General features: G+C 30.7%; 1 pseudogene; it reads right to left on the minus strand.

Moving 5' to 3' along the window:
* Nucleotides 1–14,845: 14,845 nt before the first annotated feature.
* LOC149515062 (putative 7-methylxanthine methyltransferase 2) lies at nucleotides 14,846–55,740 on the minus strand (annotated as a pseudogene).
* Nucleotides 55,741–72,089: the final 16,349 nt, after the last annotated feature.

Raw genomic sequence — 72,089 nt, forward strand, 5'->3', positions numbered from 1 at the left:
AGAAAACCAAAAAAAGAGAAGGTTGAAATAACCCTAAAGTAGAACTTGAAAAAGATCACCTGAAGTCGGTGTCAGAAAAAGAGGTTTGTGAATTCCTGAAGTTGGTAAATCATATTGAGTATTCAGTGGTTGAACAGCTGAAAAAATACCAACACTAATCTCATTATTATCATTGCTATTAAATTCAGAGCCACATCGAAATATCCTACTGAAAGTATTAAACCATGCATATGTGGCACATAATGTATCTATTGAATATGTGAATCACCTGGCTGGAAATCTAGTCATGTCGAATCATATTTCATTTAGCGATGATGAGATTCCCTTAAAGGAAAAGGGAAATACCAAGGTTTTGCATATCACGATCAAGTACAAGAGCCATATCATAGCTAATGTCCTTATTGATAATGGCTCTGCTATCAATGTCATGCCTATGTCAACTTTGGTGAGGTTACCCATTGACTACTCTCATATGAAAGACAGTCAGATGATCGTGAAAGCTTTTGATGAGACCAGAAGAGAAATCTTATGAGATATCGAGATACCCTTGTAAATTGGGTCATGCACTTTTAATGTGAAGTTTCAAGTGATGGATATCTCTCTATCCTACAGCTGTCTACTGGGAAGGCCATAGATTTACATGGCAGGAGCTGTGCCCTTTACGTTGCACCAAAAGATCAAGTTTAATGTAGAAGGTCAATTAGTAGTGGTAGTTGGAGAGGAAGACATGCTAGTGACCCAACCGTTGAATGCTCCGTATGTAGAGGCTACCGAAAAAGCTATAGAATGCTCCTATCGATCTTTCAAGCTAGTTAATTCTGTAGGTAAAAGACTTAAAAATAAGCTTTTTTCAAGGATAGTGATGAGCTAAGTCATCAATAAGGGCTAGTATCTAGGATTAGGGTTGGGTAAAAACTTACAGGGAATAAAAGAACCCCCAACAGTGATAGACAATAGTGAAAAGTTAAGCCTAGGCTATGAGGTAACAGAATGAGAGATCAAAAGAAGGCTAGCAAGAAAAACAACAAAACTAATGGTTATCTCACACTTGTATGAGACTTTTAAACTTAGAGGATTCATGTACCCAGATACAAGAAAAAATGTGAAAAGAGCTTTTGCCCAGTTAACCATTAATGCTATTGAAGATGAAGTGGGGCTTAATCAAGAGGGGTGGGTCCGCATTTGTCCGTCAGATTATGAATTGAACAATTAGAGTGCCATTGAAGTGCCTGTGACTTTTGAAACTAATACAATGTAATTGTAACATCCTAATAGCTATTGCCCAAGACATTGGGGTGATCTTTCTTGTTTGGGTCATTTATCTTTTATTACTTTAATAAAGATTAGAAAAGATGCATTTTCATTCATTTCTTATTGTGTCTTCATTGTTGTCTTTTTTTCAAACACATCTTGTCAACATATCTCATTTCATCCAATTTCAGGTCCTTAAATGAACATGAAGATAATTATGATAACAATCAAGAGGTTAGTGTTAAGAATTCAATTAACATTGATGAACTTGACAATGAAGAGAATTCTGAGGAGTATGTTATGCCTCCGGACCTAATGAGATTGATTGAACACGAAAATAAGCCAATTGAACATCATCAGGAGATAGTTGACTTAGTGAATTTGAGAGATGAAAAGAATAAGAAAGATGTCAGAATTGACACTTCACTTTCATTAAGAGATAGACAACGTTTGGCAGATCTACTTCAGGAATTCATAGATGTATTTTTTTGGTTTTACCAGGATATGCCAGGGCTGTGCATGGAGATAGTAGAGCACAATTACCCCTAAAGTAGAATGTAAGCCAGTCTAACAGAAACTGAGATGAATGAAGCCTGAAATGTTACTAAAGATTAAAAAAGAGGTGAAAAAATAGTTAGATGCAGGTTTTTTACAAGTGGCTAAGTATCCAGAATGGGTAACCAATATAGTACTAATTCCTAAAAAAGATGAAAAGGTATGAATGTGTGTAAACTATCATGATTTGAATAGGGCTAGTCCAAAAGATAACTTTTTTTTATCGTATATCGATACACTGGTAGATAACACGGCTAGGCATTCAATTTTCTCCTTTATGGATGGGTTCTCAGGGTATAATCAAATAAAAATGGCTACAGATGATATGGAAAAAACCACTTTTGTGACCATGTGGGGAACCTTTTGTTATAAAGTCATGCCTTTTGGATTAAAGAATACTGGGGTAACATATCAAAGGGCCATGGTAACACTTTTCCATGATATGATGTACAAAGAGATTGAAGTGTATGTAAATGATATGATTGTAAAATCTTGTGAGAATGAAGATCATGTCACCAGTTTCAGAAAGTTATTTGAGAGATTAAGAAGGTTCCAGCTCAAGTTAAACCTAGCCAAGTACACCTTTGGAGTAAAGTTAGGGAAGCTACTAGGCTTTATGATCAGTGAAAGAAGAATTGAAGTCGATCCAGATAAGATACGGGCCATTCAGAATTTGTCACCATCGAGTACACCAAAGAAAATTTAAGGTTTTCTGAGAAGATTGAACTACATTTCTCGATTATCTCTCAGCTTACCTACAAATATGATCCCATATTTAAGCCTTTCCGTAAGAATAATCCGAGAAAATGGAATGAAGAATGTCAAGTGGCTTTTGATAAATTAAACAATACTTGTCAAACCCTCCAGTGTTGGTGCCACCTGTTCCAGGAAAACCTTTAATTTTATACTTAACAGTGTGTGAAAATTCAATGGGATGTGTGCTGGGGTAGTAAGATGAGTCTAGTCAAAAAGAGAGAGCTATTTACTGTTTGAGTAAAAAGTTCATAGAATATGAATCCAAGTATTCTTCATTAGAAAAAATATGTTATGCATTAGCGTGGACTATCAAAAGACTTGAATAGTATATGCTTTATCATACCACATGGCTCATAACAAAATTAGATCCAATTAAATACATCTTCGAGAACCTTTCTTTGTCTGGAAGAATTGCTAGATGACAAGTAATGCTCTCAAAATATGACATTTTATATGTAATCCAAAAGGTAATAAAAGGGAGTGCTATAACGGAGTTCCTTGCAGATCGTGCTATGAAAGAATATGAACCAATGAGGTTGAAATTCCCTGATGAAAAGCTAATGACTATTTCCCAATTGGGGAAAATGGAGCATGAAGAAAAGCGTTGGAGAATGTATTTTGATCGAGCTGCCAATACCTTGGGACATGGAATTGGGGCAATTCTGATCTCTTTAAAAAAATAATACTGCCCTGTAACAACGAAGTTAAATTTTAATTGCACAAATAACATCGCTGAATATGAGGCATGTGTCATGGACTTACAAGCTGCTATAGATAGAAGAGTGAAAGCATTAAAAGTGTTTGGAGACTCAGCTCTAGTTATATATCAGTTGAAAGAGGAATGGGAGATAAGAGATTCAAAACTCGTTTCATATCATAAGTATATTTTAGAGCTGATAAAGTAATTTAAAGATATCCGGTTTGATCATTTACCTCGAGAAGAGAATCTGATTATCGATGCCTTAGCTATTCTGGCATCGATGATTCGAATTAATGACAATACTGACATTCAGCCTATCAAGCTAGATGTTAAGGATATGCCAGCTCATTGCTCCAATGTAGAAGAGGAAGAAGATGGGAAACCTTAGTATTATGATATCTTACAATATATTAAGGATCAGTAATACCCAGTTCAAGCAACTAAAAATGATAAAAGGGGTTATCCGAATATTGACTATGAGCTTTTTCCTAGATGATGATGTTCTATACAAAAGAAATCGTGATCAAGCATTACTATGATGCGTAAGCAAGGCTGAAGCAAAAAAAATCATTGAAGAGATACATGATGGAATATGTAGGGCACATACCAGTGGATATATGATGGTGAGACAGATCATAAGAGTAGGATATTATTAGTTGACAATGAAGAGTGATTGTATTGATTATGCTCGTAAATGTCATAAATGTCATAAATATCATATATATGCTAATAAGATCCATGTTTCGTCATCTGCTTTACATGTTATGGCACCGTCTTGACCGTTCTCAATGTGAGGCATGGATGTCATTAGTCCTATCACCCCAAAGGCTTCTAATGGGCATAGATTTATTTTTGTGATGATAGATTACTTCACAAAATGGGTAGAGACAGCATCATATGCAAGTGTAACACGATCTGTGGTTTGTAAGTTCATAAATAGAGAGATTATATGTAGATATAGACTTTCAGAGAGAATTATTTTAGACAATGAAAAGAATCTAAATAGTAAGATGATGTAAGAAATATGTGTTCAATACAAGATCAAGCATCATAACTCGGTACCATACCGTCCAAAAATGAATGGGACAGTTGAGGCAGCCAACAAGAACATAAAAAGAATTCTTGAAAAGATGATCGAGACTTATAAAGATTGGCATAAAAAGTTACCATTTGCACTGCATGCATATCGAACATCAGTGCGTACCTCTATTGGGGTAATCCCATTTTTTTTGGTTTATGGGATGGAAGCTGTACTACCAGTGGAAATGGAGATCTCATCTTTGAGGGTTCTAAAAGAAGTTGAGTTAGAAGAAGGTGAATGGATTCGAGAATGCTATGAATAGTTAAATTTCATAGAAGAAAAAAGATTGACTACACCGTGTCATGGTCAGCTATATCAAAGAAGAATGATGAGGGCTCATGATAAAAAGATTCGACCCCATTGTTTTCGAGAAGGGGAGTTGGTCTTGAAGAGAATCCTTCCAATCCAGCACGATAATAGAGAAAAATGGACTTCGAATTGGAAAGAGCCATATGTGGTGAAACGAGCTTTCTCGGGTAGAACGCTGATACTAACTGAGATGGATAGAAATGATTTATCCCATCCTATAAATTCTAATGCTATGAAGAAATATTATGCTTGAAAAAAAAGAGAAAAAATGAAATGGAAAAATAAAAAATAAAAAAAAATGAATGAAAAAAGAGGACTCAACGAAAACCCTAAAAGGGCGGTTTGAGTCTAGAGGATTTATCTAAGTTGAAAACCTGAAAGGCAGCTTAGATAAGGAGAATACAGCATCAAATTTAAAAATTCGTTGGCACGAAGACTAGCAAATTCGAAAGGGCTTTAAGTTGTTGAATGCATCAGATGGTTGGGTTTTCAGAAAAACCTTAAGATGTGTTATCACAATTATCCGATTATTCATTTTTGGGCATTATCTCCCCATACTTATCCTTGTATTTCTCTCTTGGTCAAAGTTTGACAACATTTTGCTAATAAAAGACATTCTATTTCATTCTTTGTGTCTCTCTTCTATTGACTATTTTCCAACCATTTTTATTTTTTTTTTATTTTTTTTTCTTAATACCCTATAATGGAAGAAATGTGCAAATGCATTCTTACATTTTGAGATTGAAATAATGATTGATAAATGAATAATGGCATGAAAGATTTTTACATTACATTGAAAAAGTTAAGAGTGATAAAGGCAGAATCGAGATGTTCAGTTCTTTATAAGGACATTGAATTTAAAATGTGAGTGGAAGAGATGATTGAGAGTTACACTAGCTCGATCTTAGAAGAGCAGCGTAACTTGGTCTTTAAAGAATCAAAGGGTTCGATGCCCAAGAAAAGAGCTTGAGAAATTTGAGTACCATAACTGAATAGGAATTAGTTAGCCAACATTTGCATAGCATGCATTGAATTTCATATGCATTGCATAGCATATACTACATTCAAGAAAATATAGTGCATAAATTCAAGAAGCAGGGGTATTCCAATATCCCACATAGAGAAGACAGATGTGAAGACATTTTCAAATTTGAGAAAAAGCTTGTCAGATAAGTTTCTAATCCTTGAAATAAGATGTCTCTCGGTATAAAGGCTGATTTGTAAGACCTTCGGGCATAATCTCTTGAAATTCCTTCAAACACGATTTTCAGCTCCTTTGGACATGTTTGTCAAGGGGCAATCTATTTTTTGAAGTTGTGATGCCTCTGTTTAGAAGAGCCATTTATTTTTGAAGTTGTGATGCCTCTGTTTAGAGGAGCCATTTATTTTCAAAGTTGTGATGCCTCTGATTAGAGGAGCAATTTACTTTCCAAAAGTCGTTGAGCCTCTGTTTAGAGGAGCTTTATTTATTTTCAAAGTCATTGAGCCTCTGATTAGATGAGCTTTGTTTATGTTTTTCAAAGTCATTGAGCTTCTACTTAGAGGAGTTTTGATCAAATTTTTAACACAAAAAAATGAAAAAAAAGGTCGAGTAGAGTCTTGAATGGGTGTTTACATCTTTGCGCAATTTCTGTTTCACAAAAAATATGCAAAGAGGGGTAGCTGTAGACCCCCAATTTGGTTCAGGCCCGGATCAATTGGGCTTGGTCCAAATGGGTAGGCCCATTTTATTTTTTATTTTGTATTTTATATATATTTCTTTTTTGTATCTTATGTATTTTTTTTTATTATTACTATTTATTAATATATTTATTTATTTATTTATTTATCTGTTAGTATATGTATGTATTTATTATTATTTATCTATTTATATATTATTATTTATCTATTAATATTATTATTTATCTAATTATTTTCTTTTAATTATCTATTAACATTTTTTATTTGATTTGATTTTCTTTTTCTTTTTATTCGGCTGAGATTGGGATGGAATTTGGGAATTCTACTATGGATTTGAGATTTAATCAGAGTCTATATTGAATTCAATGATTGAATCCCAATCTAATGAGGAGTTGGAATTGATCAGAAACTCTTCTGATCAATGCCAATAAATAGATTTACGAATCAAAGGATCAGAACACAGAAATGCAAACACAGAGAAGAAACAGAAGCTAAAAAAAGGTTTTGATGCGTTAGAATAGCTCTAGGAATCGGTGGAAATTAAAAAAAAAAAAATTTTTTGGAAATTTTTGGAAAATTTTCAGATTTCGGTTGAATTTTTCGACGAGGTTTAAATTTTTCGGTGACTTTTCCAGCCAAATTTGAATTTGCCAGTCAGCTACCTAGTTTTCGATGACCATTTCTAGAAACCTACCAACTTTTCGATGAACTTTCGACGAAAAACTTAGATTTCGATGATATTTTTCAGAATTCGACGAGATTCAATTGGAGTTTTTCGTTGGTTTAGAGAGAGTGAAGAGAAAAGGAAGGGAAAAGAGAGAGGGGGAGCAGAGATCTGTTGGAAAAATAGAAGGGATAACCTTTTATACTCGCTGTAAACGACGTCATTTTGGTCTTACTGTGCCCAAAAGATCAGCGCGTTTTAAAATCAGGCGACCCGACTCGAGCGTCAGCCCGCTTTTGACCCGCGTGCGATCCGAGTGCGAGCCGTTTCTGAAGCTGAGCCAAGTCGAGCCACTAAGCTGAGCCATTCCCAGGTTTTTTTTTTCATTTTATTATTATTATTGATTAGATTAGAATTGTTTAGTATTTTTTATTTTATTTTATTTATTTATTTTCTTTAAATAAAATTCAAAAAAAAAATATTTTTGAGGAAAAGTTATTTTTTAAGGAAAAGTTGAAAGTATCAATTTTCCTTGAAATTAAAGTTTCTAAAAAAATATTTTTGGGAAAAAGTTGAAAGTATCAATTTTCGTTGTACAAAAGCAATGAATTTTTGAAGAGAAAATGATTTAATCTAAAGTTGAATTATTTTTATTTCTTTTTATTTTTATTTTCTTTAATGTTAAATAATCCGACGATGGAACCTCTGCAAGTGAAACAGTAGTTTCCTTACATACTCTTGAGGTGAGGGAATCTTTTCAATGTTTTGCTAAAAGTATTATAGTCAATTGAGAATAATTTCTAATAATTAATTACTTGGTAAATTTTTAAGGCTTATTGGATAACACAAAATTAAGCTGGTATCATCTTTTCGATGGGCGTTGTGAGGGTGCTATAACCTTTCTCCCATGTAATCAAACTCTCGAACCCTGTTCTGGTTAGTAGACCCGAACCTATTCTTTTAGGGACCCTTAAGCTTAGGTGTTCTTTGAAAGGATAGATTTTTTAGGTGGCCAATCGTACTTAGATAAAAAAGATTGGTGGTGACTCCTTAAGTCAATGTCTAGCGATGGATCCCCAGATCTAGACGTTATGATATTATTGTGTCAATAAACTTAGTTAATTATGAATTTTTCTTGTCTAACGAATCCTCAACTTCTAATAGGAAGGGATAATAAGTTGCTCTTGCAAGTTGCAAGCATTGGTATATGCCCTAGAATCCAAATTGGCTTTAGGAGAATACATTATCACATTACTTAATTTAATAATTTGTAAGGTCTTTTTTTGTTTATCATTGAGCTTATATATTGCTATTGCTTATGCTTATATGATAAAGTCTTTGGAATAAATAAAGCTATATTCCTAAATGTTTCTAGTTTTATCAATACAAAGATATTGATCAAAGATTTATGAGACTGATACATGGTTATACTCTTACTTCTGAAGTAAGCAACCGATCTCATAGGTTGAAGTTTAGATAAACTTGAGCTAACATATGGGTGCTTATTACAAGAACAAATCTATTAAACATGACCCATGATAAGAATGCTATATGTTAGTTCACATAATCTCTATAGCAACATTCTTATGTGATGGTTGTATAAGTGATCTTTTAATTTGAGATTACTTATGATCTTGTATGATGAATGCTATACTTTAACTTCACATTACACATGGTTCTAGTTATGGATGCTTTAGCAATGTGTTGTTAGCTATAACATAAAACATATGAAGATGCATAAAATAATCAATATAAGATTTATCACCTTGTGTGATCAAGTGAATATATTACTTAGTCTTGGTTGAATTAACTCAAGAAATCTTTAGCCAAAGTGGAATGAGTTTTTATAATACTTCTAAAGCTTATTTGAAAGTTAATGTCAAAGCCAAAACTTAATATGGTTGAACAAAATTGAGTAAATACTAATCCATACTCAATGTTATAACCAAGATATTATGTAATGAAAGGATACTAGTTATATTGCAAGACCAAGCACAAATAGGTTTGTTAAACCACTTTACATTCTTTAAAATTGAGGGTAGGGTGATAATGGTTTAGATCAAATCAGATTCAATTCATTTTTTATATTGCATAATATTATTAATTTTTAAAATCCAATTCGAATCAAACTGAATTTTATCGATTTGGTTCGATTCAATTATCGATTTTTGAAATTTATTTTTTTATTTTTTATATATTATTTTAATATATTTAAATTGATTTTGATATAAAATTATTATTTTTATTTTATAAAATTTAAAATATATATAAATTAATAAAAATGTACAATTTGGTTTGTTTTTTTTTTTTTTCACTTTTCAATCTAAAATTTGATCCATACCTAATATATACATTTAATATTTGAACTTAATCTAAACCAATACAAATTGAACCAAACATTATAGTTTTGAATTAGTTTTAGATTTTCTCATCTTTTTGCTCGTCCCTAATTGGGGGTCATGACAATAGAGCTAGTATTAATCATGATCTATAAATATAATATTAGTTAATTAGAGAATTAATGACGAAGTCAAAATAGTTTTGATTCATCTAATCCAAAATATAGTAATGGATTACAATACTTATATTTATTATCAACATATTAAGGAACTTAACGGGTCACACACACTAAAACAAGTCATGAGAGATTAAAATTGGGATAAATTAAGCTGTATTTAATTTACTTGGGTCAATATTGAAAAAAAAGGAATAAGCAAAAGTCCAATGCCTTTACATTATGCTATTTGGCTACATGGAGATAGTCTCATACAAACCCTAAAGAGTTAGGGACTTGGTTGAAACCTTTTTCTATATAAGGATAAATTAAGCTTCCCCTCTTTATACATGCAAAAGAGTTATCACTTAGTGAATAGGCATCTCATGTGTTAAGAACCCCTAAGAGAAAATAAGTGAGGGCATTTGACACATTCACTACCTAGAGTTTTGGTTTGTGATCCTCTTATCCCTTGGAAGAAGTTTTTTCATTTTGTTCATGTGGATTACTATTAGATGCTGTATAATTGGACAACTACTGGTTTGCTACAACTAAGCTTGAAGGTCCTTGAATTGTTCTTGAAGCCATCATAAGCAAAGTAAGAAAACTGCTTATATCAAAATTATTTTATTATTTTATATGATCTTTTCAACTTGATCCTTGTTCTTTGACAGTTGAAAATTTTTAAATTCCACTACTTTATACTTTGATCTCAATGTTCAATTCCTAACAACAAGGACCTTATATTTTTGCGACCCATATCTCTAATTTGTCCTTATATCCCTATCTACCACTACTATTACAAAATGGACCAAAAAAAGAAAAAAACTCCCATAAAATGGTTCCATTCCATTTACAAAAATCAAATGTACTGATAAAATGAAACTAGTTCATCAATATCTTTGCATGATGATAAAAAAAGGTGCAAAAATTTGTCTCTAGCATTAGCATACAAGTAAAAGGCATGAGATGTATAAAAACCCTAATTTGATTATGGTATTAGGTTTTCTTGATACAACCGGTATTCTTAATTTTTAAAGACCTTGAGAAACCTATTCACTAAAATTTTGATGAAAAGTAACTTGGTATCCAAGATTGGGAATCTTAGAGAAATTGTTATCAAGATTTCAAGATTTACTTTCTTGATCAAGTAAAGTGAATTATTTTTCTCAAAACCTTATTAATTGTTACTTGTGGTTTAAAGAACATGAGCAAAGCATAGAAAAGCATGTCAAAGAGTTTAGAACTCTTGAATAATGGCATAAAGTAGGCAACGTAGCTTCTAAACCAACTAGCAAGCTTTTCATAAAAAGAACCCTAGCTGCATGATACTTTCCTATTTTGAATGAGATTTGGTCCAACCCTATTGTGGTAATGCCTCTGGTTGAATTCGGATTTCTAAATGGTTTAAGACTTAAGAAATTAGATTTCATTAAAAGTTCAAATTAGATTAAAACTCCTAAATTGTTTAGAACTTTTAATTAATAAGAAAATTACTTCACTACCAAATCTAATATGACTAGAAATACCCAATATTAATAATTTGGTTTGGATTTAATTAATTGGTAATTCTAAATAGTTTAGAATTGAAATAGCCACATTATATTAAGTTCCAAATTGAATTATGATCTCTTAATAGTTTAGGAAACATGATTGCAAATTACAATTCCTAACACATAAGATAGACACATTTGGCCATTTTGTTCCAATATGTCTATTCCTTGCATCATAAGAAGTTGAGTTAATATTTGGTATATGATTTTGATATTGATTCAAAAGAAAAAATTGCAAGATCATGAACTTAAATCAAACATGTTGTTTATTGATATGTAAAAGAGTATGCATGCTAATTATGAGATAAATACTATGCATGTATGCTATGTTAATGAATGAATGTAGTATGCATGCTAATTATGAGATAAATATCATGCATGCTATGTTGATGTGTGATGTAAATGCTAGAATTTATTTATATTTGTTTATGATAACTACCATATTTATTTTCAAAGAACATGATAAGGTTACATGTATATGATATATGTTGAATTTTATTCATGCTATATAGATTTAATTAAATAAAATCCCTCATCAAAATATTAAGTACATGTTACTCAACATGAATGGTTATATTCCATGATCATAGCAAACTGAGAGTTTCTACTAATGAGGGTTGGGTAAACTCAAGGCACTCCTTACTCGAAATATGTTTATATTATGATTAATAGGTCCTACTTAACCAGCTTATATGATTTGGATGGGTAAGCTCATGATCATATGAAGTTGGAGACAATGATTAGGTGAATTGTATAAAATGTGGTTAGACAAGGAATTGTTATCTAATTGATCTATGAGTCACATTAGATGTGATTGATAAGAGAGGTTATTTACCTAATTTACATATTATAGCTTGTTAGGTAAACTCAAAGTTGTTGATAAACTAAATGGAATCCTAGCCCACTAGCAAAAAAATTATTTTTTCGATTTAATAATGAGGGCTATTAATTTTAAAAAAATAGTGAGACAAACCAATATATAGACTTAGACCTTATCTATATTGGTTTTGAACAATATGACTAATACTTGTTCATATTTTATAGCTTATTAGAAAGCTGAGTAATAACATGTCAATTTGTAGCATACTTGAAGCTAATAAGCTCATTGAGCTTTACTTCAATGATTGGTACCACATGTTAGGCTTGTCACAAGGCAACAAAAAATGCATTCTGTTTTTGATGAGCCGGTTCTTAAGGAACCAGAAGCTAATGTCAATGAAGCAGTGTGGCAGCTTTATAAACCCATAAAGATCATACTAATCAAGTTGCATGAAACATGGTAACTAGCATGATCCCCTAATTGCAAAAGTAATATAAGAATATGGATCCTCTAACTATCATTCTGTACCTTAAGGAGTTGTTTTACAAATAAGGGTGGACTGAGAATATAAGCCATTCAATTAATTTCATGACATAAAATTTCATTCATTCATTAGAGAAATAAATATAGCCATTCATTCATTAGTTTGAATGAATTACAACTACAGGAAACCAAAAAAAAAAAAAGTACACTAAAAATATCAACCATAAAACCATTAATCCAACCTTATACACAAATGCCTTATTTTTACACTTTTGACAGTATTGCTTTACACACATTCACCTTTTCTTTATGAGTTTTCAACTCATTCACAAGCCTATGAACTTCATAACTGTTGACAATTGTCTTCAATTGTGTGTTCTCAATTCTTAACTCTCTATTCTTCCTTAGTAACATGTTGTTTTGACTTAATACTTCATCCATGATAAATCCTAGATGAGATGTAACCTTTTAATTTTTGTATCCTTCAAACCATTAGAAAAAAAAAAAAAAAAAACCACACCTACCAATCTGAAAAAGAAAATACCAAAAACTGAAATCAATTCCTAAATTTGATATTTTACCTTTATTCTAAACTAAACACCCACATGAATTTAAACCTTGGTTGTTCACTAACCTCAAAGAATTTTGAGCACCCATAAAATTTTTTGCTTTTGTTCCATGTAGTCTTGGAGGTGTAAATTCGAACCCTTAATCTACAATGACAAAAAAAAATCCCTCAACTGATTTGGAGATAATGAGCTCGATGTAGATCTTGACATTTTTTGGTTAATTTCTAACTTTAAGATTTGACTGAAGAATATTAGATAACAAATATCAAGCTTGGGGCTTAAGGTTAAAGAGAAACCCAACACAGAACAAGCAATAATGAAAAAGGAGAAAATTTTACCTACTTTATTTTTTGTTTCTCAAACATATAAACCCCAAAATCGATTTTAAAATAAGTTTCCTTTTTTTTTAAATGAAAAAACGAATTTTTTTTTTTTTAATCTATGGTGGCATGTGGGCCTTATCTAACGTTGCCTTCTGAGTTGGACTCACCTAACACTTGGCACTCATTCATTGGAAAAAAAAAAGGACATGTTATCTTTTTCATTAACGAACTCTATTCAAAATTACAGTTTTATATTTTTAGTTCTCGTTATCCGTTTGCATTGAGCTTTTACTCCTTGGTTTAGCAAGTTTTATCCTAGCTTTCTAGCCTTTTGTTTTCTTATTAATAAATTTCTTTTGGTTGAGAAAAAATAATGATATTTTAGATTCTCTAAATTGGTTTTGTAATTTTAAATATCTACTATTTTTTCATAAAAAAATCTAATATTTTTCACATATATATTTAATATGCTAATACAAACCAACTCTTGAATTAGGAATCCTTCAATCTAAGATTTAATTAAGTTATTTAATAAGGTAAAAAGGGTAGATATATGTTATTTAATAAGGTTTAATTGTAAACATGCACTACAACACAGATTCTTAGATATAGCTTCCCAAACAAAACAAGTCATATTTTTTTTTTTTCTCAACCGAAAATGGATTTTCATTATTAAAAAGATATCAAAACTTTGGGTTCATACCTGCCTTAACAGAGTTAAAGGGAAACTAGCTTTAGATGGAACATGTCACGGTGCACCTGACAGCATCACTCAAATCTATTACAGCCAAGCATTAAAAAAGTACGGTTAAATATAAGCATGAAAAAAAAAAGGAGGGTTAAATATAAAAATAGTTTCTATATTATATTTTTTTGTCAATTTGATACTTAAATTTTTATTTTTTCATTCACTTTAATACCTTAGATTAAAATTGTTAGTCAATTTATTAAAGTGATATAAACATCTAATAAGATATGAAACATATTAAAAAAATTTAATAAACATCACATCATCAATGATCGCATTGATATTAAAAGAAAAAAAAAAGTAAAATCAACATCCATTTTGAAAAGAGAATTTACAAGGTATTTGCTTCTTTGTAAATAAGAACGAAATCCACCACTCCAATGGTATCTCTAAGTCTATCAATTTTCTAAAAATCCTTTCATTGTTTCCAGGATTGAGATACGTTATTGCATTCAGTTAATAACCACCTTTAAATCTGATTCGATAATTAAAGCATTTTTTAGCCAAGTGGAAACGGAAACCAACATCTCTTACTACATTCGACTGCTGTTCACCTAGAGGACCATGGAATAAACCACGAATTAAAATCCCTTCATATCTCGCAGGGCCAATTTTGGCTCTAGCTGACCCGTTAATAGTCAACAAGTCATATTCAATAATAATAATAATATAAACAACTTTTTTACAAAATGGATAATTATAGTAATCAAAGCAACATGCCATCTACAAATCAAGAAAATTAGAATAAGTTTCAAGATAAGTTCATGTCGTAGCTGATCTGCCTAATCTAATTAAGACTTAGACAAGATTACCTGACATTTTTCTTTATTCCTTAATGAGCAAATTATAGCACCACCAGTTATTTATGCCAATAATTTGATTCTTCGGCCAAATTCTTTAATTTCTCTAACATCTCCTGAACAACCCAGAAAGAAACTGATCAGTTCAGATTTTCCTTCTTTTTTAGCACAACAACAATGCTAATGTTCTTAGTTGCTTCTCTTCTTTGCTTGTAATCCTCAGCTACAATCTGTTTGGCTTCTCATATAGCTTGTCCATCACCTCTTCCCCAAAATGGTACGACAAAATAGGCTCCGAAAAGCATCTGTAGCCTTTGATTCGTATTTCAGGGTTTGACCATTGATTTTTACCTCCGATATCCAGCACAATTGTATCAATAAATTCAGTTGTGAAGAAACCCTCCTTATTGAACTTCTTCTTGGGAAGGATTGTAGTAGAGTACATTGAACGAGTCTAATTTCTCTTCATCAATCAATCCCTGTATATGAAACAAAATTAATCAGTAAATATATATAATCAAAACTTTCCACCTTTTCAATTAGGTTCTTAATAATTATATCTGAACTGTATACAATCATTTGGCTCAAGTATTGGTAGCTGCATGTATTCTTCCTTCAAATGGAAAAATTCGAATCATCGTTTCCCAAATTAAGAAATAATTATAATAATAATCGTTGAAATTATTTTTGGGCATTTTCACCTGTGAAACCAGGTAGGATAAGGCCTCAGCTTGAACTTCCAAAAGGTAGCAGATATCTTTTTTGTGGGATCTGCAGTTTGGCGTCCATTAAGTATCAGGATAATACGGCCATTATTTGCCACCTCTGGGGCCCGGAATTTCAAGAGGGATTAGAAGTCTTCCTGAAACTGGGAAAGACAGGCCTTTTTATCTACAGGAGGGCTGGTTTTAGAGATGTAGATCTTCCCCTTGTTTAGTGGCAACCCTGCTTCGTCTGTGATTATTGGTGCTTTCAAATTTATTTCAAGTAAACCAACGTAAGGTTGATGCCAAAAAAAGTATAACTCAGCAAAAGTATATATAGTCTTTCTCAAAGGAAAATAAAAATATTAAACCCATTATATAGTATACATATGTATATGGTTGCTAATGTCTTTCAATGCATTGTAAAGGTTCATTCTCACATCTTATTAACGGTTATATACGAAAAAAAAAGTATAGTGATTAAATATTTAAACTTGAAAATTTTCAATTTTGAAAAAAAAAAAGAAGCCTTTCTTTCATTAAAATATATGGTGCATTGTGACAATTAATTCATCAATTAAGTTGATAAGTTTTAAGTATAATGTATCAAGTTTTAGGATTATTATATTATATGCAAGCGAAATTAGAGGGTTGGAGTATATATATTTAAAAAACTAATAAATAAGAAAACATGTATGTAGCAATATTACAATTTGCTTGTGCAGTTTAATATACAAAATATAACCAGTTTTTCTGTGAAGAAAATAGAACGCAATTGAGGAGAAAAAGGTGACAGTACCTTAGAGAGCCAATGTACGCTATAACAGGTATGCAAAAGATGCATGGAGTTGCGAGGGAAGAGCCGAGCATGAAAGGAACCAGGAGCACCCACAGCAAACCATGAAGCATTCTTATATTTTTCTTGAACATCACTTAATTCCTTAAACGGCGTGTTGAAATCGTTCCCGGCTAAATCGTTCAAGTAAAACTGGATTTCCAGCATTTTTCGTTTCAAGTCACTGCAGTTTTTGACCACGCTGTCGATCACTGTTGACATGAATTCAAGAGTTTGGGGCCCTAAAGCACACCCCAAGTCAGCTACGTCAAGAACTAGGATTGGGACTGAAGAATTTTCTGTGAAGAGAGATTGAACTCCTTTTTCAACTATTGGCTGGGTTGCTGCCGCCACCTTTAGCTGCATTTTAGACAAAACAATAATAATAAACAAGTAAATTACTTGTAAATGTTAAAACCCAAAAAGAAAAAGAAAAGGAATTAAGAGAGGGCAAGTAAGATCATAGCTCAAGACCGTCAATCCTGCAGTCTTAACATAGCTATTTTCCCCTTCTCCTTTGTTCATGCAGAGTATTTCCTTCACCTCCAGTTATTCTGATTTGTTTGCCATAGTTGAAGTGTACATATATATATATATATATATATATATATAGTTTTACGGGCCCTTTAATTTCTAGTGCTGTGCCCAATAGTGATAGTTATTGTAGTGATGTCACTACATCCCTAGCCATTAGATTGTGAACTAAAGAGCGAGACGATATATATTTCCCATCCTTTCCATTGGATAATGTACAAAAACCACAAGTTCTTGTTATAGTCTCTTAGAAAAAATAAATAAGAGAACAAAAATAACAATAAAAAAAAATTTTGGCTTTGAGGTGTGAAGAACATTTTCTTAAAAGTAATTATGCCTTTAAGATATAATAAAGCCTCAAACTCTTCAATCAAAAACAGTGAAAATGATTATACTGAAATATTTATTTATAATAAATGAACAGACTTAAACTTCTATGTAGATGATTATCATCTTTTATATAATCATGACCTTTATGAATAATAATCTATTTATATTAAAATAATTATGACCATTTGTCATATAATAATTATTTTTATTCAAACATAATTATTTAAAATATGAATAAAATTAATACAAAAATTAATTTTATTCATCAATAATTAAATCTTTCTATCCAATGTGGGATGCATTACATTCTAAACTATTAATAATCTCCCACTAGTTTGGAATGTTGATACTTAATTTTTTCCTTTCGCACAAATAAATATTATGAATACAAGAAGATATCTCTTGATTTAAACCTTCAATTAGTGTATATATTTTAGAATTCTAACGAAGTTGATAGTGCCCGAGATTAAACCTCAACTTCTAGTGTTAGAATTGAAGATATACCACACATAATACTAATTTATTCTTTTGGTAGAGGTTTATAACCGTTTTTAGCACTATTATAGCCATATACTTATCCTATTCATAAACATTTACAAGAAAGACCTCAATTCTTCTTGTTGAAGCAGCATCACTTTTAAATTATTATAGGTAGAGTTTTCATTATGTCTCCATTGCTTTAGACATTTAAAACTCCATTAAGAGTATAAAAACTCATCCTCCTTACATAATTGATCACACTAGTTTCTAAAATTTAAATGGATTTTACTAGTGCTTAACAGACATATAACAATAACTTGTTTTTACCCATTAAACTTTGTAATTAGAGATTACTAATTCAAAGTTGGGTTCCCATTATTGGTGTATAATAGTAAGCATTTAAATCAATTCTACTTGTAGTACTACTACCAAATATTTTGGAATTCAATTTTTTTAATGGTAATTACTCCCGCTTGATATTGAATCTTTAATATAATCACCTCAAGCTAATATGTCCAAACATTTCATTTTACATATCAGTTATATGCTCCAAACATTGTTGCCTCATTTTTATCAATTTAAGAAATAGTTGGTTTTAGTTGTGGCCATAACTCTATATTCATTAATTTCAACTATTCTATTTCCATACTTTTATACACTTTTAATACAATTATACTTCTAGTACAATTGGATAAACTTAATGAATAAACTAAATGATTTTAGTCCTTTTAAGATTTTTAAGAACTTTTTTATGATTTTATTTTAATAAGTGTCTAAACTTATTAGTCTATATAATTTGCTCATAAAATTATATTAAAATCTTATAACACTATGGTGAAAATTTTTATTTATTTTGATTCTTATCACCCCACCATGTGCAAGTATACATTCTTTCATTAAAGAATGTCTCATTCAACTATTCAAGATATCATATATACTTAATTAAGTTTCCATTTCATTTATCTTTTTACTATTTGGTGATTTTTTTTTTAAATAGAAGATCTCCAAATCCACCCTTAGTGAAAGATAACTAGCAAATATCTTAATATTTCTATAAAAATTTCAAAACTTTTATATTTTAACTCAATATAAAAGTTCCAAAACTTTTATATTAATAAGCAGATTTCAAATATAATCATGCCTCTATAATCTCCTTTTAAGACTTTTATGTCAATTCATAAATACTTCTATGAATTTATTTCATCATAGACACTATTAATAATTTTTTATTACCATGGACAAAACCATTTCCATTACCCAAATGGATCAAATAACATTCCTTTTGCTATTATAAAAGTTTTCATATTCATAAGATCTTTGAATCACTCATGGCTTTCAAAGTAAGTATACTTTAAAGTTTTCACTATATAAAACCATAAATCATAAATCATTTGTACAATCCATGAATTAGGCCATATACATAACAAAAAATTACCATAACGTGATCAAGATTGTGGCATCAATTTTGGCTTATGGCTATTCTAAGCCAACCATAATAATCCACATCATACCTACAAATTATGTAAATTTGGCTATTGAAGTTATCTCATTTATAATGATAGCTTTTTGTGAAAACCAACTATCTCAAATGTTATCATGAGTTTTCAATGTATATGTTAATTGCCCAGTAGCTAATTCACAGTTCATGACTATTGAAATCTTTAAATTTGATTTCAATTTCTTTTATGAAAACTTTATTTCTCCGCCATTGTGATCAATATGTTCAAATCTAGATCATCATATCAATACAAGTCATGAAATATGAATCTAAAGAATCATTTTCATAAAATAGAATAAACAATAATTATAATATCAATTTTACTCACATTTCATGCAAAAATTTGTAACGAATTTGTGTTGGTTAAATCACTGATTGGTTAAGTCTAAAGTTTATGGCTTTCACAAACCAATTTTATTATCTAAGCCTATATGTTAATATAGTGTATAACCACCCACATCCTTACCATTGTCATGAAACTATTGAAAACCTCGAGAACTTGTTCACTTTTCATTTTAAGAGCCTACAAAAGGCCATATTTTTAGGTACAAGAAGCAAAAATATCTTCATTGTTGTATTGATTAGATAATGGCATTCTATGTCCATAGTCCATATCTTTTTTATATATATAAGAAAGAAAATTCCATCTCACTTAGTTTATTTTCATAATATATGGTAAACTGTACCAATGTTTTCCATGCCATCACAAAATGAAATTAAACATATGCATGTATTGGTCCTTCCGAAACATTGAATTTGCATGTTCTTTTCTAATTTATAAACATGCCTAATTAGACATTGATGAGCATCCTTCAAAATACTAGTAACCAACAAATGTTTTAATATTTTTTAATGACATGCCTTTTCGTTTAATCAATTTCCCATATGCGAAAAGCAGCAATGCTTTTTTGTAACCATTAATTAATTCTTTGATAGCTATTTATGATTTCAACTTCGTGATTATTTATAATAAAATTTTTATTTTGTAAAATCACTTCTAATGTAATATACCTGTAGACACCCAATTTGGTCCAGGCCCGGATCAATTGGCCCTGGTCTAAATGGGTAAGTCCAATTTTATTTTGCATTTTTGTTATTTTTATTTTATATTTTTATGTATGTATATTTTTTTATATCCTATGTATTTATTATTTATTTATTTATTATTATTATTTATTAATATATATATATATATATTTTTTTCCTTTTTTTTTTCTTTTTCATTTTATTTTGTATGTATTTTTATTTATCTAATTATATATCTATTTATCTGTTATTATTATTATTTTTATTTATCTTATAATATTATTTTTGATTTATCTTATTATTATTTTTCTAATTATCTATTAATTTTTTTATGTGATTTTTATTTTGGAAGGCTGTGATTAAATCCTGTTGAAGAATCTTGCTGAGAATGGGGATTCAATCAGAGTTCAGATTGGATTCAAAAATTGAATCTCCGTTCAAAAAGGAATAGGGATTGATCAGAAACTCTTCTAATCAATCCTTATAAAAGGGACCTCCTGGAACAGAATAAAGGACACAGAAAAATAGTAAGAAAAAGCTACTGATTGAGAGAAAAGAGGCGTGTAGAAAATTTTTGAAGGCTAGGAAAAGGTTTAGAAGTATTTTGGGAATTAGCAAAAATTTTTTGGAGATTTTTGGAGATTTTTTTTTTGGGAATTTTTGGAAAATTCTAGATTTCGGTTGAATTTTTCGATGAAATTTGCATTTTTCGACGAAAATTTCAGCCAACTTTGAAGTTTTCGGTAAGCTGCTCAGTTTTCGGTGAAGGATCCTAGAAACTGACTAACTTTCGGTGAACTTCCGACGAAAAACCCAGATTCTGGTGAAATTTTCCAGAATCCAATGAAAATTCAACCGAAGTTCTTCGATCGTTTTAGAGAGAAGCGAGAGAAAAAGGAGGAAGAAAGAGATAGGGGAAAAGGTTTCTACCAAAAAACATAGGGAAAAGCCTTATATACCCTCCCAAAACGATACCGTTTTTGCCTTAAATGACCCAGAGGATCCGCGCGTTTTATCGAGATCCGACCCGACCAGAGGTCGACCCGTTTCCTAACCCCGCGCGTGTTTTCCCTCTCCGAGCCAAGCCGAGGTCCCAAGTTGGTTCTCCGAGCTGTTTCTCTTCCCTGAGCCGAGTCGAGTCGAGCCGCTTTCCCGAGCCGCCCCAGGTTTTTTTTTTTTGATTATTTATTTATTTTTTTTGTTTTTATTTATTTTTTTATTTATTAAATTAGTATTATTTAATGTTTTTTTATCTTCATTTTATTTTTATTTTTGGTTTTACATTTTATTTTTATTTTTTTTTCTTCTTTTACTTTGTTATTTTATTTCCTTTCTAAAAAAAAAAATCTAAAAAAAAAATTTTCAAAAAAATATTTTTTGGGAAAAGTTGAAAGTATCAATTTTTCCTAAAAATAAAAAAAAAATTATTTTTGAGGAAAAGTTGAAAGTATCAATTTTCCTTAAAAATCAAAGTTTCCAAAAAAAAATAATTTTTGAGGAAAAGTTGAAAGTATCAATTTTCCTTAAAAATAAATCTTCAAAAAAATATTTTTGGGGAAAAGTTGAAAGTATCAATTTTTCTTAAAAATAAAAAAAAGTATTTTTGAGGAAAAGTTAAAAGTATCAATTTTCCTTGAAAATCAAAGTTTCCAAAAAAAAGATAATTGTTTAGAAAAAGTTGAAAGTATCAATTTTTCTTAAAAATAAAATTTCAAAAAAAATGTATTTTTGAGGAAAAGTTGAAAGTATCAATTTTCCTTGAAAATCAAAGTTTTCAAAAAAAAAATAATTTTTGAGGAAAAGTTGAAAATATCAATTTTTCTTAAAAATAAATCTTCAAAAAAATATTTTTGAGGAAAAGTTGAAAGTATCAATTTTCCTTGAAAATCAAGTTTCCAAAAAAAATAATTTTTAAGGAAAAGTTGAAAGTATCAATTTTCCTTAAAAATAAATTTTCAAAAGATATTTTTGGGGAAAAGTTGAAAGTATCAATTTTCCCTACACAAAAAAAACAATCATTCTTTTCTTTCTTTTCATTTTGATTTTGATTTTGATTTTTTCTTTAAATAATCCGACGACGGAGCCTCTGTAAGTGAAACAGTAGTTTTTCTTGCATACTCTTGAGGTGAGAGAATTTTCTCAATTTTTTGCTAAAAGTATTAGAGTCAATTGAGAATAATTTCTAACAATTAATTACTTGATAAAATTTTAAGGCTCATTGGATAACACAAATTTAAAGCTGGTATCATCTTTTGATGGGCATTGTGAGGGTGCTATAACCTTCCTCATATGTAATCGAACTGCCAAACCTTGTTCTGGTTAGTAGACCTGAACCTATTCTTTTAATGACCCTTAAACTTAGGTGCTCCTTGAAAGGACAGATTCCTTAGGTGGCCAATCGCACCTAGATAAAAAAGATTGGTGGCGACTCCCTAAAAGTCAATGTCTAGCGATAGATCCTCGGATCTAGATGTTATGACAGCTTGGCGACTCCACTGGGGACTTTGAGAGTCAGGCCAGCAAATAATTTGTGTTATCCAGAAGCTTAATAAAATTGAACCTTTTTGTATATATGTGTTATTATTCATTCATGTTTTATTTACCTTGTTAATTATGTCATTCATGTGCATGTGCATAACATGAGCTCTACACCCGAGCTCCGTCCCTCTAGGAGGGAGTAAAGTACCTATTGCTTTCATGAGGTCTAATACCTCCGCAGTAGCTAGCGAAATACTCCCACTCAAATTGAACCTTTTCCGCTTGTAACCTATAATGGGTGAGGATTAGGGTACCTTACTAGTCTGTAATGGACAAAGATGTAAGGAACAATTTGAGGACCTTTAGACTTTGACCTTAAAACCGCATATAGTGAACCTTAAGAGTGCCTAACCTATAGATAGAGCCATCACTCTTCCCTTTTAAAATTGACCAAAAGCATAGGATTCATCCTTTTTACTTTGTGTGATGTTTAAATTTACTTATTTATTCTTTTTCTGAGTATACTAACCGTTTTCTTATTCTTTTACATTGGTTCATACACATATCATAAAGTTGCATAAAGAACATTTGCTTGAAAAAACGGTCTTTAACAATTTTTTTCATGGATGCCAATGAATGCTTAGTTTGTTCTTCATCAGTATTAGCACTCTGTGGGACACCCAATAAAGTAAGGGCCTAGTCAGAAAAGACTCAACTGAAGATGGGAGATTGCTTGCCAATTGAGTATGATTCTACTTTATCTAAAAAAATATCTATCCTTCTCAAACAGAACAATTTAGAAGATTTGATTGATATCTGGAAGAAGATGAGTCCGTCAAGATAAGAGTAGTTTTGCCAAAAACATGGGCATATAGCACACCTTCTAGCAGTGGTTGTTGATGATCAACTAATTAGAGCTACAACACAATTATGGGATCCTGTATACAGGTGTTTCTTTTTTAATGAAGCTGATATAACTTCCACCATCGAAGAATATTCGATCTTGTTGGGTTTGCATCTCAAGACTCCTGACAAGATATATGTCAAAAAGTATAAGTCAGGATTTCGTAAAAGTCTGATTCAACTCATGGGGATAGACAAGGAAGTTGTGGATTCTCATACGAAGAAGAAACAAGAACAGGTTTGCCTACCTTGAAAGTTCTTTCATGAGTTTTTGATGCAACATGCCAATGAAGAATGGGGGTTAGACATATTTGCCTTGGCTATATACGGACTAGTGATCTTTCCAAAGGTTTTGGGACATATTGAGATAGCGGTGGTTGATTTCTTCGAAAGTGTGATCAATGGCTGTAATCCTTCAACGGTAATATTAGCAGAGACTATCAGATCTTTGAGTTATTGTCGTCGGAATGGAGGGCGCTTCATAGGATGCATACAGTTATTGTACTTGTGGATGAAAAGCCATTTTGAATAAGAAAATGGTGCTTTCTCGAAGCTTTATATCCGTAATCATTTTTCGATTAAAGAATTCTGTGAAAGTGGGTGGTCAAAGTGAAAGTCTAAACAAGAATGGATAACTTTCTTACAAAAGTTAGAAAGCGTCAGGGTGAGATGGTTGGCCCCATGGATGAATCGTGAGCCTATGTTGTATCAATATGGGGATAGTACAGTGGTTCCACTTCTGGGTTTATGAGGAGTGACGAATTATGCACCACTCTTAGTGAGAAGGCAATTTGGGGGAGAACAGTTTATTCCTATGACTTATGGGCTTCATCAGTTAGATTTCTCTTACAGTGAGCCTAAAGCATTTCAAAGGATGAATGAGATGATTAACGCATGGAAAAATCCCCAAAGAGTGAGTCTTGGACCGTTCACTGAAAAAGTCACCCCAGGGTACTTGGTTTGGAGAACAAAGAGAAGACAAGAAATGGTATTCACTTATGAAATCTCTCAACCACCAACAGAAGAAAAATTTGAAGAGACACCATCGGAATTAGAATTGGCAACAAAAGAATTTGAGTCTGAAAAGAGCAAGTTAAAGAAAGGGATTCAGAAGCTTCAAGAAGAAAAAGCCCAGTGGAAAGGTAGAGCCGAAAGTTATGAAGTTAAAGTTCACAAGATTGCTAGAGAACGAGATACAACTACTGAAGATCTAGCAAGGTTACACCAGGAGCATAAGAGGCTATGTGTGAGAGAAAGAGCCAAAGAGATAACCATTACCGAGCTGACTGAGGAAAATACAAGATTGAAATAAGAGTATGCCAAATTGAAAGAAGAAAGTATCGAAGCACAGGCAGAAATTAACATGCTAAACAGTTATTTGAGCAGGCTAAGTCAAAAGTTGGATGAACAAGGAGACCACATCGCTGCATTAGTTAGAGAACATAGAGAATTATCATACCAAGTCTGATGTGGTAAAAGAGAGAATTTAGGAAGGCAGAAATACATTAAGCACTTAATAACCCAAATCCATAAAGGGGTATGTAAGGCAAGAGAAATGGTGAAAGAGGCAAAGGCATTAAGACAAGTGGTGGCCCCAGTAAGAGAACATGGACAGCGTCTTTTGAACTTCATAGAAGAAGCCAAGGCCGAGTATGAACAGATCAAACAATTTTATGGTATAATTCTAGGATGATAAACTCAATGTAGATCAAAGTTTTTTTGGAATAAATGAAATTTTTTTAATTGAATACCGTTTTTAAGGTAAATGTTCTTTGCATACATGCATTTTTCATTCATTGCATTTTCATTCATTACACTTAACAAAGTAACCATGTGATGATCATACAAATTTACTAATTCTAAGATATGGTACTCAAGGTTCCAGGATAGCTCCATCTAGCAAAAATCTTAACCATTGATATAATACAAGATCCAGAGCAAGGCAAATGGAGTAAAAAAATTCCCATAGATTCGAAAAGATAGAAAAAGCACAAAAGAAGATTGAAAGTGAACTAAGCAAGATTCTGGAGGCTCTTAATAATATGAATAAAGGAAAATGAGTTGAAAAAAATACAAGCCAGCAAGTTCCCCCATTATAAGAAGTGGTCGACTCATTGTACCCTCCAAGTTTTGGCCCACCTCAAACCCAGTCTGCTCAAGAGGTCCCGCCACAACACTTCGCATATCCAACATATCCTGGAATGCCGTCAGCTTCTAACCCAGGGCAGTATAATAGCTATGTAAATCCTATCTTCACTGAAAAAGTAGCAGAACCAATTCTTGATTTAGATGATTTAAAAGAGAAGGAGAAAGAAAAGATAAGAGTAGAAGTTCAGAAAAGCTCCAAGATTAGCATGCTAGAGCAAAGTCTACAGGCTGTGGAAGGATTTAGCTTTTATGGGTCAGTTGATGCTGCTGGGCTCTGCCTAGTTCCTGATGTGGTCATTTTTCATAAGTTTAAAGTACCAAAATTTGAAAAATATGACGGTACCAAATGCCCCAAAACCCACATCACCATGTATTGCAGGAAGATGGCAGCTCATGCGCTTGATGAAAAACTCTTTATGCATGCTTTTCAAGACAGTCTTACTGGCTTTGCGGCCAGATGGTATGTTCAGCTGGATAGAACTTGCATTCTATCTTGGAGCGATATGGCACATGACTTTATCAGTCAATATTGACATATCATCGATTTGGCCCTTGATTGTTTGTCATGACAGAATCTAAAGAAAAAGGCAAATGAGTCTTTTAAAGAGTATGCCCAGAAGTTGAGGGATGTTGCTTCTCAGGTACAACCTCCTTTGACCGAGAAAAAAACTACAGTGCTGTTTGTTAGCACTTTAAAATCTCTCTATTACAAAAAGATGATAGGAAATGCAACGAAAAATTTTACTGATATGGTAATCTCGAGAGAAATCATTGAGAGTGCCATCAAGAATGGTAAGCTAGAAGGAAATGAAGCATCTAGCAAAAGAGTCCCGAAGAAAAAAAAAACTGAAGCTCAGGCTGTGAGCTTTGATAGACAGCAACTTAGAGGTTATTCACCCTACCCACCACCAGAATATCTGTCATATCACCCCGCTGTAAATAACACTTCACTTCCTTTCACCCATACCAATAATTTACAGAACCACTATATCCCTAAACATATCAAACCCCTCATAAACCCCAAAATACCATGTACAGTCCTAACATTCAACCTACCCCAAGACCTCAAAATCGCCCAACTAACCCTATTAGTGGCTCGCGGGAGCAACGAACCACTCGTGAGAAACCTATTTTTGACCCAATTCCAATGACCTATTCAGAATTATATAAAGAGCTCTACAACAATCATTTGAGTGCTCTAAGTAAATTGGAACCGCTTAAGCCACCTTACCCCAAGTGGTATGATCTCACCGCCCACTGTGACTACCATTATGGGATTACTGGTCACTCTACCGAAAATTACACTACCCTGAAATACAAAGTGCAACGGTTGATCAAGGATGGGATGATTTGCTTTGATACTGGAAGGATGACTGTACCGAATGTTAGTGGCAATCTTTTACCGAATCATAATATAAATGCTATAGGTGAAGAACAAGAGTGCCATGTGAAGAAGGAAGTGGCAGATATTGAGACACCTCTCGGCCAACTGTTCGATATTTTACAAAGAGCAGACATGATACAACTGGTAAGTCCACACAACTATCATGGAGCATATATAGCTGGCACCAGTTGTAAGTATCATAGTGGGGCAATGGGCCATTCCATTGAGACTTATGAGCAGTTTCACCAAGAGGTGCAAAACTTTTGGATTCACATCAAATAGAAATTTATGAAGAAAGAGAAGACTTGAAGAATGTTGAAGTGTACATGACTGATAGGCCTGTAAAGTTGTTTCCAAAACCAGTGATAATTCAGTGTGGGAACAAACCAAAGTTAGTCATAGATAAACTCTTCCCTGGGTCGATAACTTTTAAAGTCCTGACTCTTTTTCCATACAAAGATGATAAAGCTGTACTCTGGAGATATGGCTGTGACACTATAGTTCAGGGGCAGAAAGAAGAGGTCTCCAAAGCCGATGCTTCCAATATAACTGGTGTAAGAGGCATTACTTGAAGTGGGAGATGTTACACTCCAGAAATGTTAGAGAAGGCTAGAAGAGAGAAAGCTAAAGAAAAAGAAAGATGAAATAATCCTGAGATAGAACCTGAAGAAGATCAGTCGAAGCCAGTATCAGAAAGAGAGGTTTGTGAATTTTTGAAGCTGGTAAAACATAATGAGTATTTTATTGTGGAACAGTTGAATAAAATGCCAGCTCGAATCCCATTATTATCATTGCTGCTGAACTTAGAGCCACACCGAAATGCTCTGCTGAAAGTGTTGAATCAAGCACACGTGGCACATAACGTATTTGTTGAATATGTGAACCACCTGGCTGGAAACCTAGTCATGCCAAATCACATTTCATTTAGCGATGATGAGATTTCTTTGAAAGGAAAAAGAAATGCCAAGGCTCTGCATATCACAGTCAGGTGCAAGAGCCATATTATAGCCAAAGTCCTTATCGATAATGGCTCTGCTATCAATGTCATACCTATGTCAACTTTGGCAAGGCTACCCATTGATTACTCTCATATGAAGGACAGTCAGATGATTGTAAGAGCCTTTGATGGGATCAGAAGAGAAGTCCTAAGGGATATTGAGATGCCCTTACAAATTGGGCTATGCACCTTCAATATAAAATTTCAAGTGATGGATATCTCTCCATCCTACAACTGTCTGTTAGAAAGACCATAGATTTATATGGCAGGAGCTGTGCCCTCTACTTTGCATCAGAAGATCAAGTTCAATGTGAAAGGTCAATTAGTAGTGGTAGTCGGAGAGGAAGACATGTTAGTGACCCAATCATTGAACACTCCATATGTAGAGGCTGCTGAAGAAGCATTGGAATGCTCCTATCGATCTTTTGAATTGGTCAATTTTGTAGGAGAAAGATTTCAAAATCAGTCATTTTCAAAGATAGTGGTGAGCCAAGTCATCAACAAGGGCTGGTATCCAAGACTGAGGCTGGGCAAAAACTTGCAAGGAATTAAAGAACCTCCGACAATAATAGACAATAGCGACAGGGTAGGCCTAGGCTATGAGATGGCAGAGTGGGAAGTCAAAAGAAGGCCATTAAGGAAAACAGCAAGACTGACGTTTATCCTACACTTGTATGAAACCTTCAGACCTGGAGGATTCATGTACCCAGATGCAAGAAAAAGTGTGGAAGACGCTTTTACCCAGTTAGCTATTAATGCTGTTGAAGATGAAGTAGAGCTTAATAGAGAGGAGTGGGTTCGCCTTTGTCCACCAGATTTTGAGCTCAATAATTGGAGTGCCATCAAGATGCCCTTGACTTTTGATTTTGATACAATGTAATTGTAACATCTCAATAGCTATTGCCCAAAGCTATAGGGTGATCTTTTTTTGTTTGGGCCATTTGTCTTTTATTATTTTTAATAAAAAATAAGAAGGATGCATTTTCATTCATTTTTTCTTGTGTCTTCATTATTTCCATCTTTCCAAGCACATCTTGCCAACATATCCCTTTTCATTCAATTTTTAGGTCTTTAAATGAACATGAAGATAATCATGATAACAATTAAGAGGTTAGCTTTGAGAATTCAATTAACACTGATGAACTTGACAATGAAGAAAATTCTGAAGAATATGTTATGCCTCCGGACCTAATGAGGATGAATGAACAAGAGAATAAGCCAATTGAGCCTCATCAGGAGGTAGTGGACTTAGTGAATCTAAGAGATGAAGAAAATAAGAAAGAGGTTAGAATGGGCACTTCACTTTCATTTGGAGATAGGCAACGATTGGCAGACCTACTTCAAGAATTTGTAGATATATTTGCTTAGTCTTACCAGGATATGCCAGGGCTGAGCACAAAAATAGTGGAGCACAGGTTACCTTTAAAGCTAGAATGTAAGCCAATTCAGCAGAAACTGAGACGGATAAGCCCGAAATGCTACTAAAGATTAAAGAAGAGGTGAAGAAACAATTTGATGTAGGTTTTCTACAAGTGGCTAAGTATCCAAAATGGGTAGCCAATATAGTCTCAGTTCCTAAGAAAGATGGAAAAGTACCAATGTGTGTAGACTATCGAGACTTGAATAAGGCTAGCCCAAACGATAACTTTTTTTTGCCTCATATTGACATGCTGGTAGACAACACGACTAAACATTCGATTTTCTTTTTTATGGATGGTTTCTCGGGGTATAATCAGATAAAAATGACTGCAGATGATATAGAAAAGACTACTTTTATGACCATATAGAGAACCTTCTGTTACAAAGTCATGCCTTTTGGGTTAAAGAATGCTGGGGTAACATATCAAAGGGCCATGGTAACACTCTTCTATGACATGATGCACAAAAAGATTGAGGTGTATGTAAACGATATGATTGCAAAGTCTTGTGAAGATGAAGATCATGTTACTAGCCTTAAAAAGTTATTTGAAAGGTTAAAAAAATTTCAACTCAAATTAAACCCAGACAAGTGCACCTTTGGGGTAAAGTCAGGAAAGTTTCTAGGCTTTGTGGTCAGTGAAAGAGGAATTGAAGTCGATCTCGATAAGATATGGGCCATCCAGAATTTGTCACCTCCCAGCACACCAAAAGAAGTTCAAAGTTTTTTGGGGAGATTGAACTACATTTCTCGGTTCATCTCTCAGCTTACTTATAAATGTGATCTCATATTTAAGCTTCTCCGTAAAGATAATCCTGGAAAATGGAATGAAGAATGTCAAGAGGTGTTTGATAAAATTAAACAATATTTATCGAACCCTCTAGTATTGGTGCTACCTATTCCAGAGAAACCTTTAATCTTATACTTAACCTATGCGAAAATTCAATGGGATGTGTGCTGGCGTAGCAAGATGAGGCCAACCGAAAGGAGAGAGCTATTTACTATCTGAGCAAAAAGTTTACTGAATATGAATCTAAGTATTTTTCATTGGAGAAAATGTGTTGTGCATTAGCGTGGACTGCCAAAAGACTTAGATAGTATATGCTCTATCACACTATGTGGCTCATAACGAAACTGGATCCCATTAAGTATATCTTCGAGATGCCTTATTTGTTTGGGAGAATCGTTAGATGGCAAGTAATGCTCTCAGAATACGATATTATATACGTGAGCCAAAAAGTAATAAAAAAAAGCGCTATAGCAAAATTTCTTACAGATCGTGCTACTAAAGAGTATGAGCCGATAAAGCTAGAATTCCCTGATGAAGACTTAATAACTATTTCACAACCAGAAGAAGGGGAGCATATAGGAAAATATTGGAAAATATACTTTGATGGAGCTGCTAATGCCTTGAGGCATGGAATTGGGGTAATTCTGATTTCTCCAGAAGAACAATACGATCCTGTAACAGCGAGGTTAAATTTTAATTACACAAATAACATCGCTGAATATGAAGCATGTGTCATGGGTTTGCAAGCTGCTATGGATAGAAGAGTGAAAGTACTAAAAGTGTTTGGAGACTCAACTTTAGTCATATATCAATTGAAAGGAGAATGGGAGACAAGAGATTCAAAACTCATTTTGTATCATAAGTATATTCTAGAGTTGACGACACAATTTGAAGATATCTAGTTTGATCACTTACCCCGAGAAGAGAATTTGATTGCTAATGCATTGGTTACTATGGCTGCGATGATTCGAATTAATGATAATAACGACATTCAGCCCATCAAGTTAGATGTTAAAGATATACCAACTTATTGTTCTAATGTAGAGGAAGAAAAAGATGGAAAGCCCTGGTATTATGACATCTTACAGTATGTCAAAGATCAGCAGTATCTAGTTCAAGTAACAGAAAATGATAAAAGGGTCATCCGAAGATTGGCTATGAGCTTCTTCTTGGATGGAGATGTCCTGTATAAAAGAAGCAAAGATCAAGTATTATTGAGGTGTGTAAATGAGAATTAAGCAAAAAAAATCATTAAAGAGGTGCATGATGGAATATGTGGGGCACATACTAGTGGACATATGATGGTAAGGCAGATCATAAGAGCAGGATATTACTGGTTGATGATGGAGAGTGATTGCATTGATTATGCTCGTAAATGCCATAAATGCCAGATATATGCTGATAAGATCCATGCTCCGCCATCTGCTTTACATGTTATGGCACCACCATGGCCATTCTCAAAGTGGGGGATGGATGTCATTGGTCTAATCACCCCAAAGGCTTCTAATGGGCACAGATTCATTTTTGTGATGATAGATTACTTCACAAAATGGGTAGAGGCAGCATCATATGCAAGTGTGACACGCTCTATGGTTTGTAAGTTCATAAAGAAAGAGATCATCTGTAGATATGAACTTTCAGAGAGAATTATTTTAGACAATGCCAAGAATCTAAATAGTAAGATGATGCAAGAAATATATGCTTAATACAAGATCAAGCATCATAACTTGGCACCATACCGTCCGAAGATGAATGGGGTAGTTGAGGCAGCCAATAAGAACATAAAGAGAATTTTAGAGAAAATGACTGAGACTTACAAAGATTGGCATGAGAAGTTGCCATTTGTATTACATGCATATCGAACGTCAGTTCGCACCTCTACTAGGGCAACTCCATTTTTTTTTTTGTTTATGGGATGAAAGCTGTACTACCAGTGGAAGTAGAGATCCCCTCTTTGAGAGTTTTAAAAAAAGTTGAGTTAGAAGAAGTGGAATGGATTCGAGAACGTTATGAGCAGTTAAATTTCATAGAAGAAAAGAGATTGATTGCACTGTGCCATGGTCAGTTGTATCAAAGAAGAATGATGAGGGCTCATGATAAGAAAATTCAACGCCGTTGCTTTCGAGAATGAGAGTTGGTCTTGAAAAGAATTCTCCCAATCCAACACGATAGTAGAAGAAAATGGACTCTGAATTGGGAAGGACCATATGTGGTGAGACAGGCTTTTTCGGGTGGAACGCTGATACTGACTGAGATGGATGAAAATGATTTACCCTATCCTATAAATTCTGATGCAGTGAAGAAATACTATGCTTAAAAAAATGAAAAAATTATAAAATGATAAAAAGATGATAAAATGAAAAAATGAAAAAATGAAAAAATGGAAAAAATGAAAAAAAAGAAAAAGTGAAAAAGGAGGACTCAAGGTGAAAACCCTAAAAGGGCGGTTTGAGTCATAGGGGGTTTGTCTAAGTTGAAAACCTGAAAAAGCAGCTTAGATAAGGAGAATACAGCATTGAATTTAAAAGTTCGCTGATATGGAGGCTAGCAAATTCGAAAGAGTTCCAAGTTGTTAAATACATCAGAGGGTTGAGTTTTCAAAAAAACTTTGAGATGTGTTATCATGATTATTTGATTGTTCATTTTGGGCTTTGTCCCCACACCTATCCTTGTAATTGTTTCTTGGCCAAAGTTTGTCAACATTTTGCTAATAAGAGACATTCTATTACATTCTTTGTGTCTTTTTCTTATGACTGTTTCTCAACATTCAGATTCTTTTCTTCTTAATACCCCACCATTGAAGAAATGTGCAAATGCATTCTTACTTTTTGAGTTTGGAATAATGATAGATGAATGAATAACAACATGAAAGATTTTTACGTTACATTGAATAAGTCAAAAGTGAAAAAGGCAGAATCGAGATGTTCAGCTCCTGATTAGGACATTGAATCTGGGAAGAGATTTTTTTACAAGAAAAATATGAGTGGAAGAGACAATTAAGAGCTATACTAGTTCGATCTTAGAAGAGTAGTGTAATTGGATCTCTGAAGAATCAAAATGCTTGATGCCCTAAAAAAAAAAAAGCTTGAGAAACTTGAGTACCATACATTGAATAGGAATTAATTGGCCAACATTTGCATAGCATGCATTGAAATTCATATGCATTGCATAGCATACACTACTTTCAAGAAAGTATAATGTATAAATTCAAGAAGCAGGGTGTTCCAACATCCCACATAGAGAAGGCATATATGAAGATATTTTACGAAATTGAAAAAGAAAAAGCTTGTCAGGTAAGTTTCTAATCCTTGAAATAGGATGTCTTTTGGTATCAGGGTTGATTTATAAGACCTTTGGGCATAATCTCTTGAAATTCTTTCAAACACAACTTTTAACTCTTTTAGACATGATTGTCAAGAAGTAATTTATTTTCCAAAGTCGTGGTGTCTCTGTTTAGAGGAGCAATTTACTTTTCAAAGTCGTGGTGCCTCTGTTTAGAGGAGTAATTTACTTTCCAAAGTCGTGGTACCTCTATTTAGAGGAGCAATTTACTTTTCCAAAAGTCGTGGTGCCTCTGTTTAGAGGAGCTATTTATTTTTCCAAAGTCATTGAGCCTCTGATTAGAGGAGCCATTTATTTTTTCAAAGTCGTTGAGCCTCTGTTTAGAGGAGCTTTGGTCAAAAACAAAAACACAAAAACAAAAAAACAAAAAAAAATTAAAAAATAAAAATGTTGAGTTGAGTCTTGATTGGGTGTCTACCTCTTTGCGTAATTTTTGTTTCACAGAAAATGTACAAAGAGGGGCAGCTGTAGGTACCCAATTTGGTCCAGGCCCGGATCAATTGGGCCTGGTCCAAATGGGTAAGTCCAATTTTATTTTGCATTTTTGTTATTTTTATTTTATTCTTATTTTATATTTTTATGTATATATTTTTCTTTATATCCTATGTATTTATTATTTATTTATTAATATATATATTTATTTTATTTTTTCTTTTTTTTTTTTTTCATTTTATTTTGTATGTATTTTTATTTATCTAATTATATATCTATTTATCTGTTATTATTATTATTATTATTTATCTTATAATATTATTTTTTATTTATCTTATTATTATTTTTTTAATTATCTATTATTTTTTTATGTGATTTTTATTTTGGAAGGCTGGGATTGAATCCTGTTGAAGAATCTTGCTGAGAATGGGGATTCAATCAAAGTTCAGATTGGATTCAAAGATTGAATTCCTATCCAAAAAGGAATAGAGATTGATCAGAAACTCTTCTGATCAATCCCTATAAAAGGGACCTCCTAGAACAGAACAGAGGAAAAAAAACAGTAAGCAAAAGCTACTGATTGAAAGAAAAGGGGCGTGTAGAAAATTTTTGAAGGCTAGGAAAATGTTTAGAAGTATTTCGGGAATTAGCAAAAATTTTTTGAGATTTTTTTTCTGGGAATTTTTGGAAAATTCCAGATTTCGGTTGAATTTTTCGACGAAATTTACATTTTTTGGTGAAAATTCCGGTCAACTTTGAAGTTTCCGACGAGCTGTCCAGTTTCCGATGAAGGATCCCAGAAACCGACCAACTTTCGATGAACTTCCGGTAAAAAACCCAGATTCCGGTGAAATTTTCTAGAATCTGGTAAAAATTCAACCAGAGTTCTTTAGCCGTTTAGAGAGAAGCGAGAGAAAAAAGAGGAAGAGAGAGAGAGGGGAGAAGGTTTCTATCAAAAAATAGAGGGAAAAGCCTTATATACCCTCTCAAAACGACGTCGTTTTTGCCTTAAATGACGCAAAGGATCCGCGCGTTTTGTCGAGATCTGACCCGACCCGAGCGTCGACCCGTTTCCTGACCCGCACGTGTTTTCCCCCTCCGAGCCGATAGTCGAGCTGAGCCGAGGTCCCAAGCTGCTTCTCCAAGCCGTTTCTCTTCCTTGAGCCGAGCCGCTTTCCCGAGCCGCCCCAGGTTTTTTTTTTAATTTTTTTTTTATTTATTTATTAAATTAGTATTATTTAATGTTCTTTTATTTTCATTTTATTTTTATTTTTGGTTTTACTTTTTATTTTTATTTTTATTTTTATTTTTATTTTTTTTCTTCTTTTACTTTGTTATTTGATTTCCTTTTTAAAAAAAAATCTAAAAAAAATAAATTTTCAAAAAAATATTTTTGGAAAAAAGTTGAAAGTATCAATTTTCCTTAAAAATAAAAAAAAAAAGTATTTTTGAGGAAAAGTTGAAAGTATCAATTTTCCTTGAAAATCAAAGTTTTCAAAAAAAAATAATTTTTGAGGAAAAGTTGAAGTATCAATTTTCCTTGAAAATCAAAGTTTCCAAAAAAAATAATTTTTGAGGAAAAGTTGAAAATATCAATTTTCCTTAAAAATAAAATTTCAAAAAAAGTATTTTTGAGGAAAAGTTGAAAGTATCAATTTTCCTTGAAAATCAAAGTTTCCAAAAAAAATAATTTTTGAGGAAAAGTTGAAAGTATCAATTTTCCTTAAAAATAAAATTTCAAAAAAAGGATTTTTGAGGAAAAGTTGAAAGTATCAATTTTTCCTACACAAAAAAAACAATCATTCTTTTCTTTCTTTTGATTTTGATTTTTTCTTTAAATAATCCGACGACGGAGCCTCTGCAAGTGAAACAATAGTTTTTCTTGCATACTCTTGAAGTGAGGGAATTTTCTCAATTTTCTGCTAAAAGTATTAGAGTCAATTGAGAATAATTTCTAACAATTAATTACTTGGTAAAATTTTAAGACTCATTGGATAACACAAATTTAAGCTGGTACCATCTTTTGATGGGCGTTGTGAGGGTGCTATAACCTTCCTCACACGTAACCGAACTCCCGAACCTTGTTTTGGTTAGTAGACCTGAACCTATTCTTTTAGGGACCCTTAAACTTAGGTGCTCCTTGAAAGGACAGATTCCTTAGGTGACCAATCGCACCTAGGTAAAAAAGATTGGTGGCGACTCCCTAAAAGTCAATGTCTAGCGATAGAATCCCGGATCTAGACGTTATGACAATATCTAGTAGGCAAAAATACCTATCACACTGCCTATGTTTTTTATAATAACAATTATTTGGTTTATTATCTACCAATTAATCCATGAAATGCCATATCTTAATAATAATTATTCACATATAACAATTTTATTTTAATTGGTTTTCATGAAAATTGAACACTAGTCAAAATTTGAACCAATAATAGATTTTAAATATAGATATATATATATATATATATATCAACATTTGAATTATAAACAACCAACAAAGAGAGAATCATACAAATAGCTTGGCCTAACTTATTATCTCAATTTTGGTGCCTTGATTTAATAATAAAACTAATATTGTAGCCAAATCTTATTTTCTACTTATATTTTCTACTTGCATCCAATTTCTCATGGTAAATTCCTTTATCGATTTTTTATTATTTTCATAGAAACTATGGGACAATTTGCCTGTTCTATATATAACCAAGACATGACAATTAAACAATTAGCCATTCCATTAGAACCCAATTTAATTCGTTACTTAATAACAAGTGATAATTCTTTTGGTCATAAATCAATTCATGTCTTTCTCTTTTATGTTTTTAGGCTATTTCTCATCATGGTCTTTATAAGCATCAATTTTTAAAATAAATATAATACAATTCATTGAACCTAATTATGGAGCCAATTTTAGTATATGCATAAACTTATATAATGTAATCAATATTTTGCATATTGTAATTTGACTTTACACACTAATGAAATTAATTGTTAACAAATTTATCTCATTCAGTCAATCTTTTTACTAACAATTATGCAAAAAATAAAATACATACCTCTAATGAAGATCTTTATGAAAATTAACATTTTGGTTCATGGATATATTAATCTTTTGACACATTGAGCCTCTTTTAATATTGATCTCTAAATCATGCCAATTTCTTATCCTTTTATCTTCTTTGTGCAAAATATAAATTGCTTATAATTACCTTTAAATTATTAGAAAAATTAAATAAGAGAAGAGAAATAATAGAAAATAATTTTGGCTTTAAGGCGTAATGAATACTTTCTTAAAGACAATTATGCCTTTAGGATATAACAAAACCCAAACTCTCTAATTAGAATTAGTGAAAATAGTTATAGTGAAAGATTTATTTATAATGAATGAACATACATAAACTTATATTTAGATGGATATGAGCTTTTATATAATCATGACCTTTATGAATAATAATCTATTTATATTAAAATAATTATGACCATTTATTATATGATAATTATTTCTGTTCAAAATAATTATTTTAAAATATAAATAAAATTAATACAAAAATTAATTTTATTCATCAATAATTAAATATTTTGATCCAATGTGGGATGCACCACATTCTAAACTACCAACATAGTCATCTCAACTAGCACACCATATCTTTATCTGCAAACCTCTAATAAAAAAAATTCCATATCTACTAGAATTTGTTCTTTAATTACTATAGTAAAGTGGGAGTTAAACTTGCAATTTAAGCATATTGTTATTACGCTTGAAAAGCTTAAGTTAAGAAAACAATCATTGAAAAACTATTTGAAAAAAAAATTAGTTTAAAATTTTTGAGTGTTTGACATTATTATAAAATAGTACATGTGTGACATCCAATTCCATATTGGGATATTCTAAGGATCTGCTATGATATATAAGTTGAAACTTAATTTTAAAATTTGTTAGGCGCCTTTCATGAGACAAAACCTTAAGACTTTTGAGTCAAACCAGACAATACCTCGCAGGTTAAGTGCAGGTCTTCACAAATGTAAATAGGTGCTTTTTGCAAGAAAAAATCATGAGACCTTCGAGTTAAAGCAGACAATACCTTACAAGTTAGGTGCGGTTCTTTATAAATGATATCAGAGCAATCAACAGTCGAATGAGAGCTAAGACTATACTGTGGGAACCATCTCTAGAATCCCAAGATTTGTTTGGCTTTTTTTTATTGAAAGTAAAAAGAATCTACGAATTAAAAATTAAATACCGATTAAGATTGTTTAAATCAAAATTCAAGGATAACACGTAGTTAATTTTGACCTAACTCTAAAAAACAAATGGCATCCCTAACAGAGTTGCCAAGCTGTCGTAATGGTTTTAAAGCCACTTGACAAATTTGAAAATGAAGGTAAGAAAAAAAATAGAAAACAAAGTCACCACCAATCTTTTTTGGCTAGGTGCAATTAGCCACCTATTAAAATTTATCCTTTTAATAAGATTCTAAAATTAATTAAAATTTATTAAAAAAATAATGGCCTGTGAAACAGTCTTGGCTCGGGAGTCAATTACGTGTAGGGAAGGATTAGCACCCCCATAGTGGCCATTTAAAAATGGTACCACTTAACTACTTGTTATCCTTTGATTTTGATAAAAAAAGTCTTATTTTTAGTGTTTAAAAAATATTTTTCTTGATTTTTTCATTTATTGAAAATTGTTTTTTTTATCTTTTTTATTTTTAGTGCTCAAATTTTATTTGAGAAAAATAAATTAGAACTTTTTTTATCGAAATAATTCTTAAAATGTTTCAGTACATTGGTAACATTTAAAGAACTCTTTCTCACCTAAAGATTTCTTAGGCATCGTTTCTCGAAATACCTTAAAATCTTATCGTCGGAGACTCGAATTTACCTTTTGTAAAAACTATGTGTGTGCATGTAATGCAAGATGCTAATATGTTAATGCACACATTTTATTTATTTCCTTAGAAATTTTATTGATATTTTTTGTTGAATTATTATTTTTATTGAGGAAAAGAGAAAATTTTATCATATTGAAGTTTTTTATAAATATTCCAATACACTGGTAATATTTAAAAAACTTTTCATTTAGGGATTTCATGAAGCATCACTATTCGGAATACTTTTAAAATCTCGTCATCAGATAAAACTTTTTTTTCCCAATTTTTTATCACTTTATTATTTTTAACAAATTAGTTTATTTTTATTTTTATTTTATAGCAAAAAAAGGAAAATTTTTATTGTATTAAAAACTTTTTATAAATACTCCAATCTACTAGTAGTATTTAAAAAAAAAATTTCACCTAAAGATTTCATAGGAATCACTATTCGAAGTACCTTTGAATCTTATCATTGGATAAAAATTTTCTCTTCTTATTTTTTATTATTTTTGTATTATTTTATAAGATTTATTTAAAAATAATAAAATTATCATAAAAATTTTACTATATATTTCATTATTTATTTTTATTAATTATTATTATAAAACAAAAAAATTTATTCTAGCAAATTTAAACATTTTAACATGCATAAATATTAATAATAAAATTTAAAATAACAAAAATAATATTTTAAAAAGTCAAAAAAAAATTCAAAAAAATTTGCTTGAATCGGACCAATCAACGATCCAGTCAATGCCGGTTCGGTGATTTGATCGAGTTTTACGATTCAAGGTTGGTTCGATTTGGTCTGGGTTGATTGGGTTGAACCTGTTAGGAGCCAAAGGTCAACTAGGTCAGGTGTACAGATCCCAGGTCGAGTCACAGGCTGATGCTCGAATCCTGGGTGTTTAAAACGACATCATTTTGAAGCTGATTGAAATGGCATCGTTTTGGTTTTTCTCAGTTTCCATAAAAGCCCAATTTTTTTCAACTCATTTCTTCTAGCTCTTTCTCTCTTTACCCTCTCCCTCTCTCAAACTCACTCTATCTAAACATAATCGACCGATAGCTATCCGTCACATCGATCGCTATCGGTGGTCACCGATCGATTGTTGGAAAATCCCAAAATCTTTCAAAAAATTCCTTTTGCCCCTGAGCACAAATCTGGGCCTATTTTCACCCGAATCCAATTGAAATGCCTTAGATCAAACCCCTATTTTTTTTAAAGCTAAGCTGATTTTTTTTACAAATCTTGCTTGGTGCTTGGTTCCTCATCGATTTGGCAAGGATTGTGGTTTTTGTTTGCATGTTTTTTTTTGGCAGAAAGAAATTTTTTTCTTTTTTGACCTCAGAAACTTTTTTTTTGTGAATCTATCAATTTTTTTTTTGTTTGGTAGGCATTCGCCTCTCCCTTAGTATAGCACAAAGCTCTATTTATAGAGCTCTGACCATGCCTTATGCTTGGGTGAGTGGCAAAGGCACCCCAAGCACCAGCCCCCTCTCTGTTTTGTCCAATCTTCTCAAGCACAGGGCCTAGCATGTGGCACAAGGCCATAGCAGGGGTGGGTGGTGCCAGTGCTGTCGTGCATGGCACCAGGCACCCCATGCCTCATTTGTTCCCCTTTTTTTTATTTTTTATCCTTTTTTTTTGTTTTTCGTTTTTGTATTTTTCCCTTTTTGTATTTTTTTAATAAATAAAATAAAAACTTTGGGCTTAAAAAAATAAAACTAGGCCTTAATCCCAATCAGAAAACTAGGCCTTAATCCCAATCAGAATCGGGCCTTAGGCTTGGTTGAATTGAAATTGGGCCTGAAGCCCAATTGAATTAAAATCGAGCTTCGACTTGAGAACTTGATATATTCGATAAATTTTAAATTGAAATTAATAAAAAATTCAGACAAATTTGGTGTCTATAAAAATAATAGGGAAACACCTTTTATAAATGCTAAAAAATATTACTAACAGACAAGTCGAGCGTATCAAATCAAGCATTAATAAGACATAGATGATTCAAGCTTTTCAATCCACAACTAAGCTTTCTGTGCTGCTATATTTTTACTAATTATATATCCATCTCGCCTTGATGTGAAACAGTGTAAGGCATATCATATTGTCAACAACTCACTCTTTATTGATCAATTATGGCATTTTTTTTTATTAAAACGCTGTAATAGCTATGCTTTTCAACTCAAATATGGTGTATGTTTAATAAAAATGCCATAATAGCCAATTATATAATCAAATTGGAAACCCAACAAAATTGTACCAATTCTTATGTTTGGATGCAAAAAACACTGCAATTGACTTAAAATATAATTTAATTTCAATTCTAGACTTACTTTTCAAAAGGATAACATAGATAGAAGAAATTTTTTATTTAGATTAAAATTAGAACTCAAGTAACTTTTCGCCCAAAATCCTAAAATACCATAGAGAGAGGTGAGTTTATGATTCTAGGACTTTGGGTACTATTAGGAATCTAACATTTTCCTTAGGAATCGAATAACCTTAAATCAAATGTGAAAATCAAATACTCATAATCAAGATTCCAAAGAAAATTTTTTAAATTCTCTTGAACCAAATGCATTCTTAAGGTATTTTCTCAAAATAAAAAGCAACATGTCCTTGTTGCTTTAAGTTGCATCTTTGTTTGCCTATTAAAGCTTTTAAAGATTGCAATCCAGTGTTTTTGTTTCTCAATTTACCAACCAATTAACATTTTCCAGGCTTGAAAGATGTCTAACAAGCCTTGGTAATTCTTTTGTGATAGCAGAACATGGCCTAGGATTGAAGAAGAATGACCTTACTATGGTGCAAGCCTAACTTGGATTTGGATTAGGCTATGTAGATTTATTTATAACCTTTCTTTTTCTACTAAACTAATTGGCCCTTTTTAATAGCTAAGAAAAATGGCTGAAACATTGAAAGGTCAAGGTTTTTACCATGTCATACATTAAGGATGTGATTTGGAATGTAATGGAATTTTCATAAGTTGCTTTCAATCTTGGTTTTCTTTCATTTTGAAAATAATGAATTAATTTATTGAGGAATGCTAGTGAAACTTGTTTCAATACATATCTTTCGACACTCTAAATATAAATTAGCCACGACACTTCATTTTTTAAGTCAAAAACTGGTTACCTACTAGTAAAAGTTGTTTTGATTTCACATATAAAAATTTAGGACTTATTTGACCGTAAAAAGTAAAAGACACATTTTACGTCAATTTTCTTTTAAATAAACCATCATCTTTTTTTAAGTAATACTTTTTAATACAATTCTTTTTATAATTAAACTTATCTCAAATATTTTTGAAATCTTGATGATTACTCTAAAAATTAAGTCTATTACTTTTTATTCCCTCAATTATTTTTAACTATTAAAAAACATTTTTGTTTAATTTAATTTTTAATATTAATTAGTCACTATGTAATTAAGCATGACCTATCCAAGTCCAAATTTGAAAAAAAATAAAAAAAGAAAATATTGATCAAAATAAACTTCAAAAAATAGTTTAATGAATCAAGTGGCAAGTGCAAAAAAAAAGAAAAAAAGAAAACAACCATGAGAATAAATAGAGAATAAATTTTTTATGCCATAAAATTTTTTTTTAAAAAAATGCTCTTATGCTATCAATTATGCTTTCAAGTAAATAATAAAATTTTCAATAATACTAACATTCTATTAAATTGTAGTGTAACAAACCATACAAATTTTTTTTTCCACCACTAAGCAACAGAAAAAAATAAAATAAAACAAAAGTTTTAATGCATCCTCCATGTCTTTATTCTACCATAGTATTACATTTAAAATATCAAAATATCTCCTAAATAGGTACTATTAAATTTGAAGAATTTATAAATGGAGATGCTAAATTTACAAAATAATTCTTGAAAGAAATTAGCCAACAACAAAACTCTTTGAAGTTTCCCTACAATTTAAGATATTAACAAATAAATCAAAGTAATTATATAAAATCTTATAAATAAGAACAATATCATAGAACCATACCTCAAATATTTTTCCATTTATCAAATGTGTTGTCCAATTCCAATGTTGAGGTACTATCGAAACTGTTAGTTATACCTACCACTAAAAAATGATAATTATAAGCTATAATGAAGTAATAACTATTAATTCACAATAAATAGTTAAGTTTAGACGTATACCATCTTGTGTAAAATTGTTGGACTGACATTCATATGGACAATATGCATATGATGTTGTTGACATTTTTGTTCCCTGAACATGCATCAATATAGAATTAAAAATTATATATAATTAAGAAATTAAACACTTGTACATATATGTTTCTTGAATAAGTAAAGTATAATTAAACATTATATTTGTCTATGAACTTGTACACTTATTGATTAACACAAATATAGTACACAATACAAAGCAATAATTTGTACCAACTCATGTATCCTTTGCTGGCCACGATAAAATTTATATACAGTTGATGCATTTAAGATCACCTAAACATTAGTGTAATATTATTTTAGAAAGTATATAAAAATGTTATAAGTTTCATAATAAGAAAAGTTATAAGAAATGAAAGTTATTTTCTAATATCACTAATATTGCTTCATTCCATACCATATCTTGCATAGAGTTTTTTCTTCCATCCTTAGAGTTTTCTTGTTTATATCACATATTTAACAACAAAGAAAATAATTTAATTATCCATAAAGTACATAATTGTAAATAGTATGAATCCTATTTTTAAAAATATGACTACACAGAAAGAATCAAATTAATAATATGAAATTGTGTTGTTTTTTCCTTGCATTTTCTTTTTTGCTTCTTTTTAATTCCATGCTTAATTCTTTTTGGAGCTTATTTTGTCTTTGACATTAAGGGATCAAGTATCAATGTCCCAAGGCAATATGTTACTATCAATATTTTCTTTATAGATATCATATCCATTAGCTCCGGATGTATTTGCACATATTTGCCCTATTGTATTTGGTACTAAAATCTTTTGTCTATCGTTTTAAAATGTAACAGGATGAGATGTTTGTAAACAAACTATTTGATATGGGCCTGAACCAATTAGGCATAGTTCAATGGGGTCCAGCTTATTAGGCCCAATTAGCCAATTTTATTTTTATTTTTATTTCTTATTATTTTATTTTATTATTTTTTTGTTTTTTGTTATTATTCATTTCTTTGGTTTATCTTTGATTTTCCTTTTTTTTTGCTTGATTTATCTTTCTGTTATAGTGATAATGTAAAAAAAAAAAGATAATAAATAAAAAGAAGCCTTTGCCGTGGATTGGGGTTGGCAGAGTTATAAATGGATTTAATCTGTTAAGGATAACACAAAAATTTGGTCAAAGGGTAAGTTTGTGATTAATCAGAAATTTTTCTGATTTTATTCTATCAATACATACACAAACATAATAATGGACACAGAGAAAAGATCATAGGCAAAAAGACAAATATAGATAAAAAAATAAAGATAGAAAACACAGTAAGCAGAAGCAATACTAGAGTTTTTAGGAATTTTTTGTTTGAAAAAAATTTTTGCAGTTTTTTTCTGAAAACTTTTTGGAAATTTCTAGATTTTAACGAAATTTTTCGATGAAACTTGCATTTTTAGATGACATTTTCTAGTTTTTGGTAGATTTTCCTAGTTTTTGGTGAAGCATTCAATCGGAAGCCTAGGTTTCTAGAAAGAATGAGAGAAAAAGAAGGAAGAAAGAGAAGGGAAGGGAAATCTAAGGAAAAAAATGAATTTTGGCTTTTATAGCTAATCAAAACGGTATCATTTTGGCCTTAATAAACCCATTAAGATCCTCATGTTTTTGTTTGGGCAACCTGCTCTATCAACCTGCATCCCAAACCAAACCCTTAAGCTGAGCCGAGTCGAGCCAATCTTTCGAGCCGAGTCTCTAAGCCATTTTCTATGTCTGAAGCCAAGCCGCGCTGAGCAATCCCAACCTAGCCATTTCTATTTTTTTGGTATTTTATTTTTTTTATCTATTTATGTGTTTATTTATTTTTAGAGATATTCTTACATGACTAAATTTAGAAAAAATAATACAAAATAAAATATTATTTGAGAATAAATAATAATTATCCAATGATGGAATTTTTAAAAATTTTAAATAGTAAATTTCTATAAATTTCCTAGGTGAGAAATTTTATCTAAATTTATCTTAAATGGTAAAATAATTTAGATAAATTTCAATAATAATGATTAATATTTATTCTCGATAAATAAAAAAATAAAAAAATAATAAAAATAATAAAATTTTGGGATTAAATACTAATTACCCAAGGATAAGACTCTTAAAAATTTTAAATAGTAAATTTCTAAGAAATTTTTAGGTGAGAAATTCCTCTAAATTTGTCTCAAATAGTGAAAAAATTTAGATAAAATTTCAATAAAAGTATTGTATTCTTTTCCAAATAAAAAATTTAGGTTGAAAATATTTGATAATTACCCAATGATAAGATTCTTAGAAATTTCAAATGGCAAATTCCTGAGAAATCTCTAGGTAAGAAATTTCTTTAAATTTGTCCCAAATAGTGGAAGAATTTAAATGAAATTTCAAGAAAATGATTGTCATATTATTTTCTTTCCAAAGATAAAAAAAATGAGAAATAAAGAAAAGTTTCTAAATAGGCCCAATTGGTGAAAAATTTAGAAAATAAAAATAAAAATAAATTTCGATGATAAAATTCTTAGTAATCACAAATGGTTGATTATCAAAGAAATTTTTAGGTGAGAAGATATTTCTAATATGGCCTAAATGGTGGAATAATTAGATATATTTTCAACAAAAAATTCTTAAATATAAAAAATAATTAAATCTTTTTCTGATAACGGAGCCTCTTCAAGAAGATAAATGGGATTCTTGGATACTCTTGAGGAGAGGAAGTATTTGTAAGAGTTCTATCGGGTTGATGGAGAATCTTAAGAATTATTTTCAATATTCGATACATAAAATTTGAAACCATTAGAATCAAGACCTTATGATAAATTAAAATAAAATAGTACCATCCTTCAAATTGGCATGTTGGGGTGCTATAACCTTCCCCATATGTAACCGAAATCCCGAACCCTATTCTGGTTAGTAGACCTAACCCTATTCTTTTAAGAACCCATAGTCAGGCTTAAGAGTTCCTTAAAAGGGTAGATTCCTTAGGTGACCAATTACACTTAGCTAAAAAAGATTGGTGGCAACTCCATTTGTTAAGTCTAGCTATAGATTTTTGAATCTATATATTATGATAGTATGGTGACTCCACTGGGAACACTATAGAGAGTCAGGCCATAACAATTTAAAGTTTATCTTGGGTTTAATGGTTGTACAATGTACTAATTATGTTATTTCTTTGTTTACTAACATTTTTTCTTTTTTTTGTTTTATATTTTATTTTTGGGGTTTGAAATTCTATATGTTCCTTCACACACACTATCACATGCATTTGCATTACATGAGCTCTATACCCGAGCTTCATCCCTTTTAAGAGGGAGTACAGTACCTACGCTTTTGTGAAATGATAATCTCTACTATAACTAGTGAAATACTCACATTCAAATTGAATCCTTTTTGTTGGTAGCCTATGATGGGTGAGGATTGGAATGCTTTATTAGTTTATGATGGCAATGATGTAAGGAATGATTTGGGAATCTTTGGTGGACAAAATCACCTAGCCCTGCATATAATCTACACTTAAGTGGCCAGCCCTAAGATAGAGCCCTTCCTACCCGTTGATAAATGTAACCTGAAGTTAGGACATAAAAAGGAATGATTTATGATTTAACCATTTTGTGTGTTTGACTTTGTGCATTTGCATTATCATATCATGCATTATTTTCATTGTCATATTATGCATCTACATTTCATGAAAACATACATTCCATTCATGCATCAATATGCCAAACATAAAGCATATAATTTCTGATAATCATATAATTATGGTACTCAAAGTTCAAGGATAGCTCCACCTAGCAGAAATCCCACTCACCAATACAACATAAGGGCTTGAGCTAGATAGATGGAATAAAAAAATTCCAACCATCGTGAGAGGATAAAGAAAGCCCAAGAGAAGCTTGAGAGAGAGTTGAATAAGATTCTAGAGGTTTTGAATAAGTTCAATAAAGGGAAGAATGTTAAAGAAAATACTAGCCAATAGGACCATCTGTTACAAAAAGTGATTGACCCTATATATTCTCTTAGTTTGGGCCATATCAAGCTAAATCCACACAAGACCCATCATCACAGTAGTTCACATATCCTGTAAGGTATACATACCTTGTAATGCCATCAGCTTCAAACCTAAGGTAGTACTAGAGTATGTAAATCCTATCTTTACTGAGAAGGTAGTAGAACCAGTACCAATCCTTGACTTGGATGATCCAGAAAAGAAAGAGAAATTGAGGCCTAAGGAGAAGAAGACTTTAAAAGCCTCAAAATCTGAATAGAAGATAAACTTATTAGAGGAAAGGTTACGAATGATAGAAGGAATCGATTTTTATGGTTTTATAGATGCTGCTAGGCTTTGTTTAGTCTTGGATGTCATTATTCCTCCAAAGTTTAAGGTTCTAGAGTTTGAAAAATATGATGGTACAAAATGTTTGAAAACTCACATTACTATATACTGTTAAAAAATGGCTACCCATGCTAATAATGAAAAACTATTAATAAATATTTTTCAAGATAGCCTTACGAGCTCTGTTGCTTGCTGATATGTTCAGTTGGATAGGACTCGTATTCATTCTTGGAGTGATATGGCCCATGACTCCATTAGTTAGTATTGGCATATCATAGACTTAGTCCCTAATCACCTATTTTTGTAAAATATGAAAAAGAAGGTATTAATCATTCAAAATGTATTCCTAAAAGTGAAATGACATAGCTATTCAGGTACAACCTCTTCTAATGAAGAAAAAAACTATAGTGTTACTCGTTCGCACTCTAAAATCTCTCTATTATGAAAAGATGATAGGGAATACAACAAAAAATTTTGTTGACATAGTGATCTCAAGCGAAATCATTAAGAATGCCATTAAAAATGGTAAGTTGAAAGGAAGAGAAACTAAAAAGACACCAAAGAAGAAAGAGATTGAAGCTCAAGCTGTAAGATTTGATAGATAGTTCAGAGGATATCAATCGTATCCACCACAAGGTTGTTCCCCATACATTCTACTGTGAACAATACCTTACCCTACCCATATCAACTTTCTCTACAACTATCTTATCCACCAACATATTAGCCTACTCTTATATATAGCCTTAACATTCAACCTCTCGTAAGACCATAGATTTGTTATGCTAATCCAACAAGTGGTTTACGAGAACAACGAACTACCCAAAAAAAACTCGTATTTGACCTAATCCCCATGACTTATACGGAGTTATACCAAGAGCTCTATAATAACCACTTAATTGTCTTCAGTCATTTGGAGCCACTCAAGCCACCCTATCCTAAGTGATATGATCTTACAGTTCATTATGACTACCACTATGGAATTATTGGTCATTCTACTAAAAATTGCACTACTCTAAAGCATAAGGTGCAATGTTTGATCAAGGATGGAATGATATACTTTGATACAGGGGGATAGCAACACCTAATGTTAGTGGCAATCCATTGCCAAATCATAATGTCAATGCTTCGAGTGAGGATCAAGAACTAGTGTGATATGAAAAGACTCAGAAAGGTACAACGAATCAGGGGGCCAGATGTAAATAGAAAGCTATTCACTTATAGGGGCATAATTTTGGAAAAGAAAAAGATGTTAATGTTGGTTAGATGTTGCTTGTCATTCTAGGTTTTTCTTTCAGAGTAATGTTAGGACTTTTTTGCCATAAGATTTCATTTTTTTTATCATTTCAATAAAAAGCAAGGATAATGCATTTCATTACATTTCTCTTTCATCCCAACCACTATTCCGTGCTTTGTTATTTGCTATATCTTTTTATTTCTATTCTTAATGATGAATGTGTAGACAATGACAATAATAATTTTGGGATTTAATTTTAAAAACTCATTCATATTGATCTAAGGAGACTATTTAAGCAAAATAAGCAAGTTGCTAATAGATGTGAGATAGATATGTCTTAAAGATGTGTAGTCTTTTATAAAGATCCATGAGCTTGTTCTTTGTTCAATAGATGATCTTCAAAGAAGGCATTCATGTTTGAGATGAAAAATGGCCATTTTTCTTTTACCATTCAAAAAACTATTCATTGTTATCCCTTTTGAGCCTATTATGATTTCTTCTTTTAAAGAACCCCGACCAAGGATCACCTTCCACATTGAGGGCAATTTTTGAAAAAAAAATGAAGTAAAATATTACAAAAAGTCTAAAAGATAACAAGCAAAAAAAAGAAAGAAAGAAAGAAAAACAAAGGAAAAAAATGAATGCCATAAATAAGTTGAGGCAAAGTAATGAGAGTCCTTTTGTGAGGAATAAGGTGAATGAAAAAGAAAAAATAATTAAATGAAGTGGAATGGGGCAAAATGCCAAGTTGCATAAAATGATGAGAAATGATCCTTTAGTTTTAAACCCTTTAAACATATGTTTTGAGCCTAATTTATCAATTTCTTCATGAGCCCTCACCATAGCCTACATTACAACCTTTAAAAGTCCATTTTGATCAAGTGTAAATGCTCGAATTGAATGATCATATGTTGCGCTAAGGTATGCTTATGATGGAGCAATGGAATTGTGCTATGTTCTTGTGTTTTAAAGATTAATGGGAGATATTAAAAAAATGAAAAATGAAAAAAAATGAAAAATGAAAAAAAAGAAAAAAGAGAAAAAAAAAAGATAAAAAAAAGATAAAAAAAGATGAAAATGAGAGAAAAAAGAAAAATGAAAGAATGAAAAAATGTAAAAGGAGAAAAAAAGAAGACTCAAATTGAAAACTCGAAAAGGTAAGTTGGTTAGAAAAATCTCTAAGCTGAAAGTTGGATAGACAGACAAATGTATGGAAGATCATAGACATCTAAAGGTCACTCAAAGCTAGGGCAGAGTTCAATAAGCTCAAAATTGATTTCGAAAGTCAATGGAATAAGCTTTTGAAAAAGAATTCTAGATTAATATTCAGAATTGTCTAAGTATTCATTATTTGGACATTGAGGTACCATTCAATACCATCCTTAATGACATGCTTTGATTTTGTTCCTTTGTCCATTTATTTTTGTACCAAACTCGTTTCTCATTAATTACCTTTCTCTTAATTCACTTTGTGCTCTCTTATTTTTGCATCCCCAAAATAAAATCGAGGAAATGTATGATTGTATTTTATTTTTCATGATTTAAAATGATAATGTATGAATGATATTGTGCATAAAAGATTCTTGTATTCCTTTCAAAAAGAAATCTAAGATGATAGGGGGTAAAAAAATGAAAAAATGATAGAAACTTGAAAATATGACACATGGTGTGACCAAATATGGTGATGGATTGGTCGATATAACTTGTGAGATATGATCAAATGATGGAAATAATGTGGATCAGTAGACAAAATTCATGGCTAGTGCTGAGAAGCCTATGAATGGTGATTAAATGATGGAAATAATATGGATCAATGGATGAAACACATGACTTGTGAATGGTGATCAAATATTAGGCATTAGTTGACAGAATTTATTCCAAGATAGTTAGTGTTGAGCAGTAAAAGAGAATATGGGATGGAAGAGTCTTGAGAACCATATTACCATGATTAATTAGAATTTCATGACATTTATCTACGTTACATATATGTAATTTGGTTTGGACATGCATTAGTAGTAAACATTTGAATTATGACTTAGAGTATGGCATTTACATTATTATGAGAATCCAGATTGTTGCATTTGCATCATTGATCATGACATTCATTACATACAAAAGTTTGATTTTGATAAAAGTTTGAAAGTCATCTAGAAAGGAAATTTTGAATATTTTGATCAAGTCTTTTAAGACAAGATTATGAATCCTCAAATGAGAATCTTTGAGTTTCAAATGAGAATATTTGAGTTTTTAAATAAAAATCTTTCAATTTTCAAATGAGAATCTTTAAGAGGTGAAACCCTAAAATTTGTTTGAGATATGAAACCTTGAAATTTGTCGAATATAAATCTTCAAATTCGAATAAGAAACTTTGAACTCTTGGATATGAATCTCTAAATTTTTAAATGAAAGCCTTTGAGCTTAAATGTGAAATTCTAAGATTTATTGAATGTGAATCCCTGAAGTTTTTAACTTTTAGGTGTGAATCTCCAGAATTCAAAATTTTAAATGTTGGATGTGAGCCTTGCAATTTGCATGTGAATCATTGAATTAAAAATTTTGGATGTAAATCTCACAAATGCTAATCTTGAAATGTTGTGAATCTAAAATTTTACAAATCTTTAATTCTTGTGAAATTGAGATTTTGAGAATCAAATTTTGGTGAATTCTTGTGAAGCTGAAATGTTCTTACAAATTTGAAATTTCTTGTGAATCTTTGAATTGTGAACCTTTGAATTTCGAACTCAAATTGTGAATCATTGAGTTTTCATTACAAATTTCATTAGACTTGATCTATGACTCCTCTAGACATGATTATCAAGGAGCTTGATTTATTTTTTTCAAAGTTGTTGGGCCTCTGATTAGAGGAGCTTTATTTATTTTTTTCTTCAAAGTTATTAAGCCTCCGATTAGAGGAGCCTTTTTTATTTTTTTTCAAAGTTGTTGAGCTTCTGTTTAAAGGAGCCTTATTTATTTTTTCAAAGTTGTTAAGCTTCTGTTTAAAGGAGCCTTATTTTATTTTTTGAAAGTCATTAAGCCTCTGTTTAGAGGAGTATTATTTATTTTTCAAAGTCGTTGAGTCTTTCATTAGAAGACCGTTATTTATTTTTTAAAAGTTGTTGAGTCTCTATTTAGAGAAGCATTATTTATTTTTCAAAAGTTGCTGAGCCTCTAATTAGAGAAGCTTTATTTTTTTCAAAGTTTTTGAGCCTATATTTAGAGGAGCTATATTTATTTTTTCAAAAGTTGTGAGCCTTTACTTGGGGGAGTTTTGTATCATTTAGCAAGTTAGAGTGTCCGATCTTATTTAAAAAAATGTTAGGATGACTATTTGGATAGGAAGAGTGTCTACGTCTTTGCACAATTCCTGTTTTATAGAAAATACGCAAAAATAGACAGCTATAGACACCCTATTTGGTCTGGGCCTGAACCAATTGGGCTTGGTTCAATGGGGTCTATGTTAGCAAGCCCAATTAGCCAGTTTTTATTTTTATTTTTATTATTTTATTTTATTAGTTTTTAGTTTTTTGTTGATTATTCATTTGTTCGGTTTACTTTGATTTTCCTTTTTTTGCTTGATTTATCTTTCTGTTATAATGATAATGTAGAAATAAAAAGATAATAAATAAAAAGAAGGCTTTACCGTGGATTGGGGTTGGCGGAGTTGTAAACGGATTTAATCTATTAAGGATAATATGAAAATATAGTCAGAGAACAAGTTGTGATTAATAAAAAAATCTTTTGATTTTGTTCTATAAATACATACATAGACACAGCAATGGACACTGAGAAAAGATCATAGGTAGAAAGACACACACAGATAAAAAAATAAAAAAAAATATAGCAAGCATAAGCAATCCTAGAGCTTTTAGGAATTTTTTGTTTGAAAAAAAAAATTTGCAATTTTTTTCTGGAAAATTTCTAGATATTTCCAAATTTCGACAAATTTTTTTGGTGAAACTTGCATTTTTTGTGACATTTTTCAATTTTCTATAAATTTTTCCATTTTTCAGTGAAGCATTCAACTGGAAGCCTAGGTTTTAGAAAAAGAGGGAGAGAAAAAGAAAGAAAAGAGAGAGAGAGAAGGGAAAGGAAATTTGAGGAAAAAAATGAATTTTGGCTTTTATAGCTAATCAAGATGACATAGTATTGGCCTTAATAAACCCATTAGGATCCACATGTTTTTGTTCGGGCCACCCGACCCAAGCACAACTTGCTTTACCAACCCACATCCTAAACCAAACTTTTTAGCTGAGCCGAGCCTCCAAGCTAAGTCTTTAAGCCATTTTCTATGTCTGAAGTTGAGCCGCGTCGAGCCATCCCAGCCAAGCCATTTCTATTTTTTAGGTATTTTTTATTTTTTATTTATTCATGTGTTTATTTATTTTTTAGGGATATTTTTACATGATTAAATTTAAAAAAATAACAAAAAAATAAAATATTCTTTGAGAATAAATAATAATTATCCAATGATGGAATTTTTAGAAACTTCAAATGATAAATTTCTATAAATTTCCTAGGTGAGAAATTTTATCTAAATTTGTTCCAAATTGTGGAATAATTTAGATAAAGTTTCAATAATAATAATTAATATTTATTCTTAATAAATAAATAATAATAATAATAAAAATAATAAAATTTTGGGATTAAATACTAATTACCCAAAGATGAGACTCTTAGAGATTTCAAATGGTAAATTTCTAAGAAATCTGTAGGTGAGAATTCCTCTAAAATTATCCCAAATGGTAGAATAATTTAAATGAAATTTCAATAAATGTAATTTTATTCTTTTCAAAATAAAAATTTTTGGTTGAAAATTTTTTATAATTGCCCAATGATGAGATTCTTAGAAATTTCAAATGGCAAATTCTTAAGCAATCTCTAAGTGAGGAATTTCTTTAAATTTGTCTCAAATTGTGGAAGAATTTAAATGAAATTTCAACAAAATAATTGTCATATTATTTTCTTTCCAAAGATGAAAAAAAAAAGAAATAAAGAAAATTTTCTAAACAGGCCCAAATGGTGGAGAATTTAGAAAATAAAAACAAAAATAAATTCCAATGATGAAATTCTTAGTAATTGCAAATGGTTGATTATCTAAGAAATTTCTAGGTGAGAAGATATCTCTAATTTAGCTCAAATAGTGGAATAGTTAGATATATTTTCAATAAAAATTATTAAATATAAAAAATAATTAAATCTTTTTCTGAAGATGAAGCTTCTTTAAGAAGACAAAAAGAAGACAAATAGGATTCTTGGATACTCTTGAGGAGAAGAAGTATTTTTAAGAATTCTGCCAAATTGATGAAAAATCTTAAGAATTATTTCCACTATTCAATACATAAACTTTAAAACCATTAGAATCAATACCTTAGGATAAATTTAAAATAAAATGGTACCATCTTTCGGATGGGCATATGGGGGTGCTATAACCTTCCCCATATGTAACTAAACTTCTGAACCATGTTCTGATTGGTAGACTTGAACCTATTCTTTTAAAGACCCATAGCCAAGCTTAAGAGTTCTTTAAAAGGGTAGATTCTTTAGGTAACCAATCACACTTACCTAAAAAAGATTGGTGGCAACTCCATTTGTTAAGTCTAGCTATAGATTTTTGGATCTATGTGTTATGACAATGTTACACACAATTAAGGACTGAAAAGTACTTAATGAATGATGATAAAGAAAACATTGTATTCAAATAAACAATATAGGCAAGAAATCTCCTCCATTCATGCATCCTATTCAACAATAAAGTCTTCATTTTTTTTTCAAGATCTAAGACTTAGAATGTTATAATTTCCCATCTTCCTTCTCTTTCATCAGATGACATCCAAATACTCTTAAAACTTCAATTTGAAACATTTTAAATACCTCATGAGTATACAACATTGACATTTGGTTCTTGAATGGAGATAGAGCTTTTAAACTTGGTTTCTTTTGCCATGTTGTAAAGTCAGCAAGGTTTTTAACCTCTTATTTATATTGCACACCCACTTGACATTGCTAGCAAACTCTTTCAGTGTAGTTTTTCTACTCACTAACTTTATCCTAATCCATTATAACTACATTGAAAGCTTGCCACAAACAGATCTAACCCAAGTCTTCATTAACCAAGTCAAGATCAATGTTGACTCATTTGAAAGTAATGCACATCCAAGTAATGTTGATTGACAATGATTATTCACTCTAACAAATGGAGCGAAAGGTATTTTGTACTTGTTTGTGATGTATGTATTATTAAACGAGATAAAATCACCAAAGTCCCAATAATCCTTTTGACCTTTTGCATCAACCCATAAGACATTTCTCAAATGATGGTTTTCATCCAAATCCATTACATAGAAAAAGTCAGGATTTTCTTCTTGCATATGCATGAAAAATTCAAGCATTACATTGGCATCACCTGATTCTAATGTGAAACGCCGTTCTTTATCCAAATGATTTTTGACATCTTTCTCTAGGCAACCAATATTTTCAAACCCACCATGTTGCTTGGTCATTGTAGCATAAATTTTACTTGTTTTTACTCCCACGCTGCGCAAAGTACTAATGTAATACTTTTTAGTTGAATTAATACTCTTATGGCAAGGGAAAAATGTGAATGTGTAGGAAAAATTTTGTGATTGTGATCCTTAATGAAATTCTAAATGAACTACTTTCCATCATGTTTTCTTTTGATATAGAATGTCGCTTTGCAACCTATATTCAAACAAGGGCATGGATTAACAACATTAGATTGTCATTTTGTTCCATGTCTTATGCAAGCATATTTCACATGAATAAATTGCCCAGATATCTTTAAGTGATGACAAGCTCTAGTTGCCACACCAAATCCATTATTCTTGGCATAATTTTTGTAAAATGAAAAAACATTTTCAACAGAATCAAACTTCATACCAACTTGAAGATCTTGGCTGATGTTCTCATTACATTCAGGAGCTAGGCTACCAATCACATTCCCATGATCAAATTTTTCATCATAAGTTACTATATTCTCATTCACACTTTGACCAACATCAATTGAATCTAAGCTAAGATCCATTTCCATATACCTAGCATTGCATAAAATGAAAATGATAAATCATAATATTTCTATTGATTTATGTTGAATATTAATACAATTTTGTTATTATACAAAAATGAAAAGAAAATTATAAGTCCTAAATTTTTACACTATATGTAAATACATAATAATTTTACTTGAGTGGAGTTTGATTTGTAATAATTTACATGCATACAAATATTATATGTATATGGATTTAAATAAAAAATCATGTAAATCATAATAAATAGAAATGAAAATTTGAAGAAACAATAGTTGCTTACCTTGTATCCAAGTTTCCACTCCAACAAGAAAGAGTAAATTGAAAAGGGAAAAAAATTACTACTAATCTCAAATAGAAGGAAAAAGGATGAGACTTTTCATTTCTGTTGTTTCCCACTATTAGGAGCTTTCTTTCTTTTTTTCCTTAGTTTCTTGATATTGCAATTTAAAAAAAATTTATAGGAGAAGCTACCCAAATTTGTCTCTTCAAATGGTCAAATAAGTCTTAAATTTTTATGTATAAAGTCAAAACAACTTTTAATAGTGGGTAATCAGTTTTTGACTCAAAAAGTGAAGTAGCATGGCTAATTTATATTTAGAGTGTCAAAACATAAGTATTGAAACAAGTGTTACTAGCATTCCCCTAATTTATTGTCCACAAAAATGAAGAAAAATCAAATGATTTCAACAAAAACATCGTGCAAAAAGGTTTCTACCTTGTAACTTGTCCTTACATGACTTAAAGTATGAGATCACATTATTTCAACAATATTTTCTAAGAGATTAAGTAAATTTATTAGTTTTAAATAATCAAAAGATCATACTAAATAACATGTTAATGTTCGAAAAAAATGAAGAAAAAGTTTGAAAATATCTTATTATTACAAATCTTTAATAGAAGCCATGCTGGAGGTTTGTTGGGTTTCTCTCATGATGTGATAATAATTGTAGTTAAGAGATTTGCACCCAAAGCTAAAATATCATTGTTCCATAAAGTCAATACATGCCCAATTTTACTCATTCAATCAATAAAGTCAATCTTTACATTTGACTAGTCAGTATACGCTTGATTGATATATCACCTTTAATGAGGATTGGCATTCAGACTACTTGTAACAATAAGGCTCTCCTCTATTTCCTCACCCATAGGAAGAGCTCGCCAAACTACCATTACTAATGTCCTATTGGTGCATCACCTCATAACAGATTAACTGGCCTCCAACTTGTCTAGGATCATTAAATGTAACTCATGCTCACCCATGTGACCATTCTTTAAACTCTACATGGACTTCCCATCAACTGTAAATAACTCTTATGAAAAAATTGCTCATCGTCTCATATATAAGGTAAAAAGGATAAAAATTCAGGTATGAGATTTTGAACCCTTCTCTCTTAAGTTTCCTTTATACTTTTCATAATAGTTTTAAGACCATTAGACAATTTAAAAAAAAAAAATACAAGAGTCACCACTAACTTTTTTTTACTAGGTGTGATTGACCATCTAATAAAACCTATCCTTTTAATAAAACCCTAAAATTAATTAAGATTTATCAAAAAGATAATTTTTTATCTGTGAAAACATTTTAGGTTCAAAATTATGATTACGTATAAGGAAGGATTAGCACCCCACAATACCCATTTTAAACATGATACCAATTGATTATTTATTATCACTTAACCTAAAAAAATGTAGTTTTCATTTTTATATTTAACAATAATTCCCTTATGTTTTTACAATTTTGTTTATTTTATTTTTCATAACAATTCATTTAAAAAATTTTTTTTTTCTCTCTTTCTTTTTTATTTTAAAAAATTCATTATCATTATTTTTATTTGAAAAATAAACTAAGACCTTGCTATTGAAAAATTCTCAAAATATTCTATTATGTTGATATCATTTGAAAAACGTTTTTCACCTAAAGGTTTTTTAAGAATCACTACTCAAATTTTCTTAAAATTACATAATTTAGGGCTTGCATTAATTTTTCCATAATTAATAATGCATATGAGATGTAGATAATGAAACATAATATTTATGCATAAAATACATAACTTTATTTATTTTTTATTTTTTATTCATCCTTTATTTATTTATTTATTTTTGATTTTTTTATTCATCATTTTTTATAAAAAAAAAGTTTGCTTGTTGATTTTCTTTTTCTTTTTCTTTTGTCCTTTTTATGAGTAGAAGAGAGAGGAATTCTTTTTTTATATTAAAAATTTTTTATAAATAGCTCAATATGCTGGTAGTATTTTAAAAATAACTTCTTAGTTAGAGATTTTTTAAAAATTATTACATGGATTTCTTTAAAATCTCATCATTGGCACAAAGCTGTCTTTTATTTTTTTATTTACTAGAATTTTTTTAAGAAGTGTAAATAAATTGAACTTCATCATTTTTTGAAATTTGAAATTTATTTTTATTAAAATAATTTTATTTAAAAAAAATATTAAATATTTATTGGAAAAACGATAATTGGCTTTCATACCATCATCCGTCACCTAGCCATTATCTTTCACTAGTTGTCGAAGAATCTTTAAAATACCAAAAATGCTCCCTTCGGTCTCCTTTACTAATTTTCAACCTTAGTTCTACCTAAAATAGTCCAAACACACATAAATACAATTGAAACCATATCTTTAAAACAAAAAATAACCTACTCCATTGCTTTAAATGCTATTATCTTCTATTATGTTCTTCCCCATGCCGAGACCTTTCTCCTCTAAAAAAAATCTAGGCTTGAAACAACTTAAAGCAACTAAATCCGAAAACTTCCTTTTTTTTATGCTATTTTTTACTTTTTATTTTTTGTTTCCTTGGCTTTTGGCATTGTTTTCTCCCTTCAATGATGAGTTTTTTTGTTGTTTTATTATGCTAAATTCTTTGTTTTTTATGTATGGTTTGACTAAGGATTCTTTGTGTTTATGGGTGACAGTTTTAGAGCTTGCTATTTGTGGTTGTGGGTTATAGTGTAGTGTGTACACAGCTAAAGGTTTCAATGGTCTCGGGTTAAGCTAAGCCAAGAGTCATGGTTGAGCTTTGGTAATGGTGGGTTTTGAGATTTGGTTGAAGGTTGATGTTGGTTGTTGTATGGTTGGATGGTGGTAATGAAGTTGATGGTGATACTAGTGGATGGTATAGGCTGGTTTAACAGTAGACAGGGGTAGGGTTAATGGCTAAGGGTGATGGAAGTGGGCAACTTGTGGTGGTGGGTAATAGTTTTAGTAGTTGGTTAAAGAATTTTTAGGCAAAGCCATAGCATTTCTAAAAATTGACTTCCTTTTTTATTATTTTGGGTCTCAATTTTTATAGCCAATTGGATTTCAAATCCCAAATTTTTAGGGATTGAAGAAGTTCCAAGGCATCACCAGCAATAAGGAAGCTCTCTCAATTTTATGGTGCAAGGGATGACTTTTTTTGCTATCATCTTGATTTTAGGGTTTTAAATCAATTTATATCAAATGTCATGTTACTTATAATTTTTTTCTTCCTTATTTTAGTCTTGGTTAGATTTCTTTAGAGAAAAGAGTAATTGTTGTATCCAGATTAGGTTGGTCAAAGGGAAAGGAAAATTACAGGGCAAGTTTGAAAGGAATTATGCATCAATATACATAGTTAAAGTAGTGAAATTTTAAAATTTTAATTTCTTGAATCTAAGATCAATCAACAAAATTATACAAGTACACAACTTATAAAAGCATCTATAGGTGTCAGTTTAGGTGTTAACTTGAATGCCGAAATCTTTAAGTTTAAGTTGGTGACCTTCCAAATAGTTTCTCAAGCCAAAAAGATACCCAAGTGTTTAGCCTCTAATGGTGATCCACATGAGTGCTTGTGAAAGAACATTCTCTAAAATATGGTAGAACACAAACCACACTCTAATTAGTGAGTGTTTATAAAACCTCTTGTTTTCTCTCAAGTTTATGCTTAGACTCTTGTAGCTTTTTTTTTTTTTTGGCATTAAGTATGCCTTGTGTTTTCCTTGAGTATTACTTACAAGAAAAGCCGCAAGTTGATGTTCTTTTTAGAAAAGGACACTCGATTACATTAGGTTTAATGCAAGGCATACATATTTCCATAAATATCTCTTGCTTGATCAAATGCTCTAAACAAGAAAAGTCTCTCTCTCTCTCTCTCTCTCTCTTATTTTATTTTCTCTACCTTTTGGTCATACCAAAACCAAATTAAGTCCAACTTAATTGTCCCAATTTTAATCTTTCAAAATTGTCCTATTCTGTGTAAGTCATTAGGTTCTTTAGCATGTTGGCAATAAACACAAGCATTGTGAACCTTAGTATTCAGTTATGGATGAAACAAAATTTTTGACTTTATCACTAATTCTCTAATTAGCCAATCTTATGTTTATAGATCATGATCAGTACTAGCTTTAATGCCATGACTCCTAATTGCTAAAGAAAAGTCATTATGGCTTGACAACCTATTCGTGAAGAATCTTAGTGTATAATTAATATTCTTTCATCACATAGTATCTCGATTTGAACATTGAGTATGGTTTAGTGTTTACTTAATCGTATTCAACCATGTTAAGTCTTGTCCTTGACATTAGCTCATAAATAAGCATGATAACAATTCTAAACTCTTATTTCACTTTGGCCAAAGATTTCTCAAGTTAATTCAATAAAGACTAGTTGAGATACTCTCTTGATCACACAAGGTGATGAATCTTATCTTGATTACTTCATGCATCTTTATATGCCTCATGTTATACCCAATAATACTCAACTATAGCATTTTAGGTTAGAACCATAAGTAAAGTCAAAGTATAACATTCATCATATAAGATAAGTAATCTTAAGTTAAAGGATCACTTATACAACCATTACAAGAGAATGTAGCTATAGACACTATGTGAACTACCATATAGCATTCTCATATCAAGTCATGTTTAATGAACTTGTTCTTGTAACAAGTACCCATATGTTAGCTCAAGTTTACCTAAACTTCAAATTATGAGATTAGTTGCTTACTTCATAAGTAAGAACATAATCATGACATTAACTAGGAACAATTTTGGAACATAGAGCTTTTATGCAATGATGATCTCATAATTACAATCTCATTGTAATTTCCTTGCAAAGCTTTATTTATATATCGAGAACTTTATGATATAAGCATCAACAATACATGTAAATAAGCTCAATGATAAATAAAGAAGATCTTTATAAGATATCAAATATCAAAGTACTACAAATATGATAATGTCTTAGCTAAAATATGATTCAACTTAAAGGGCAAATGCCAACAGTCTCACACTTACATTGAAGCCAATCATTCATGTATCTTATTCCATATTTGATTACATGCCTATAATGTTTTTGTTGGGACATAACTTTAATAAGAGGATCAACAATATTATCCTCAATGGGTACTCATTCAATTTTGAATATCACCTATAGAAAAAAAGTCTCTAATGAGATGATATCACCTCAATACATGTTTGGATCTTTGATGAGATTTGGGTTCCTTGGTGATTGGGCATTTTTACAAGCACACAGATTGTTCAAGTAATAATAGTGATCAAAATAAAGCTATTGTTCCCATGAAAATCAGCTAAGAAGTCTAGGCTAAATACCTATTGTCTCCATACTCAATCTAAAGTTAATTCAATTTAAAGGGGGCATTATTAAGCTAGTCTCAACAAGAAAGTAAAAACAATGAAATAAGTTGCAATCACAGAAAACATACTAAGCAAATGTAAAGAAAACATAACATGTAATCCTAATCTAAACAATAGCTAAACTTTATTAATTGAAAATCATACATCAATGAAACATGATTCTAAACTAATGAACATGAATTAGACAGCTAGAATTAAAACTAAACAACAAGTAAAAGGTTTGAACATGAAAATTGAATGTAAATTGAACTTAAGTAACTAAACTGAAACTAACTAACTATTGGACTTCAAATGAAAATACATTTCAATTCTAATCAAAATTTTCCTAAATCATAATCTTAGATGCAAGAACATCAATGAAACAAGAATAAAAAGCAATGGAAATGAAATTATTTAAGAGAAAATGCAATGGAAGATTAAAATCTTGAAAAATCGAAAGTAATTTCAAATATGGAAATATAACAATTTTGAAATTAAAATCTAGATCTATAATCCTAGAGTGTGAATGAACTAAAACTGAGCTAAGGAAACTTAGATCTATAAGTTAACTATAAGATCCAAAAAAAGAAATCAATCAAAACATTGCATCAACAAGATCAATCAATTTTTACACAAATTAAGTACAGAAAATGTAAAAACAAAGTAATTGAGAGAAAATTAACCAAATAGAATGTAAAAGCATGAATTTAAAGGCAATGAATCATAAAACTTAAAGTAAAAAAGTAAAATAACAAGTGTAGAAGAGATCAAGAATCAACCAGCTGCCTAACATGGAAGAAAGCCACCATAAGTGCTATCACCACTTGCTACTAGATTTCCAATCAAAATTTTGATGATTTAAAAAAAATGCAAACCGAATTTGACAACAAAATTTCCCATCTTTGTAATAATATGAATCAAGAGTTTGTAGAAAAAAATTTAGACTAAAACTCGCAAGAATTCAATAAGATTTGATGTGAAAATCGTAAATAGTGCAGTGTTAAAAATAGTAAAACAACTTTGAGTAATCAATGAAAAAGCTTGTAAATGTGTAAGAAAACTTAAAGAAAGTTAAATTGCATTGGTTAAATCTTAAAATGCATGCAAAGTAAATGCAAAAAATGTTAATTTTGCTAGAAAATTCAAAGAAATATTCCCAAATAGCCATCTAAAAAAACAAGGAGGAAACTGCTTGAGAGAAAATTAACAAGTAAATTGAAAAAATTTAAATCCTAAAGTCTACTCCTATCTAACTCTCTTCTAACTCCCTCTCCTTGGCTAGTCACTACCCCTATTTATAGGCCAAGGATGATGTGTTTCAACCTATCAAATTACAAGCAATAGCAAGTTAGGATGCCACATGTGCTTAGATATTTCCATGTCATCAAAGCTTGCTTCATAAGCTTTCTAATTTGCTTATCTTCACTTCACTTTACTTCACTTTAAGCTCTCTTATTTTGTTCTTTTAAGCCTTAAAAAGTCAAAATTATAACCAATGAGAAGCCTCCAACATGCCATATAAGTTGCTACCCATTGGCCTTCCATTTAAATCCAAGAAGAGGCACTAACTCCACTTGATCACACCATATTGCCTCAAATGGTTGAGAGTTAATCCTTGCTTTCAAATTGGGCATCAATCATCCTTTAATTGATTTTCAAATTTTGCCCAATTGGAAGTCATTTAATTGCCAATTCATCCATGTACAAATTTAAAACCTTCTAGCTTAAATTGTAGCTCCCAAAATTACACCTATTGAATTGCCTCCTATTTAGCTCATGCAACTTTATTATAAAGGTGGAAAACACTTAAATGAGTTAAGAAGAATATTTAAACAAGGAAAATATGAGATTAAAGCTTGAATTAAAGTTCATTTAAGCTTAATTAAACAAAAAAAGTAATGAAAAAAAGGTAGAAAAAATCTTCAAAGTATGGCATATGAGCAAGTTCCACATTAGTTTCAAGCAAATAAAGCTTTTTGTGCCAAAATGCATCCAAAATGAATCCAAAAGCTACATTTTTCCCTTTTTCTCATATATTTACCTACACATTGAATAATTAAGCAATTAGGAGTATTTTTACCAAATTTCTCAAGAAACAAGCTAATAATTACTAAAAAATGCACTAAAAAGATGTGATAAAATGCTAAAATTTTACTTCAATCAAACCCCCAAACTTAACCTTTTACTTGTCCTCAAGCAAAACAAGATTGAGTAAGAATCATCACTAACTTCAAATGCTCAACATGAATGCCCTATGGATTGATTAATTAATATAACTAAAGCAAAAAGTCAAGCTAGCTTTCAAAAGAAAAAAAAAAGAAAGAAAGAAAAAGAAAACTGAAAAAAAAAGAAAGGAAAAAAAAAGCAAAAACAATAAAGTGGAGAAAAAGCAAAGAAAAGAAAGAAAAAGTGGGCAAGAACAAAGTTTAAGAGGGTGATTCTTCAATCAAACTTACCTTTTTTTACCTTGAAAGCTCAATTAAGGATGATCTTAGAAATGTGATGCATTGTTAAGGTGTTGAACCTAAATGACTGTTATCATACCTTGACCCTAACCTTACATTACAAGCTTAATAAAGTCCTAAATGATCCTTGATCATATGTTTATCTACATTAGTGGAGAGAGATGTGATAAGAAAACTTATGGAACATAAGCATACTTTGTTGATCCATGTATTCAAGTTTCATGTTTTGCATAACATTAATAGATTTCATTCAAGGGTATGTCGAGGTGTTGCTTGCTTGTGGAACTATAGTTAGGAATGATCTTAACCTTGGTAGATTCTTGTATAATAACACTTGTTCATAATATTGCTTTAGTAATATCCATTGATCAATCTATGAAGTATTCATATTGAATGAAGCATTAGAGTATGGTATAATTCTTACTCAGTCTTGTTTTGCTTGAAGACAAGCAAAAGCTTAAGCTTGGGGGTTTGATTGCCCTAAAATTTTAACTTTTTCATATTCATTTTTAGTGTAATTTGACTTATATCATGGCTTGTTCATTAGGATTTTTGGTAAAATTTCTCATAAATGCGTATTATTCTCATGTGTAGGTGCAAATTCTGATATTAAAGAATTTTGGATTTTTTTATACCAAGTTGGAGGATTTTTGGTGCAGTTTGTGCAAAAAGCCTAAACTAGTATAACTAGGCAACATTATTAAATGAGTTTTTTTTTTTTTCTAGCATAATTTTTTGAGTATTATTTTCATAATTTTTCCTCATAAATTGTAGGATAAAAATGTTTATAAAGTGTTGAAATTTTTGACCAAAAAAAAAAAATAAATATGAAATATACAAGAAAAGTGTTGCATGGACGTGTATGGGTGCAAAATAGGAAGGGCATGCAAATGCAAGTCATTACAAGCTAATTCAAGAGCACCAAAGCTAGGGGCTGATGTTTTACTTTAGAAAGCTTTGATTGGTCATTAAATTGACTTCTTAGACTAGCCATCACACATGAATTCATCTTGCAAAGTTGTGAAGAAGTGAGGTACCAAACCAGAGCAAATATAGTAACCCAGCCATGCACAACAGAAGAAGAAGGCTCTAGAAGTGCCCAGCCAGATGAAAATCTTTCTAGATTTTTTTTAGACCGTAAGCTCCTCCTTTCTACCTATAAATAGGGGGTGAGGGCTGGCCATAGGGAGATATTTAGTATAGGATTTAAATTTTTGTTTCTTTACTTTCTTGCATTATCTTTTCTGCACTTTACATTTTCTTAGTTTCCAAACACTTTATTTCTAGCATTTTTCCTTTGATTTTCATTGCAATTTTACTGTTTTTTTCAGTTCTCTTTCAGAATCTTTCAATAAAATTTACATTTGACTTCATTTTCCAGCTCAAATCTACTAATTTCTTGTTGATACTTAAATCTATTTTTGAATATGCCAATTTTGACATACATATGGTTTTTGGATGATATCTCTATCCAATCTTCATTGTTTTGCTCAAATTCTTTTTTCATAGTTTCCTAATTCACTTAGCTACAACATAGTAAAATTCAGCATCAAACTCGCACTACAGCATTCCAGATCAAGCTTGGAAGTTCTGACTAGATGCAAGTAACACTCCAGTTCCATTTTTGAGCAACCAGTTTGGCATGGTTTCTTTCTCCGCTTTGGCGATTTGTTTGGCTTTCTTTCTTCTTTATATCTTTAGTTCTACTAGTTACCTTGTTATTTTATTTTTTTGCAATTTATTTCATTCTTTTAGGTGCTATTTGGTTAATTTTCTTTGATGAGGTTCTGTTTTTCCAGATTTTGCACGATTTTTGCATTTGAGTTCATTGAACTAATTTCTTTGTTGACTCGTGTTATTTTCTTGTTGATTTAGATAGATAACTCATAGCTCTGGTTTGCATTAGCTCAGTTTTAGTTCATTCCTTCTAGAGAATTGTAGATCTAATTTTGTTTCCATGAATTGTTAGTTTCCAACTTACAAAATCAGTTTTGGTTTCTACTTTCTTTTGTTGAATCTAGCAATTTTTCTTTAGTTTTTGTTCTTCAATTTGAAATCTCAAGATATTCATTGAGTGTTCTTCCAATTTACAGCTTGTATACATTTAGTTTTACATGATTTAGTTCCATTTTCCATCAATCCATTTGAATTTCCAAATTTTGGCATTAGCTTTTGGTTAGCACTTTTCAAGTTAAATCTTGCATTTTTATATTATCTGAATTTCATACTTGTCTTTACTATAGTCCTTTACTTATTTTGCAATTATTGAGCTTTAGTTCATTACCTTGTTTTCATTTAGATTCCATATTATGTTGCAAGTTATGGTTTAGTCTAGGTTAGTTGAGAAATTTTGGCTTTACAATGTTATTTGTATCTTACATTTTTATCACTTCAATTTTACTTCAAATTTTTTTTTTCCTTGATTTAGCTACTGTATTTTACATTTTATAGCATGCATTTACTTTTTATTCTTCTTCATTTTCTCATTTACTTAGCTTTATATTTCTTATGCTTTATTCACTTTTATTTTCATAGTTAATTTTCATGCTTATTTTTTGACCAAGCTAAATATAGAAGGGTATAGAGATAAAAGGTACTTAGTTTAGGAACCATTTTAGCTAATCCTCTTGGGATCAACATCTTGACCTTTTAGTCATTATTATTACTTGTATAGCCTATGCACTTGCAAGATTTTTTCAATCAGCTGTCTTTTTGGAAAAAGAGTTTATCCTTGAAGAGAATAATAAGAGTAATGTAGAACTTAAAGAAGTTCAAGAAACGCAAATTGACATAAGGATGGAACTTAAGCCAATGGCTAAGGCACCAAATATAAAGCCCAAAGCTTAAAGTACACAAGAATTTCATAGGTAAAGTAAGACTTGCCAAGCTCTTGAAAGATATGGATTTCTCATGGACAAGGATGAGTTAATCATAAATGATAATCCTACTATCGATTAAGAAGCAATGATAGACACTGATTCTAAAAAATGGCATAAGGCCATGAAATCCAAAATGGAATCCATATATACAAACCAAGTATGGACTTTGGTGGAATCACCTAAAGGGGTAAAACTCATAGGGTGTAAATAGGTTTTCAAGAAGAAAATTGATATGAATGGCAATGTACAAATGTACAAAACCAAGCTAGTTGCAAAAAGTTATAATAAAAAACGAGTTAGTTTTGTAACCTTTTAACCAGTAGCCATGTTGAAATCCATTAGGATTTTGCTTGCTATTCCTGTATACCATGACTATGAGATATGGCAAATGGATGTCAAAATGATATTCTTTAATGGGAATTTGCAAGAGGATGTATACATAATACAACCCGAGGGTTTTGAATCTAAGGAAAATGTTGACATGGTGTGTAAGCTTTAAACATCTATCTATGGACTTAAACAAGCATAAATGAGTTGGAATATACATTTTGATAAAGTAATCAAAGAATTCAGATTCATAAAAAACATAGATGAACCTTGTGTATACAAGAAGACAAGTGGGAGTGCAATCATTTTCATAGTGTTATATGTGGATGACATATTGTTTATAGGAAACGATATACCCATGCTACAACCTACCAAGATTTGGTTATCAAAGAAATTCTCCATGAAAGATTGGGGAGAAGCAACATATGTGCTAGGTGTAAAGATCTATAGAGATAGATGAAAGAGGTTGCTTGGTTTCTCAAAATGCGGATACATAGGCAAAATGCTAAAGAGGTTTAGTGTAGAAGAATCCAAAAAGGGATTCTTGCTAGTGTCGCGTGGCATAAATCTTTCCAAGAACATATGTTCTAAGACACAAATTGAGAAATATCACATGAATAAAGTTCCATATGCTTTAGTAGTTGGATCAATTATGCAAGTAGTGCTATGCATAAAGCCCGATATCTTATATGCTTTAAGCATAATAAGTAGATATCAAGCAAATTTAGATGAATGGCATTAGAAGGCCGTGAAAATCAATCCTTAAGTAATTGAGAAGAATTAACAATGTGTTTCTTATCTATGGTAGAGCCAAACTCCTAGTTGATGGCTATTGTGATGCAAGCTTTCAATCCAACAAGGATAATAGCAAGTCTCAAAGTGGCTATGTTTTTATTATAAATGATGGAGGCATGGAATGATGAATTGGAAAAGTTCCAAAAAGAGTACAATTATAGACTTTACAATCAAAGTCGAATATATTTCTACATTTGAGGTTGCAAAAGAGATTATTTAGATCAAGAAATTCAAATCGAAATATTATATGATGAAAGGATATTAGTTATACATTAAGACCATTCACGGATAAGTTATCAAGCCATATTGACTTTTTTTAGCAATTGGGAGTCATGACAATATAGTTAGCATTGATGATGATCTATAAATATAAAATTGGCTAATTGAAGAATTAGTGATGAAGTCAAAAATTTTTTTTCATCCATAGCAGAATAGTAGGGCTCATAATACTTATTTTTATTGCCAACATACTAAAAAACCTAATGGATCACACATAATAAGACAATTGTAAAAGATTAAAATTCAGACAAATTAAGTTGGGCTTAATTTGGTTTTGATAAAACCAAAAGATAGAGGAAATAAAGTAAGAGAGAGGAGAGAGAAAAAGAGAGAAAGACTTTCCTTGTTTAAAGCATTTAGCCAAGCATATGATATTTTTGAAAATATAAATGTCTTACAGTAAACTAATTTGGTCAAATGTCCTTCTATAAATAGGACAATAAGTTGCTGCCCCTTTTGTAAGATACAAGGCATATTAGATACAAAATAAGCTAAGAGCAACTCTAAGCAAGAACTTGAGAGAAAAACAAAAGGCTCTGTAAACACTCACTAGCTAAAGTGTGGTTTGTGTTCTTCACTACCTTAGAGAATAATTTTTCACAAGAGTTAGTGTGGATAACCATTAAAGGCTGAATATTTGGATAGTTTTGTGGCTTGGAACAACTTTGAAGATTACCACCTTTAAGCAAAATAGTTTCAACGAAAGAGGTACATACCTATAGCCAAAACACAAGTATGTTTACATATGTTGTATGTTTGTATGATCTTGTTGACTAATCTTGGTTTTAAGAAACTCAAATATTTAAAAATTTCATAGCTTTAACTTTTCTTTTAAAAATATGGATGTAATGCATAACTCTTCTTTAAAAAAAAAATTAAGGGAATTAAAATTAAATATCAATTAAGACCATTAATTCAAGATTTAGGATAACATATAATTTACTTTTGGCTTGACTTTGAAAAGGTTCTCCAATGGAGTTGCCAAGCTATTATAATGGTTTTGAGATCGTTAGACGATTTAAAAAAAAAACATATAAAGAGTTACCACCAATATTTTTTTGGTAGGTGCGTTTAACCCAAAGTTGTTAATATCGTACCGAATAACATTTCAGTTTTTTAGAAAATATTGGTATAAATTGAAACCACTCGTTTCGGTTTATTGTTATGGAATTATCAGTATAAAATATATAAATACTTATAAATATATTTAAATCTTTATTAAATATCACTAATAATAAAATAAAAAATTAAAATTTATAAATATACATTAATTTGTACATATGAATATATTTATATTATTTTGACATATTATTTTAGGTTTTTCTATTTAATACAAATATATTTATAAATATAAATTGATTTTTACATAATAATATTATTAATAATAAACAAAATCAATATAAAATACCTTAAATATCAAATAAATAAGTTTAAAAATATAAAAAATAATATGCAAAATGAATATGCAATACTTATATATAACAATATTGCTAACAATATGTAAAATAAATATATATATCATTTAAAATTAATAATGATAAATATAACATTAAAAAAAATTATTTTTATAACAAGTAATAATTATTGTTAAAATTGATAATTATATTTATATACTTAATTTTTTATTCAATTTATTATTTTTATTTTTATTTATATATTATCTCATAAATTAAATATATAATTATTTACTAAACCATATAACAAAGCCGAAAGAAAATTTTTAGATACTTTTATATTTATATTTTATAAATTTATATAAATGTAAATGTATTCATGTTTATATATGTTTTATTTCATTTTTTTTGGCCAAATATGTTTTATTTCATTTAATTAATTCTATTTACACTATTATTTATTTTTTAATTTAATTTAAATTATCTTTTAAATAATTTTTTACGCTTTAAATAATTAATTATAAAAAATTACATACTTAAATCCCACCTCCTTACATGATAGACTATTCATTTTACCTACTTTCCACCTTTCACATAAGTAACCCATCACCTCCACTTCGTTCCTCCCAGACAACATAAACAACTTGGACAAAACAATACAAAAGCACCATTCCCATCACCATTGGTCCCAATCCACTAGGCTTAATTTCTTTGCAGAACTAGTTTACACTTTCTCGATCTCTAGATGGGGAATATAAACAATAAATAATAAAGAAACTTATATAGCTTATGAAGCTTGAAATTCAAAATAGATGAGTATATGTGAAGAACAAGAAATCAAGTTAAAGGTAAAAGCAAAGGCAAAGGGCAACAAAATATACATGCTTGTCGACATCATAGCTTCTTGACAGATCATGGCAATGCAATAGCTATGTGGTAATAGATCATTCGTCCCTTTTGAAAGACTATGTATGCATTTTTGTACTAGATGAAATTTATTGTTTTGATCGATACCATCGAAACTAATTGGTACATCTAGAAACAAATAATGAAATGGAATTATGGTAATTGTGTATCAGTTTTAATTAAAAATGGCACATACCAACTAAGAGTAAAATGGAGAAGACTGAAATTGTAAGCAATATGAAATTTGACATAAATTGATTTAGAAACCCAAAAATCAAGATGTGATAGTAGTAAATTTTATAGTGATTTACAAGTCCATTTTAGTTCAAAATTTAGAAAATTCGCATGAATTTGGTACTCTAATGTGTGATTTCTTGATCTTTAGGTTTTATGTATATGGGATGTGAAAGCCATGTAATGCCATGTAATGCCATGCAAGGCCAAGCAATTCACTTCAAGATTAGGTTAATCCTAATCTATTTAGTATTCAACCAATGCAAGAGGAGAGTATAGTTGAATCTAACTTGGAATAGGAATCTTACAATATTGAAGAATCCTACTTGAACAAGGACTCCTAAATATATCTAGCTAAGAAGAGATCTTATTAAAAGAGGACTCTTTGATTATTTTGAAAGAGTTTTTATGCAAGATAAATACTAAATAAGAGATAAGGCTAGAGTTTTTATTCAAGAAGGACCTTTGAATATTTATCTTAGCAGTTTGACCTAAATGTAACCATGTCAAGAAGATTGTCTTAGATAATCATGCTAACCAAAACCCTTAATCAAGATCAACCCAAGACAACCCATTCGACCAAGGCACTCCATAAGTGAAGACTCCATGTTTGACCATACCATTTCAAGATCACAATAAAGCCTAATCTTCTTAGAGTTTAATTTACAATAAGACTTTGTAACCTCAATCCCCTCTAGATGAATTTACCTTTATAAGTAGGGAGGCTCTCTTAACTTGTAACACATCCTAACTCAACATAATTCATTCCACATCTCTTCTCCTTATTTTATCTTTTCCTTTTGGTTTTCTTTAGATTTTCTATTGTTTTCTTTTATCTTGGATAGGGTGACAGATTGCGATATTTCTATAAATGCATAGATCCTTCAAGTAATAATAGTGATCAAAGGTTAAGATATGTCTTATAGGGATTAGCTAAAAAAAATTAGTCTAATTACCTATTATCCCACTCTCAATCCAAAGTTGATTCAATCTAAAGGAGCATACAAGACTAAGCTAACAAGAACAATTGAATAAAACCATAAACAACACATGTTACTAACAAAATGTAAATCTATAAAATGTGAGGTTATAAAACTAGAAAAATTAATCAAAATAGTAGCTAAAGTAACTTGAATGGCTCTAACATGCCGTGATCATAAATCTAATATAATAAATTGGAATTATAAAGCTTAGATGATAACTAAACAACAACTAACAAGGTAAAATCGAAAATAACTACTTTAAATTGAAGATAACTCTTTCTAACTTCCAAAGAAAATGTGATCTAGAAATTTCCTAAAATTGATACAAACAACTTCTAAATTGAAAAAGAGTAAGTAAACAAAGATCAAAACAAAATTGAAAGGCAATTAAAGAAGTAAAATCACAAAATCAACAAGAAAAGTGCAAACTAAAACTAGAAATTCAAATATGAAAATTAACTAATTT

This window comes from Durio zibethinus, chromosome 14 (assembly GCF_047325235.1).
Source record: "Durio zibethinus cultivar Kanyao isolate XHJ-2024 chromosome 14, ASM4732523v1, whole genome shotgun sequence".
Taxonomy (NCBI): Eukaryota; Viridiplantae; Streptophyta; class Magnoliopsida; order Malvales; family Malvaceae; genus Durio; species Durio zibethinus.